The sequence below is a fragment of the Adelges cooleyi genome, unplaced genomic scaffold (genome assembly GCF_023614345.1).
Source record: "Adelges cooleyi isolate 19-005CV unplaced genomic scaffold, UGA_ACOO_1.1 ACOO_flye_CR_arks_rails_tigmint_CR_PRNA_306, whole genome shotgun sequence".
NCBI classification, from domain to species: domain Eukaryota; kingdom Metazoa; phylum Arthropoda; class Insecta; order Hemiptera; family Adelgidae; genus Adelges; species Adelges cooleyi.
In genome coordinates this window covers 457,948-530,036 of record NW_026095977.1, presented here as the reverse complement: position 1 = coordinate 530,036, position 72,089 = coordinate 457,948, and the positions used below count along the sequence as shown (strand labels likewise).

The window sequence follows — 72,089 nt, the reverse complement described above, 5'->3', positions numbered from 1 at the left end:
TAGGTTCTATAAAAAACACAATGTCTGTCAATATTGAATAATAAAACGGTAATTTCGTCAATTAAAACAGAAATAATTCTTAAAATTTCTTCGGTTAGCTTTTTGTCAACAGAATCTCTTTTCATCGAGGTCATAAATTGAGGGTTTGGATATAGCTCAATAAAGGCAAACACTGTTGCGTGAAATTTCATTATAATTTTACGGTTTTTATGACAATAATTTGTTTTGCTTAAATCCGTATTAAGAAAAAGTCTCTCCATGTCATATATACCGTTTATCATGTTGGTCAACATCGGCCTAGAATCTTTGATCACGCAATATAGTTTACTTACGCAAAATGCGAAGTCCACATCATTTTCTGTTTGTTTTTCATCTTGACAGCTTTTCATAAAACCCGACCAAGTACTATTAAGCGCTTTCAATCGTTGAACATACCTGCAACTTAGGTATGTGCTGAAGTATTCAAGGTATTCGATGTAGTTGTCTTCTCGGATCTGATATTTTTTTAGAATTTTAGTATCCATTCTACCATAATTCTGGTGCTTGATCTTTAAGCCTTTTATTTTATGCTAGCCTTGTTGCTCGCGAATTCTATTAAAAATTTCAACATACACCTTTTTTATACTGTCTGGTGTTTTACATGCCATATGAATATGAAAAAATGTGAAAAATTATATTAATAAACTAAATTTAATATACATTTTTACGTTTAAAGGTATAATCAATGTGTTATGATGAGTTTATATTCATCTATTTTGTTGTATTTTGCATTCTAAAATGAACAAAGCAATAGTTTACCAAATTTTTTTTTTACGATCATATGATGTTCAAATGTACAATGCAAATAATTATTTTGTAAAAAAAAATAACTGTCGCCTAAAGAACCGAGGCATGTAAAGCCAAGACGTCCCGGCAAAAATGCATCTGTTTTTTATACGCACTATAAGGTAAACACAGGCCTTTATATAAAAATATATTACTGTTGTATTATAATGAAATACCCACATTTTATCATTAGTATTCGGTTCAATTATTAGCTGCACAAACAATGATATCTCTTGTTTTTCGACTATTTGTTTTTTAATGGGTTTAAATAATTGGGAGAATTAATTATTATTTTTTATTCTCATGTGTAAGATTCACTACCCATCACTAAATATGTTATATTTAATAATTTTGGTTTTACAATATGTTATATTCAACATTATATTTTACAATATATAAGTAATATCCCATTTGACTATCTTGATTTTAAACTTTAGGATGTAAGAGATAAAAAAAAAAAATATGTATTATTTAACTTAAAAATATAAGGGAATAAAACAATTAATTAAAGTTAGCCATAAGCTTATTTTTTTTATAACAATTAATCATAAAAAATCTTGTTTTAATTCCAGATAAGGTAATTTATTTTTTTCAAATATAGAAAATAAAAATATTATATAATAAGCATTCTATGAACTTCTTCTTCTTCTGGGATTTTACAGGCCTTTAAGCCCATCACCGCAACAAAATATTGTCTCCAACCGACTCTATCGTTTGCACATTCTACTGCGTTCCTTACGTTCAGAAGTTTCAAATCTTCTTGTACTCTATCCATCCATCTTTGTCTAGGGCGTCCTCTAGGTATCTTGAACGTTCCATGAACAAAAATATTATTACATATAATATGATAATAAATATTATAATAATAACGTTATCACATATAACTATAAATATTACATAATTATTTAACAAAACTTTATGTAGAAAGTCAAATTATTATTTCATTTATACCGTTTGCTCGTGAAGAATTAACTTATGAACATCTACGACGGTTTTAGTTAATCATAGCTGTTGTTCATGTATTTTTTTAAACCATACAAACATTTTATTTACAACATACAATTTGTCTATTACTATTGAAGAAACAACGGCTAATTGCATGCAATAAAATTCTGAGGAAGTTTTAAGAGTTTTGAAATGATCTGAACTTCCTTATCCCCCTCTAGTTGCAGTATTTTTGGCAATAAGCTAGTGGTTAAAACTTGTAAAATATGTAGTTATAAATAATGTAGTTATTCTACATTGTTAATAGATTATTACGTTTTATTTTAAATTATACGACCATTTCATATACAACACCCAATCATTGGAGCTACTAAAGGGGATCCTGGGGAAGTTCACATCCTTGTTCAGGCTTTAGATTTTGAGGCTTATTTATTGTTTTGAGTGCGTTGTGTAAATAATCCAAACCGAGATTGTGGTACTCACCTTGGATAACAATATCATAAAATTTCTCGAGTCTTTCAATTACGTAAACGTATACACTGTCAAAATAATTTGTCTTAGACTTATTCTATAAGCGTTTGTACATATACAAGTAGAATTTTAAACTCATATAGTGTTTAGGAATACTACAATAATTATCAATATTGGCCACCGTACACTCATTTTACCAATTAAAACGGAAATTATTTTGAAAACACCTTCGGTTAGCTTTTCGTCAACAAGATGTTTTTTCATTAAAATCATAAACTTAGCGTGTGGATATAGATCAATAAAAGCAAACACTGTTGCGTGAAATTTCATTATAATTTTACGGGTTTCTTCACAGTTATTTGTTTGACTTAAATCCTTATCAAGAAAAAGCCTTCCATGTCATACACACCTTGGGTCATTTTGGCCAATATCGGCAGCACGGATAGTAATGGATGGAAGGATGTAGTAGAGGCAGCAAAAGTCTGTCAAGGACCATACAAGCTCAAGAAGATTATTTTTCAAAAATTATCGTTTACATTATTTATCGGCTTAAACTTATCAATCAATTGAGTGTCATAAATCAAAGGCTTAACGTGTCTGAAAAATTGTCATTAAAAATTAACATTATACTCAAAAATTTAAGGAATACAATATCCAGATACGATATTTTATATTTTTTGAAAATAGTAAATAAAAATATATGCATTTCATAAATAATAATTTTACTTTACAAAAATTCACATCCTTGTTCAGGCTTTAGATTTTAAGGCTTATTTATTGTTTCGAGTGTGTTGTGTAAATCATCCAAACCGAGACTGTGGTAATCATCTTCGATAACACGTTCATAAAATGCTTCAAGTCTTTCAAATACGTAAACGTATACACTGTCAAAATAGTTTGTCTTAGTCTTATTCTGTAAGCTTTTGTACACACGCAAGTAATTTTTGAATTGCATATATTGTGTGGGAATAATACAATATTTATTAACATTAGCCGCCGTAAAACTCACTCCATCAATTAAGGAAGAAATTTTTTTAAAAACGTCTTCGGTTAGCTTTTCGTCAACAAGATGTTTTTTCATTAAAATCATAAACTTAGCGTGTGGATATAGATCAATAAAAGCAAACACTGTTGCGTGAAATTTCATTATAATTTTACGGTTTCCTTCACAGTTATTTGTTTGGCTTAAATCCGTATCAAGAAAAAGTCTCCCCATGTCATACACACCTTGGGTCATTTTGGCCAATATCGGCTTAGACGCTTTGATCACATGATAAAGTTTACCCACGCAAAATGCAAAATCCACATTATTTCCTGTTTGCTTTTCTCCTTTACAGCTCTTCATAAAACCCTTCCAAGTCCTACCAATTAATTTCAATCGTTGAACGTACCTGCAACCTAAAAATAAGCTGAAATATTCCAGGTATTCGATGTAGTTGTCTTCGGTGATCTGATTGCTCGTTAGAATAATGGTATTCATTTTGCCATACTTCTGGTGTTTGATCTTCAAGTCTTTTATTTTATGCCAGCCCGGTTGCTCGCGAATTTTATTCAAAATAATTATGTACTTATTTTTTATACTGTCTAATGTATCGCATGCCATATGAATATAAATGATTGTAAAAAATAATATTAATAAACTAAATTTGAAATACATTTTTACGCCTATAGCTGACACTTTACAAAAAAAAAAATTTTTCTGTTTCTTTAACATGTTGTAAAACGAATAAAATATTTTTTTAGTATTTTTTTCACGAACAAGTGAATAATGTGAATTATTTTTCTGTAAATCAGTAACAACTGGCGAAAAATTACCTAAAGAACTACGTCAATTAAACCCAAAAAATACACTAAAAAATGTTGTAGATTTTTCAAACGCACTTTAAGGTCAAAACACATGTTTCTATAAAGTAAATTGAAGTCATATGGTATACAAACAATATTAAATTATAATACAGCTTTGCGTACGAATGGGCTGATATTTTAATTTCAAGTTGATACATTTGCGTTAATATTGGCTGCCATATTTATAGCTGCTTAAACGATTCTTGCTTTTAGAACATTTGATTTTTATTCTAGACCACCAAAGAATCAGTGAGTTTAATGTACTTAAAACGTGAAAACCATATTTTGGCTATAAGCGAGACTGCGCTACCGAAGTTAGATAACATTTCCATCTGTAAATTATCAAGTTAATATTTAATAATATGAATAGTTCGTTGGTTATTTTAGACTCCAGCAGACTGAGGTCGGGTTAATAGCACTAGAGAAATGATCATATAATACCATGATTCTTGCTTCAACCGATTAACAGTTATTAAGAAAATTAATTAGATATATTTTTCTAAACTTGAAAGATATTTTAGTAACCACATTGGTTTTTAAATATAATATTGATCATGATATTGTTTCACAAACAAATTATCATTATATTTATTATAATATATCCATTCTATCGATTATTATGATTATCAGCATTATTTTAACAATCAATAGAGTGTCGTGAATGAATAGCTTAATGTGCCTAATAAATTGTCCGTTATAAGTATACATAATTAAACTAAAAAATATAAGGCATGTAATATAACAACCAATCAATAAAAATTTTGTTTTAATTCCAGATAAGATATTTTATATATTTTAAATATAGAAAATATTATACAATAAGCATTTTTGGACCATAATTAATATTAGTATTACACATGTTATTTTAAATTATATAAATATAACGTTATCACATGTAACTATAAATATTATATAATTATTTAACATAACGTAGAAATCTTTAAATGGCTCGTAACAAATAACTTGTGAACACCTACTACGGTTTAAGTTGTAAATAGTTGTTCATGTACTTTTTTTAAACCGTACTAACATTTTATTTAAAACATACAATTTTACTATGAAAGCTCTAAAAAATTTACATTATACTCAAAAATTTAAGGAATACAATATCCAGATACGATATTTTATATTTTTTGTAAATAGTAAATAAAAATATATGCATTTCATAAACAATAATTTTACTTTACATAAATTCACATCCTTGTTCAGGCTTTAGATTTTAAGGCTTATTTATTGTTTCGAGTGTGTTGTGTAAATCATCCAAACCGAGACTGTGGTAATCATCTTGGATAACACGTTCATAAAATGCTTCAAGTCTTTCAAATACGTAAACGTATACACTGTCGAAATATTTTGTCTTATTCTGTAAGCTTTTGTACACACGCAAGTATTTTTTGAATTGCATATATTGTGTGGGAATAATACAATATTTATTAACATTAGCCGCCGTAAAACTCACTCCATCAATTAAGGTAGACATTTTTGTAAAAACGTCTTCGGTTAGCTTTTCGTCAACAAGATGTTTTTTCATCAAAATCATAAACTTAGCGTGTGGATATAGATCAATAAAAGCAAACACTGTTGCGTGAAATTGCATTATAATTTTACGGGTTTCTTCACAGTAATTTGTTTGACTTAAATCCTTATCAAGAAAAAGTCTCTCCATGTCATACACACCTTGGGTCATTTTGGCCAATATCGGCCTAGACGCTTTGATCACATGATAAAGTTTACCCACGCAAAATGCAAAATCCACATTATTTCCTGTTTGCTTTTCATCTTTACAGCTCTTCATAAAACCCTTCCAAGTCCTACCAATTAATTTCAATCGTTGAACGTACCTGCAACCTAAAAATAAGCTGAAATATTCCAGGTATTCGATGTAGTTGTCTTCGGTGATCTGATTGCTCGTTAGAATAATGGTATTCATTTTGCCATACTTCTGGTGTTTGATCTTCAAGTCTTTTATTTTATGCCAGCCCGGTTGCTCGCGAATTTTATTCAAAATATTAATGTACTTATTTTTTATACTGTCTAATGTATCGCATGCCATATGAATATAAATGATTGTAAAAAATAATATTAATAAACTAAATTTGAAATACATTTTTACGCCTATAGCTGACACTTTACAAAAAAAAAAAAAAATTCTGTTTCTTTAACATGTTGTAAAACAAATAAAATATTTTATTAGTATTTTTTTCACGAACAAGTGAATAATGTGAATTATTTTTCTGTAAATCAGTAACAACTGGCGAAAAATTACCTAAAGAACTACGTCAGTTAAAACCAAAAAATACACTAAAAAATGTTGTAGATTTTTCAAACGCACTTTAAGGTCAAAACACATGTTTCTATAAAGTAAATTGAAGTCATATGGTATACAAACAATAATAAATTATAATACAGCTTTGCATACGAATGGGCTGATATTTTAATTTCAAGTTGATACATTTGCGTTAATATTGGCTGCCATATTTATAGCTGCTTAAACGATTAAATCTCTTGCTTTTAGAACATTTGATTTTTATTCTAGACCACCAAAGAATCAGTGAGTTTAAAGTACTTAAAACGTGAAAACAATATTTTGGCTATAAGCGAGACTGCGCTACCGAAGTTAGATAACATTTCCATCTGTAAATTATCAAGTTAATATTTAATAATATGAATAGTTCGTTGGTTATTTTAGACTCCAGCAGACTGAGGTCGGGTTAATAGCACTAGAGAAATGATCATATAATACCATGATTCTTGCTTCAACCGATTAACAGTTATTAAGAAAATTAATTAGATATATTTTTCTAAACTTGAAAGATATTTTAGTAACCACATTGGTTTTTAAATATAATATTGATCATGATATTGTTTCACAAACAAATTATCATTATATTTATTATAATATATCCATTCTATCGATTATTATGATTATCAGCATTATTTTAACAATCAATGGAGTGTCGTGAATGAATAGCTTAATGTGCCTAATAAATTGTCCGTTATAAATATACATAATTTAACTAAAAAATATAAGGCATGTAATATAACAACCAATCAATAAAAATTTTGTTTTAATTCCAGATAAGATATTTTATATATTTTAAATATAGAAAATATTATACAATATGCATTTTTTGAATATAATTAATATTAGTATTACACATGTTATTTTAAATTATATAAATATAACGTTATCACATGTAACTATAAATATTATATAATTATTTAACATAACATAACGTAGAAATCTTTAAATCGCTCGTAACAAATTAACTTGTGAACACCTACTACGGTTTAAGTTGTAAATAGTTGTTCATGTACTATTTTTAACCCGTACTAACATTTTATTTAAAACATACAATTTTACTATGAAAGCTCTATGGGAAACCTGATTTGAGAAAAATTTTTACAATTACGTTAATCTTCATTGTTACTAGATTATTGCATTTTATTTTAAATCATACGACCATTTCATATACAACACACAATCATTGGCGCAACTAAATTGGGGCCTGGGGAAGTTCACATCCTTGTTCAGGCTCTAGATTTTGAGGCTTATTCAGTGTTTCGAGTGTGTCGTGTAAATCATCCAAACCAAGACTGTGGTATTCATCTTGAATAACACGTTCATAAAATGCTTCAAGTCTTTCAATTACGTAAACGTATATACTGTCAATATAATTTGTTTTTGACTTATTCTTTAAGCGTTTGTACTTATGCATGTATAATGAAAAACTCATAAAGGGTTTAGGAAAACTACAGCTTTTGTTAATATTGGCCGCCGTAAAACTCACTTCATCAATTAAGGTAGACATTTTTGTAAAAACGTCTTCCGTTAGCTTTTCGTCAACAAGATGTTTTTTCATCAAAATCATAAACTTAGCGTGTGGATATAGATCAATAAAAGCAAACACTGTTGCGTGAAATTGCATTATAATCTTACGGGTTTCTTCACAGTAATTTGTTTGACTTAAATCCTTATCAAGAAAAAGTCTCTCCATGTCATACACACCTTGGGTCATTTTGAGCCAATATCGGCCTAGACGCTTTGATCACATGATAAAGTTTACCCACGCAAAATGCAAAATCCACATTATTTCCTGTTTGCTTTTCATCTTCACAGCTATTCATAAAACCCTTCCAAGTCCTACCAATTAATTTCAATCGTTGAACGTACCTGCAACCTAAAAATAAGCTGAAATATTCTAGGTATTCGATGTAGTTGTCTTCGGTGATCTGATTGCTCGTTAGAATAATGGTATTCATTTTGCCATACTTCTGGTGTTTGATCTTTAAATCTTTTATTTTATGCCACCCCGATTGCTCGCGAATTATATTCAAAATATTAATGTACTTCTTTTTTTTACTGTCTGGTGTATCGCATGCCATATGAATATAAAAGATTGTAAAAAATAATATAAATAAACTAAATTTGAAATACATTTTTACGCCTATAGTTGACACTTTAAAAAAAAAAAAAATGTTTCTGTTCCTATAACATGTTGTAAAACGAATAAAATAGTTTTTTAGTATTTTTTTCACGAACAAGTGAATAATGTGAATTATTTTGCTGTAAATCAGTAACAACTGGCGAAAAATTACCTAAAGAACTACGTCAATTAAACCCAAAAAATACACTAAAAAATGTTGTAGATTTTTCAAACGCACTTTAAGGTCAAAACACATGTTTCTATAAAGTAAATTGAAGTCATATGGTATACAAATAATATTAAATTATAAAACAGCTTGGGCTGATATTTTAATTTCAAGTTGATACATTTGCGTTAATATTGGCTGCCATATTTATAGCTGCTTAAACGATTAAATCACTTGCTTTTAGAACATTTGATTTTTATTCTAGACCACCAAAGAATCAGTGAGTTTAATATACTTAAAACGTGAAAACAATATTTTGGCTATAAGCGAGACTGCGCTACCGAAGTTAGATAACATTTCCATCTGTAAATTATCAAGTTTATATTTAATAATATGAATAGTTCGTTGGTTATTTTAGACTCCAGCAGACTGAGGTCGGGTTAATAGCACTAGAGAAATGATCATATAATACCATGATTCTTGCTTCAACTAATTAACAGTTATTAAGAATATTAATTAGATATATTTTTCCAAACTTGAAAAATATTTTAGTAACCACATTGGTTTTTAAATATAATATTGATCATGATATTATTTCACAAACTAATTATCATTATATTTATTATAATATATCCATAACAATCGATTATTATGATTATCAGCATTATTTTAACAATCAATGGAGTCTCGTGAATGAATAGCTTAATGTGCCTAATAAATTGTCCGTTATAAGTATACATAATTTAACTAAAAAATATAAGGCATGTAATATAACAACCAATCAATAAAAATTTTGTTTTAATTCCAGATAAGACATTTTATATTTTTTAAATATAGAAAATATTATACAATATGCATTTTTTGAATATAATTAATATTAGTATTACACATGTTATTTTAAATTATATAAATATAACGTTATCACATGTAACTATAAATATTATATAATTATTTAACATAACGTAGAAATCTTTAAATCGCTCGTAACAAATTAACTTGTGAACACCTACTACGGTTTAAGTTGTAAATAGTTGTTCATGTACTTTTTTTAAACCGTACTAACATTTTATTTAAAACATACAATTTTACTATGAAAGCTCTATGGGAAACCTAATTTGAGAAAAATTTTTACAATTACGTTAATCTTCATTGTTACTAGATTATTGCATTTTATTTTAAATCATACGACCATTTCATATACAACACACAATCATTGGCGCAACTAAATTGGGGCCTGGGGATGTTCACATCCTTGTTCAGGCTCTAGATTTTGAGGCTTATTCAGTGTTTCGAGTGTGTTGTGTAAATCATCCAAACCGAGACTGTGGTATTCATCTTGAATAACACGCTCATAAAATGCTTCAAGTCTTTCAATTACGTAAACGTATATACTGTCAATATAGTTTGTTTTTGACTTATTCTTTAAGCGTTTATACTTATGCATGTATAATGAAAAACTCATAAAGGGTTTAGGAAAACTACAGCTTTTGTTAATATTGGACGCCGTAAAACTCACTTCATCAATTAAAACGGAAATTATTTTGAAAACGTCTTCGGTTAGATTTTCGTCAACAAGATGTTCTTTCATCAAAATCATAAACTTAGCGTGTGGATATAGATCAATAAAAGCAAACACTGTTGCATGAAATTGCATTATAATTTTACGGTTTCTTTCGCAGTAATTTGTTTGACTTAAATCCTTATCAAGAAAAAGTCTTTCCATGTCATACACACCTTGGGTCATTTGAGCCAACATCGGCCTAGACGCTTTGATCACATGATAAAGTTTACCCACGCAAAATGCAAAATCCACATAATTTCCCGTTTTCTTTTCTCCTTTACAGCTATTCATAAAACCATTCCAAGTCTTACTAGTCGATTTCAATCGTTGAACGTACCTGCAACCTAAAAATAAGCTGAAATATTCAAGGTATTCCATGTAGTTGTCTTCGCTGATCTGATTGCTCGTTAGAATAATGGTATTCATTTTGCCATACTTCTGGTGTTTGATCTTTAAGTCTTTTATATCATGCCAGGCCGGTTTCTCGCGAATTTCATTTAAAATATTTATGCACTTTTTTTTTATGCTGTCTGGTGTTTCGCATGCCATATGAATATGAATGATTGTAAAAAATAACGTTAAAAAACTATAATTGCAATACATTTTTACGTTTTCAGCCGACACTTAACAAAAAAAAAAAGTGTTTTATTTCTTTAACATTTTGTAAATAAAATAAATCAGAAACAACTGGCTAAGAATATTACCTATAGAGCTATGTCGTGTATACCCATAACGTACAGGCAAAAAGTTATGGTTTTTTTCAAACACACATTAAGGTAAAAAAACACTTGTTTCTATAAAGTAAGCTGAACTGGTATGAAATACAACAAATAATAATACAGTTTCTACTGTACCAACGATACTTGAGAGTTTTTTTTGAACTTATAATATTTAGTTATTAGTCGTGTATACTAACAAAACCAATTTTTTAATAATTTGTACGCATTTGACTATTTTATACAAAACATATGTATACAAGAATGGAGTGGTGTTTGAATTTCAAGTCGATTTATTTTCGTTAATATTGGCTGCCATAATTATTATTATAGCTGCACAAAAGATCAAATCTCTATTGTATTAGAGTACTTGTTTTTTTATTCTAGACCACGCCGGACTAATGCCGGGTTAAAAATGCCTCGTTCACCCTAATTAAGTACGGGAAATTTGCCCAGATACGTTTACGGTGAAAACGAGACGGGCAATTTATTTTAACAGTATGATAATATTGTTATAGCCATTATCGTAGTCCAAATTTAAGTATACGCTTTAGAAATCATCCGGCCGTCGTTGGATTTCGAGTCACGTTCTTGGCGACGTCCGACCGATTATTGAAACCGCAAAAAATTTTAACCATAGAAAATTTCCAATTGACTACCAAACCATAGCGCCCCAGTTGCTTTCTAAACACGTCTTATCCACCGTCAACTCCAAGGAACGTTTGCCAAAGATTGTTAGCTCCCAAGTAAGTATACACGAGAAGCTATTGTTTGAACAAATTTTTTTTATTTTTGTGTCCATCTCCTAATTTTATTGTTACCGATATTATCTCTTGCTAAACTAAGGCGCAATGTAATTATTTTTTTTAAATAGTCTAGTAAGCTCTAAATGCGTTTGGGATATTCTTAGATGTACATCGAAACACCCAAAAAATATCATACAACCTTTCCTCTGGAAGGGTTGAAAACTTTTTTCCTTTCCACACCCATCCGATTACTATTGTCTCCACTTAGCGCTTGCCTCTACAGATTTGCCTTTTTTTTTTTTTAACTCGAAAAAGGTTATTTTTAGCTTTGGTATAAAGTTGTGAAGGTATTGTACATACAATGATGTGTTTTTCTTTTTTTTATGTCTGGGCACACGATATCTTTTAAACCACTGAACCGATTTCTTTGTGTAGCAACTCTATAGATCACAAATCGTACTTAACTTGGCTGAAAATTAACAAAAATTCATTCCTCGTCATAAAAATCAAAATAAACACCTGAAAAAATATACATATTTTTCCAACTTAATAACTTTATAACGGTGCTCTATAAAAATTGTTTAACAACCAAATTCGAATGGAATAGTTTTTTACCACAGCACTACCGATAAACATTGACAGGCCAAAAAAATATCATAAGCCCTTTCCTCTAGTAGGAAATCACAATTTTTCTATATTTCATTTTTTCAACCAAAGTTTTGGGAATTTAGTTTTGAAAATTAGACCGAAAGTAGACCTATAATGGCACTATAACATCTACAACTTTTTTTTTAAATCTATGATTAATTTTTTTTTTTTTTGTTAGGAAACCTCCACAAAAAATGAGAAAATTTCACTTCGACGGTAGTCAATTTCCAGGTTTCTATGCGTGAGTGTAATAGTAATCACCCTAATACTAAAAATTAAATTTTTAAGCACATAATTGTCATTAAGTACAACGCTTACTTACTCCACTTACTACCGCTACTCGCTGTGTTACTGTGCTTGGTTTGTGGACTGCACTGGTTTGAACTTTTACTATCCACAGATTCGCATCGAAGCGTTTATTTAAAAGGGATTTTATCACTCTGAGTTGTAATAGTTTAATAAATCCATTAAGGTATTTGATTTTGTAAAACGGTGGAATTTAGACTTGCTCTGGAGACCATACGCGGGCCAAGGGTCAACGACACAATGCCATTATCCGGTGTGCACTTTTGGCGAAAGTAGTAGTACATTTTCGGACACCAGTACACCGCAGGATCCGGTCTTGTGATATGCAAATTATACAATACCGAAACACTGGTATAGTAATTATTATGCGCGTTTAAAACCCAACGGGTCAGCCGAAGATTATAATAAAATTCGGCCGGTCCTCTTGGCAATGGGCGTTTTCGATAGCGCGGTATAACGCACCGTTTAACGGCGTTCCGTTTGAATGGCATAACAAAATAACATATATGTATATATTAACCGTTCAAGTGACCACACGGGATGATCCCATTAACGGAAACGCCGTCTCGTGGCGGTTCTTTAATGGACCGACCCAACGCGAGAATAATTAAGTCTTGTATTCCGAATAGTAAAAATCGCCAAAAAAAGAAAAACAGAATAGCTGAGCCGATTCGGGCGAAATCAGGATGTTCGGAATAAATTCAATTGATAGGACAAAATGTTAGGACAAATAAAATAAATTAATTAATAAAAACTTTTTTAAAAACATGCTTTTCTAAAAAAAAAAAATATGTAAAAAGTAAAAAATATTTTTATAACAAGAACAATTTACCGATCAATTGTAGCAGATTTTATTTAAAATGTCAATTACTTTGAAAACAACCGAAGAAAATGAACTACAATTTCAAAATAATGTTAAACATCTTTAATTTTCGACTAAAAACAAAAGCATACCTAACTTAACTCAATGAATTTGGACTTTGTTGAATAGGGCCCACGCTTTTCTTTTTAGTCAAAAATTAAAACATGTAAAAACCGGTTATGATTTTCAGCGTTTTTACGCAGACACGATATTTTGGGATGCGTTCCCCGACCTAAATTATTACTCGACCGAGACCATTCATAAAGTCTAACACTTACACTGCGAAATCGTTTTTGACTTCCTGTGTACCAGCCAAGTACACAGGTACATCCTGTGTACTTTCCATTGAAGGGTACGAGGGGGAAAAAAGGGAAAATCAAATTTCCTGGTTTTTACTCTGTACCCTTTCCTCTGTGTATAGTGTGTGCAAAATGCAAGCCAGTCGAATAAAAAAAATGTGTTTTTGTCAACTCAACCGATCGGTCATGCGACTTATGCGTTTGACTGTTTCAGTTCAATCAAAAGAAGAATTTCAAAAAAAACAAACGGCCGCCTCGTGTGTACATGTGTACAAGTTAAAAGCGAAATCTTCACCGTTCGCACTGGCTCGGGTCAACGTCCTGAATTCCACGGCGGTCGGTCTCGTCGGTCGGTGAAAGTCCCCGGCAAATATTATCTATATTATTACTATTATATAGTCATGTATGTATATTTTTCGTGACGCTATTTTAAGTGTATTTTACACACATGACGTGATGTGACACACTATCCCCACAAACGACCTAACGTGCATAACGTGCTAAACCCGGTGAGTTACAACAACACTTACCTACATATGCCCAACAGAACAGGGTCAGGAACCCGGTAGAGGACTCTTCTACAAGGGCAATCCATAGAAAACACAAAAAGTCTCTAAAGACCATCACGGCGAGCACAACGGTTAGCGGACACTTACCCGTGACTGGGTAACCGTACCGGCTAAGTACAGTACTACTTAACCCGGCGGTATTGCTTGCTCGTGTTATATCGGCCTGGAGAAGCTACCGTATTACATTTTGTAAAATACTATATAACATGATAATACCTGCCGGCAAAGTATGATATTATTATTATGCAAAGTTATTCGCCATAAGCGTTTGCCTCTATAAATCGTCGACACTTCAACCGACATAATATTATTATTATTATAATATAATATTACCTCTGCTATATTATATTATACGGTAACGCACTGGCGCGGTGGCGGTTTGGAAATTTGAATAGGGGAAAAAGTATATTTTCTTGTTTTGGAACAGACCGGAGCCCATTTTCAAGAGAAATGTCAGTTTTTTAAGACTGTGTTGAAAATTGCGTTGAAGATGATAAATGTAGTGTATGGAATTTTCAGACTATTATTTGTTATTCATTTTGGTTTACAATATTTTCATACATTTAAATTTGAAAACCAATTAAAAATCTAAACGCAGACGAAAACAAAAAAAAAAAGATTACAAAAATTAGTTAGTTCGATAAACATTTTAAAAGTTAATATTTAAAGATAATATAAAAATATAAGAGGTTTTGAAGTTTATGATAAAATAAAGCTTATCTTATTATTTCTGGTCCGTTTTGTCTTGAAAAAAGTAAAGAATATATTTTTTTTAAGTAGTAAAAAAACAATGTTTAGTAAAATATTTATCAGGTTTTGTACGTTTTAATGATTAAGTGTTTGTCAAGTAGAATTTTTATTCCATTTACTTTGCTAAATAATTTATAATTGGTCTCAGAATTATTAATGTAGGGTTCAAAGTTTTTATTTGAACACCAAAAAAAAATGTGTTTTTAAAATACTTTATAAGGCAATTTATAAGAAAAACAGACTTGCTAGAAAAAATCTCAGACTCAGATTCGTTGAAACATTGTTTATACATTTTGCTGCAAAGTGATAACTTATTAGCTGAGTTTGAAAATAGAAGTAAAAAATATAAATTTCTTGATGAAAAATTTACATTTTTGTACAAATCAGAAATCAATTAGAGACTAGATCTGAAATACATGAACACGTCAATGCAATACTTGAGTTGTATTCGGATTATGTAAATGAAAATTTAGCAGACAAGTTTCAAGATTTAAAAAAATTCACCAGTCCCGAAACTTACTACAAAGTACTTAGATCCAAATATACATTTAGTAAACCTTTTTAGTTATTTATTGGAGAGAAGGAGGAAGTGATTAATTTTGGTATTATTAAATATTAAACGTTTTACTTTAAAACGTTGCGTGGCATAATAGTACAATTTAAAAGTGACTTTTAAACACTAAAATACTATATATAAAAATAAATACAAACACATTATTTTAACACAATTGATTTACAACAAATACAATTATATCATTACAAATTTAAAGTTAAAAAGAGAGGACAACACAATATTAAAATTTTACAATAAATACAAATACAGGGTGGCCCACAATGATTTGACAAATTAAATTACTTTTGTTCTAGTAAAAATTTAATACTCCATTGAACGGATCTGTTCTGACTTTGCTTAGTCTTTCTGTTAAATTTCATCCATTCAAGTACCAATGGATACCGCAAAAATGAGTTACTGGAGCTGCTGCTGGATTGAACTATGTTAACATTGCAGCCAAAGTTGTAAGGAGGGTACTAAAAAGTGATCAACAAGCAAGTGCGAGTAAGCGAGATGAAATAATTTGCCGAAAATGTTGACTGGTCGATAACCAGATGTGGATAATTTCCTGTAGGTTTACAGGTTATACGGGTTATAATGGTTTACATGATTATAGAAGTTCGTATGGTCACAAAGGTTATACACAAGTATAATAATGTCAACACACACAAAAAAAAAAACAACAATTATTTAAGTACAGGTTACAAGGGGTCATAAGGTTTGCATGGTTATATACAAAGGTCATACGATTGATAGGTACTCCAGGATCAGGCTTTTCATCTGTTTTCATTGAAGACCTCGACCATAACGACGAACTGCCATCTCTCGCCCCCAATGTCTTGTTTGTGTCTGCTTTGTATTGCTCGTTTGAAATAATTTAGGTGCAATTAAAAAGATATACTATAACAACAGTGTTTGATGGAACCTAACCGAAATGGACTAAATAGATATTTACTTTATGATAGATATTAACAAATAGTTCAACACGAAATATGTTTAATGTTTGTTTTGTTTGGCAATTTAACATTTTTTTTTTTTTATAAGGTTGATTAGTTGTACTGAAAAGATAGTGTTTGATGTGTGTTGTACATAATTTAAAAAAAATAGCTTCTTAATAGCTTCTACGTCATGACCTATGTACGAAAATAGTATTTTTAAAAAAGTTTTGGGGCTGAGTTAAATTTAAATCATTGGTGCAACTAGTGGTGGGGGGGGGGAGGGGGAGCTAAGGAAGTTCTGACCCAACGAATCCTGGGTCCAGGTATTATTATGCGATGCGGTTACACGGTGTGCCCGTGTATATTACACACCGGCTTAATGAGTATATATTATTATTATTATTATTATCGCTATAATACCAGAGACTCGGTAACGACCGAGACGTGATACTTGTTCAATAATTGCAACAACAATTATTACAATTATTATTACCTACTCCGAGTGGTCGTTCCGGCGGATTTTGTTCGAATTTCACGCTCATTAGGCCCGCGACCTGCGGTATAGGAGACACACCGTTAACATTTGCGGATGATACCGTGGTAAAAAAAAAAAAAAAAATATTATTAAGTATAATATGTGTGTGTGTGTGTGTGTGTGGCGAGTATTAAATATACAAGTACATTATGAATTGGCGTGTATTTAATGCTTGCACACGGTCTCGCCGGCCGCATGCCATATCGGCCGACGGTTTACTGTTATAATGAACGTCCTGGGTAGGTGAGGCGCATAGGTGGACCAAGAAGACGTGTTCGAGTCGTGTGTTAGAAGAAGAAGAAGTAGAGAAAAAAAATTAAATAAATAACCGCGAAAATTGGCGACCGCTAAAAAAAAAAAAAAAAAAAAAGAGGTGTGCGCGAGTTGAGATCATCTCGACCGGTAATTATATACTATTATATTGTATTGTAGAAGAACCGCGTTGATTGTACTATTATTATTATTATTTTTTTTTTTTTTTGGCAGGTTAAAACGGTAACCGCCACACACACACACACACACTGTTAGACCGAATCGGTTAATGCGAAAAATGGGCGTTAGTCTACGTTTTAGTCTACACTTTAAACTCGAAGCACATAATACACTAATATTAACCCTACAATAACATCACCGGCGATACAACCGAGAAAATTCAAAATAACCGCCGTTTATGTACAACAGATATTTGTTTTTATTTTCCTTTACCTCCGTGGAAATAGCTGTCGGATATTATTATCAAATAATCAGTGATAAGGTGTGATTAAGTGATAACAACATTAGAGTACCTACCGCGGTTTTTATGTGATCCGAAAGTACATAAGTTATGATGTTATTAATTAGAAAAAATATATCTTTTTCAGCAACTGTATTATTCAATTTTCTAATACACGGAACAAAAGGAAGTTTTTTAACAAGTAATGATCATAGTTTTATCAATTTTATTAAGTATCATCTGTGATACAGTATGCAACAAGCGAACACACATATGTGTATCACCTACGATACACTACGCATCAAAGGCATTGTCGAATCTCAAAATAAAAAACTGTTTAACTTATTGTTTAAGTTTTATAAAGTATGGTTACTTGTTATAGATTGGAAGTATAATAGTAAAAAAATTAAATTGGTTTTAACATATTACTAAATATTAGAACTGTAAAGTGGAAGTAAATTATTTTTTGACAACTATTAATGCATTACTTATCACGAGTATCATTTGTTTAAGTCTCACTCAGACTATACATTTTAAATAAAAATGAAAAAAACAATTTATTTAATTTTCATTAACCATTTAAATATTTGAAAAAAATTGTATTCAGCAAATTCATTATGGGGGAAATTAATCCATTCATTGGAGGGTTAAATAAAACCAAATAGTGGTTCCATTCTAACCACTCTAAAACCACTCTAAAAAAAATCGAAAAATGTCAACAAACTTTAATAACTATAGATCAGTGTGGCTAAGAAAAAAAATGAAAAAAACAACCTTCCGTAATACAATGTCGACAAATAAATGTTATCAAACATCTGTAATGTTATCACCATCAACCGTCTTTAACCAACTACTTGTTATCAGTAATATTCTTATCAGTTTACGTTATCATTGTAAATAGTGCGTACGAATTTTTCGGGCACTATAATTTGGCTCTACTGTATTAAGTTTAAATATCAATCCAAAATCGTTGTTTGAAAATTGTTATTTGTTTAACCATGAAGTGCTATAGAATTTTTTGTGGTGGTTTTAAAATTTAGACGTTTCAATTACTCAGGACAATCTATAACACTAGGTAATAATATATTGAAGATTATGAAAAAAAAAATATCTAAAATCCCGTTACTATCCGTTAGGTATTAAATAATAGCAGTACACAGTGCATAATGTATTTCTGTCAAGTCACTGGTAATGTGAAAGATAATAATTGTGTAGGAAATATAATGGAATTTTTTATTTTTGACCACGTCGTTAATTTTATGGGAAAATTCGTCGGACTCCGAATCTTCTAGTTATAAAAGAAATTTAAAAACCTAATATAATATTATTCTTAGCTCTACTTGTGAAGGACGACCTCATAGTTTAAGTGCGACATTGAATACACCACGAACACTTAATATAATATTTTACTAACTCGCTTACATAATATGCAATTACTCATACACTCTCGATATTAAGCGAATTATTACGAATTACCGAGAAATGAGTATTACTTGTCGACAACAGGCCTTGAACCCAGCCAAAAATACAACATAATTTGATACTTTAAAAAAAAAACCGGAATTTTTTATGTAATTCGTTTGGGCCAGTGATCTTTTTTTTTTTTATATATATTTAAAGACTCCTGCGCAGATAAAAAAAAAATAAGTATTAATAATTATAATAATATTATCAACAAAAAAAATGTGAACACCTCCGTGGACAGTATTATAGTGTTGAAATTAGCATAAAGAAATACATTATTATTAATGGCCGTTTTCAAAATCAACGTTGTAGACGTTGGCAAGAATTTCGACATTAATTTTTATGTTCTAAGTAATCTCGGACGGTAACCGTGAGTGATAATAATTATACACCTTAAGTTGGTTATAAACGATACTTTTAGGCACCCAAGCAGAGCGGTCTCGGGTTTATTATCGTATCTCTTGTTATGATAATTATTTCCAATAGTAGATAGATAGATAGATTTGTGCCACGCTGGTTTGAACGGTTTTTTTTTGTTGTCTGCCATTTATTTGTGACCAAACAAAACCGGACCAATTTTGTATTGTGTTCATGCCGGACAGCCGGCTACACGGTATTTATTAATTAATACCTTCGATACCCTGTCAGGGCACGTCGAAGGGGTTGAACATGAATCAACAACGATAATATATAATATTGTGTGTCTAGATTAATCGTGCCATTGTGTTTGCCCGAAGCATTAGGCTCGATCACCGGAAACGGGGTTCAGGGTGGATATATATATATATATATATATATATGTCGAACACAACAGCATAACATATTATAGGGTTATATGTGGAATATTTTTTCACCATACACTTGTGGGTTTTGATTTCCCGCCGGGGATCACACGTGTGTGGACGTGACAAATCCAATATTATGAGCAAAAGTATTTTTTTTTTTTTGTTTGCTTATAAATAATTGTATTTTTCATTTTTTTTTTGTTTTATTAGTATCCAGCCGAACAAATCCAGAGGGTGGCTATGTGTCAACGTTGTCATCATATATTAAAGGGATTGCCTATAGTCGGCCGCTTATGAAAATCATGTCGGACATCTTGAGAAATGGACAGTGCTGGTAGGTGTAGGGACATTTAATAAATTAACAGTGTAGCCACGAACCGCAGAAAAATAAAAACGGAATACCTGCGTTCTGACATCACTGCGGCTATGGTTAACCCTAAGTTATTCCCTTCTGGTTATTCTCTATGGAAAAAAACGTATCTTATCGTGTAGTAGAGTGCCAACCGGTCAACAATAAAGACTTTTTTTTTTCCTTTCGTGTGGTCACACTGGCTTTAGTCCTTCTGCTTACTTCATTACCGCAAACAAGCTAGTGTACGTTAGTAGTTTTTATCTTTATGTTATTATCACTTATTACTGTATTGTGTATTGTATTGTCGAGCCGGGCAAAATTTTACAAATACGTATTTTTGACACGATATATATTTTTTTTGTGAAAACATGGGTAGGTATCCCTTTTTTGGGGATTTTCCAAACGGTTAGAGAATAATTGTACATACATGTAAATAACACTTGACGGCAAGTTGAGGAGATTAAACCTTTTGCTACCTATCTTTCCGGAACGATATCGGTATTCGGACATACTGTTTTCCTGTATCGCATCTGTCAACCGGCACGAGGGTCTCTTTTGAAAATCCAAAAGGCCCCCCCCTCCCCCCGGTGTCGGGATGCCGTCGAGGATTCCTCCGGGATAAACGGGATGGAATTTCGTATAACCGTTGTAGCTGTTGTGATCCGATTAAAACCTGTCGCCAACGACTTAAGCCGCCGTCTGATGGTTTGGCAATTTGACTAACGCAATACAAACACAAAGCTGTGACACATCACTGTCAGCGCCAAAGTAATAGTTTTTAACCTAACAAATCCGTTTTTAACAATACGAATATTTTGTGATCCTTTTGAACGGCAGTTATCCAAACACAGAATAATAGTTAAATAAAACAATTAAGACTATTTGTCTCTATTATGATTCACTCTTGGTGAAAAATTGCCACAACTCAAAAAACATAGTTTTGAGAAAATTCAATTTTAAGAATGAAACAGCTTAAATGATAACTTTTAAGATCTTTATCGCTAATACTATGCAATAATAATTTATGTTACCCGTTGCTTGTTGTTTTAATTTTAACTAGCTTCTCAGTTGAATCTCATCCAGACACTAGAAATTGAGGTTAAGGTGGTAATCTACACCACCACATTTGGGTTTTGTGTCAGTTTCACCATTTCAAACCAAATATTTAATACGCCATAATGAGAAATGTGGCAGTTTTGTTTTTCTCGTTAAATTAATTTAATGTTACAACAAAAAACGTGACAGTTTAATATTTTTTCCACGTGTGTCATCCGGTTAAGAAATTTTATGTTAAAACGCCTTTAAATAAAGCACTAAAGCCGTCTTGATATTAACTATGAGAAAAAACTAAAATTCTACTACGCAGTATCTAAAAATGTGGCAGTATTATTTTTTTTTTCAACTTTAACTGAAAAAAAAACCCAAATTTTGAATTGTGACAGTCTTGCACCAAGTGTGCCATATGTAATAATTGACTTAATTGAAAAGATGAAAAAAAAATCGAGATAGGAATTATTAAGAGGGATAATTTAGACTTGTTTAGTATACAGTTGGAGTTGTCAACGTTTAATAATAATATGTAGGTGGTCACACCTAATAAAAATAACATTACACATCACTATTTACTCAGCCTACGCTTTTCAGTAGTAACTCCAAAAGTATTTATACAAAACTTATTATAGCGACCAGTCAGAAAACCAACTAAAACGTGATAAAATCGCTTCAATTGACTAAACAATTTCGAGGTGGCCATTTTACCTGAAGAATTTGTGTATAAACATTTCAGAGTGTTTAACGACTTGTGACACATTATGTTATGAGTAATTTTTTTTTTTTTTTAATCGTTAAATTTCACACGGCTGCAATTACCTAAAACTAGAAATTCAACTCGACGGCCATTTTGTAATAAGCCAAATAAAATTGTAATAAAATTTCGTAACAAACTATCATAGCCAGCTGTGGTTGAAAACGTTCCATTAAATAAGTACAATCATTACTACTTTACAATACATTTGTTCGGCAACTCGAACCTGTTAGTCACAATATCCGTTTTATGATTCGTCACCGTCGTTTGTCATCAGCCATCTTCAAGAATCTGACGCTTCCGGGCCAACTGGTGTACCTGTGAGTATAATCTGTGAGCAAATGTATTATGTCCAAACAAGCAACGGTGGGAAATAATAATATGTGAGTCACCAACGCGTTTCTCAGTTTTATTAAAATGTTTACAATCACTCTGCCATTCTGAACGTTATGTCGTCCTGGACCTGAATAATAATTATAGCACACCTCAATATTATGATCCACAGTTTTTACTCATTTATATGTTTTATCGTTATTGCATAGGTTGGCACTAATAGCGTATCATAAAAAATAAAATAGCTATTTCAAATTCATCCATTAAGAATACCCGTAACAAACCGATGTTATCTACTAGACAGTTGTTGTCCACGTGCATTCGTCTAGATGAGATAAAAACGTTGAAATCGTTCTAAACTATCCAGACTATAGTTTGTGCTACTAGACTATAGTGTTGTGCTACTAGGAATATTCCCCAAGGAATGGGAACAGGGAATATTTAGGAAATATTCTTCTACCTATATTCCTTAAAAAAAAAAAAAAAAATTTATATAAGTAATGTTTATTTTATTTTGGATTAGGTTCATTTTATATTTTATACTTATAAAGATATAATTTTGTACATATTATTATTTTTAAACTGCTAACTTTAAAGACTAACGTCAAGTTGTAACTTGTTTTTATTTTTGGCAATTTTTTTTAGAAGTATTTATCGTAGAATGTATTTTTATTGTTCAAATTATATATATATATATATTTGTTAATCAGTAATTAGTTCATTCAAGTGCAAAAATGAAATATTACCTAAATTTTATCCTAATGTGTTTTTTTTTTAATTTGAAATTTAATGTAATTTTAACAGATAGACAAGTATTAGTATCACACAAAGTCTCATCATGTGGGGTTTAATAAGCCCCAACACACTAACGAAGGGTTGAACAATTATAAAAATAAAAAGCTACTATTTAAAATCCAATTTTTACACCGAAGACCGATATTAAATGTATAAAACTTGAATTAGGTTTATATCTAATATAATATATTTTTGGAATCACAAAAAAGTCTTCCTTTTATTCTGTAATATGTGTACTCGACTCATATAAACAATTATTTATACAAATTATATTATTGTTCCCAATCAATTCCCGGTGTTGGGAATAATTCGGAAAAATTCCTGTGGGAATTTCTACGAAATTTCATTCTCTTCCCTGAAATTTGCACATTACCAATCCAGACAATGTACCGGTTTAAGAACCACACGTGCAGTCCATACCTGCAGTCTTTTGTCTTCCGACAGTTCTTATCACTAAAATTCGAGCACACGTGTCCCGGAATCCTTAGGGATATCACTGGAATTGAGATGGGAACAGATGCATCTCACGGTTGCAGCGTTGGCACTTTAAGCTACACGATGATCATTAGGATTGGGACTTTCTTGGTTTGTTTGAGACGGTCAGGTTGAGTGCATAATATTACCTATATTATATTCGATTTAGACATGCAGTTAGGTGGCATAGCGCAGTGCACATGTATTTTTTCCCCTCTTTGCCGGGGTTGTCTTTGGTGCATCACTCCCTCTCTCCAACTCTGAGGTGATCAGAAAATAAAATATAATCTGTTATTTTCCGTTGCCGCGCGTGTCGTTTGCACCGTTGTCCGCATATATAATAATTAAATCGCCTTCAGGTAATGAGTTCAAAAATAAAGCGATTATTTTTAACCGGCCAAAACGGTCGTGTCTCGGTTGATGTTGCAGAATATTGCGCGTTATCCCAAGACGTAGCTAGCACACCTATGACTCGTGTCTAGGATTTATTTTTTTAACTATTTCCCAGAAAAAATGCGTAGCAAAGTCGGTTCGAGAAATCTCCAAACGTCTAGTCGAGGACAAAGCAAACAAAGCACTCAAAATTGTTGTATCATAAAATTTATAAATTAGCATAATTGTTATAGCCAATTTAATATAATATGTTGCCATTAAAACGACGCCGAAAAATAAAGGCCTCTTTAATGTGTCCAATTGAAAAAAAAAAAAAATTGTAATAAGTTTAAACCAGGTTCATGACGGTGCTTTGTCTTCTTTTTTCAAATGGCCAGGCAACAATTTATGTTAATATATATTTATGTGTTAACATATCAATATATATTAAGCACTTTTTTTTAAATAATATTTTCTGTCAGAAATAAATTACAAACTATTTAATGAATTTAATTTCACTGGAAAATCGCACACGTGCGGTGGTTCGTTGTATTATTTGGAATTTTACTTGTTTGCACAAGACGTAGAAAAAAACTCACACACATTTTATATTAATATTATTATTGGATACCCATACAATGTCAATTTCCACTCATAATTATCAAATAAATGTACTTTATCATAAAACACTGTTTATTGTTTTGCAAAAAATTCAATTTTGACTATTATCATTATGAACTGCCATTATTTACATTGTGTCAAGTTTAAAATAATATTTAGCCACACAGCAGTGTGTTCTGATTGTATGTATACAATTTAATTCGAAAAAAAAATGATTTTTCCCATTTTGTAGTTTATAGAAAACAAACTAGTAAAAACTAATGAGCTATTCGTTAAATAACAACCAATCATAATTTATTTAATCACCTAAAAAACTTAGTAAAAAGCGCCCACGCAGATTTTCAATAATTTAGCAAAAATCGAGTCTTAAAAAAAAATATATGATTCTATAGTACTAATCTGGTAGTGTTGGAGCACATTATTATGTGTAAATAATTACAAATAACTTACAAACAGCGTGACGAATCAGTTAAACAATCAGTTATAATAAGAAGTTCAATTTGTATACTGTCAAAGTAACTTATAAGACTTCAGATAATATAACTTGGTTTCAAACAATTTTAAAACAAAAGTTGTATGTTTAAGTTAAACAATGACTTATGTTTTGGTTAGGTGTCGTGGCTATTTTATTTTATACTTTATATAATGCAAAAAGTCAATTCCTTTTTTTTATGTTAAACACAAATCATTGTTAATTATCCTTTTTAGGGAAATATATTATTATTTTTTTTATACACAAATGTTTGTAAATAAAATAAAATATTCTCTATTCTCGGTACCTACTCATCAATCACACTGTTGCTTGACATGTTTTTGAGAAAAATGATTTAACCAAGAAGGTCAAGTGCGCCCTGGCACTCGATGTAAGTGAAGTGGTTGTCGAAACGTGGTCATGGAACAATTAGTATTATTATTATGGTAAAATATGCCACGGTTTAAAAAAACTGCTTTACTTAAAAAAATATATAAGTTTTCCCCTCCAAACTCGAGTTGATTTGAAACGATTCGGTTAATTTATGTCAATTTGCTGCAAACCCGTCTAAAGTTTATGACATTATTTTTAACAGAAATATAATATATATATATATACAAATTATTTATATTTTAATTGGCTTAACAGCTGTCCGTTTAAAGTATCATTAATTTGCGGATCTGACATAATTAACGTGGGGCGGACTTCTTCAAGCTTGTTAAAAAGTAATCGAATTACTTCCAAATTTGTATAGCCTTCATTATCACCCTTTCCCTCAGGATTGGTGGACAATTTTTCTTTATTTCACTATTTCAGGTGAAGTTGTAAGGCTTTAGGTCTGACAACTAAACCGGAGGAAGATCTAGAATGGGAAGAGGGGTGATTTTCTTAAAAACCTGTAATCAAACGGTTTTTTTATTAAAGAAAACCCCCCAAAAAGAGCATTGCTGAGATGGAATTAGCAATCAACAGGTCTAAATCTAAGATGATTTCTTCGAATAAAAATACTATTTAAACAAAAAGTTGTCTAAATATTGCCCAACCCTGCCTGCAGACCTGTGACCCTCCCCGAACCCATTGTGGCCCACTGTTGGGGGTTTTATTTTTGTTTTTCATATCACCGTAAGCGTGTAAGCCGAAACAAAGGCATTTTTTGACCTAACCGTCTCCTCACTTTGGTCCGACCCCAACGGACTGGTTTATTTTTTATAAAGATAAAATAAATTACAATTGGTTGCTCGGTTCCTTTTTTCGTGGTATCTCCAAAAGCAGTAAACACAATATTATACGTTTTTCGCGCCCTACAGCGTGTAGGCGTCATCGCTTCTTTTGTGCTCGACTAATATTATTATTATTATTATTATGTCTTATGTGGGTCAAAGCCGCGTTTGTTCAGCTCGTTAATATCTATACATATATATACACATATAATATCGTACTATTGTTATTGATACCGTCTGCTGTTACTTATATTGTTGTGTACACGGATACAGCACTGCATACAGCCCAGTAGTATAACATGACTTATATATCTATTATAGCAAGAATAATAATTTCTTTGTACAGGGACAGGTGGACGGTAGTTCAAGGTCGATGGAAATTTCCTACATGTGTCAGTTTGATAGTAATTTTTTAGGGGGAAAAAATCATCACTATAACAGTACGTGTATAGAGTTAATAATTGGTTTGGACATACAAAATATATACACTCAATACGCACCTCCATTTGGCTTAAAGTTTATAATACAACTGTTTGTTCACACAGTCTATTCATACTTAAAATGTATAGATTTTTCTATTTTTAAATTGTTAAAAAAAACTCAGCCCTCAAAGGAATCAAAAGGGGGGCTCCCCACTTTTTGACCCCCCTTCTTTCATATCATCAAGTAAAATATAGAATATGCATTGTGCTTACATCTTATTCGAATTCAACCTAAATCTAACACAATCTAACCGAACCTTACCTGTCTAACCCAAATCTTACCCATTTAATTCAAACCTATCCTGAATCTAACCTAAAACAAACCTATCACTAATTTATGGAAAACATATTCTACGCTAAAACTGTATTTAGGAAAATGTATGCGGTTTTTTTTATTAAAACGTACAGTTTTAATTTATCGATAACAGTTTTATTGTAAAAAGTAACATTTATTTACACCGTGCTCGTCGTTTGCTTTGAACTGCGGTTGTAAGAACACAACATTTTAAGTTTTTTTTATTAAAATAACTCCGTTTTTTTTGTTGCATTCAATGTGGAATGTGTAGGTGAAGGTAAGTACTAATAAAACGAATGAGACCTTGGACTCGGCCCAAAATATCAATATATTCGTAAATAGTTCAAAATAGTTTATATTTTATACTCACATTAATAGTCGGTATTGATAATAAAACAATTATTAGTATTAATATTTGTGGCAGCACAGGAGGGCTTAATAGATAACACATAGGTAGGAGGTTAGCAACATTTAGGAGTTTTTCAATTTAAATAATATATATATATATATGGATTTAATAGCCTTATTAAACAAAAAAATCCCTCCTATGCAATATTATTTGTTATCGAACATAGGTACACACCCCTTAACCTTTTTTTATTAACCTTTCTTATGGGCCAAAGTTACGGATACGGATCCTCCCCGTGCAAACGAACGAGGGGTTAAATGTGGCATAAACCGTCTGGGAAATTTAAAAAAGGTGTCGACGACTTTATGTAAGCTAAATTTCAGCCTAATCAGACCGCCGCCGTGACGTCGTCGCTCCGGTCTGTTGCGGGGAATGAGATAACCTAACCGTCCGGCGTGTAATACATATTATATATTATAATAATATAATAACTGCAGTGGGCAGCCGGCAGGTAAGTATAGAGTAATACGCTTAAAGAGAGTCTCGGGTGTACCTAATGCGTCATTAGCGAGCGAGCGAGCGGGTAATGGAAAGAAAAAAAAACATTTTTTTTTTTTTACTTCTCAACACACACTATCTGTGCCAGCGGCAACACGGTAGATACACGATATAGTATAATAAGTATTATACACACTACGGTTGACCGTGTCTTGGCGGCCAAGTGCAATGCCCTCAGCAGCCTACTTTCTTCTCCCGTCCCCCTCGGGCCGACCATCCGAAACTGTGTCAACGGCCAAGAACAACACGATCGCCATTGTAAAAGGCAGTGGCTCACGCGAGTCACTTCTCTTCTCTCCTCTGCACCTGTCTTGCCTGTGTCTATTTCTTTCTCTCGCACGGTGGCCACATAATAATATTATAGAAAAAATAGTATAATTGTATATTGGAGGGAGAGAGAGAGAGAGAGAGAGAGAGAGGAGGCAAACGCACACAGATTGGGCCCAGAGAGAGAGGAGAGAGAGAGAGACGGAGATGTATATTATAATATTATTATTGTTGTATAATATACGGATGTATAAAATAATAATATTGTTTCTTATTCCTGCAAATAAGATATTGTACTTACACACACACACACACACACACACGTGGAACGTTTCCAAAACGGGGACGTCACGTTCGAATCCCACATCAACCCGTGTGTAATCGTCGCCGTGACCTTCTTCTTCTTCTTCTTATCCTCGACTGTTTTCAGATTTGTACATAAGATATAATTGGAATTTTTTCACGCGATACACATCACAGTTGACGGATGATTTACTTGGTTGTTATGCAATGTTATATTATGGTCCTCGAATACAAACAAACAAACTGCCCAAACAAAGCTCTGGAATCAGGAGATCTGGTGTAGGTCTAGGGATACTAAAAACCTTAAACCTTGAAATTAGTGCTTTTCAAAGTACCTATATTTATTTATTTTTATCGAGTGATTTGTTGAAATACAAATAAATGGGTTTTACAATCATCCCAAGCGTGCCCAAGCAATTAAATACTATACAGTTAACAAATAGCTAATTTAAATTTAAAAAAAAAAATATTGTATTAAACGTTTTCGAGTTTATACAGTTAATGTATTACTATTCGGCGGTTTTGTGGTGTATTACAATATATTATATTATGTATAACTGCGATTTTGTATACATTTCAAGCAACACAAGACGTGTCACATCTGATATTTAGTCTGTTCTGTGGTTATTGTTTTAAATAATCGTACTACCGCAAGGTCATAAAAGCGATCAGTATTTTCTCTCTGACGTTATATTCATTTACAACAGCATAGGGACAAATTCGAATGCACATAGTAGCTATCGACAAAGGCCAGCCATAGGCATTGTTGTTTTACTTCACAAGATCTTACTATGACATCGCCATAATCGAAATTTAGATTTTCCAAGCAACCGTAGCTTTCTGTTCGGGGAAGCAAAAATAAATAAATAAAATCACACGGTTGTACAAAACAATATTGGCTGAACTCGGAGACTGTACTGTGAGCTTATATTGAAATAAAAACGAGACGAGACTGAATTGACGCTTGGATGCCGAACAAGATGGAAAGCTATCTCGTCAAGATTACTCTATTCCTTATTGGATTTGATCGTCACGATTTTTATTGGAGTCTCTGTCGCCTGTCGTTTTCCCGAAAACCGTTTTTCTTGCATTGCCCTAAGTAAGTGAACCATCACTGTGTACACAGTGGCTCGAGACACAGTAATAATAACATTGTAGGATAACACAACTCTGTCAATAACGCTGTTGCGCCGTCTTGTGTGTTAGCTCCTTGGGCTATTTGTGTACGTGCAGCAACCCAACGGTATCGCACTGCGCAGTTGGCGACGATCGCAAGATAAACATGATATCTTTCGAACACCTGCAGGCAATACTAAACGCGTCCCGTGTATTTCAATTTAATTTTATAGCTTATTCGCCGCTCCGAAACGCCAATGCTCGAACTCCATCAACAGAGGTGATCACAACGAGAAGTGTGATTTTCATAATATCTTGTCTGATCGAAACGTCTCGAGAAAAACTTCAATTTTCTCGACAACGCGTTCGGCATATGTAGCAGTTCATTGAACGTCAGTTCGTGTAAAACATTTAAAGCGAGTGCTATCACCTGAGGTACTTCAATAACTGTTGTCGCTTTTCTACTGTATAAGCCATTTATTGTTACTGAAAACGAACGTCTTACCTTGAAATGATCGCCATGTGTAATATTATTGTTTTCTGTATGTTCGCAAAATTTGAAAGCTGAACTACAAACCATCTAAAACAGCCCTCGTCTTAAAACAACTGCGATCCGCCCAACACAGAAACATATAAAGCTGTAACATAGTAATCAAGTAGGTGAGGAACAGTGTGTATAATCCTTATCACTGCACCGTGTGTGATAATCCTTATCAACTATTCAGACCAATAGATAAATTCGAATTTCAAATGATAATGTGATAATATCATAATAGATAAATTATATTATGTTTTTTATCACACGATTGATGTTGAAGAAACGAATTAAAAAGCATTTTTCAGGCGAGTCTGCGACCACGAAAGAGCATTTTCGTGTCTCGTTGAAGTGCCGAATAATTTTTTTAAAAAACTTAACATCTTATCTCTTATCTCTTATCAGATAACAGCGTGACGGTTTTTGTAACAGTTATCTTGTGACACTTTTTTCGGTTATTTGCCAGTGCAGAGACACGAAAATGTCAAAATAATGTAATTTTGTCATTGTGGTCACACTGCAGCTCGCCTGGCCCGAATACACTGCGCTTTTTTTTATTGTTTTGTTTTCTGGTCAAATAAAATGGTTATAAAAAAATCGAAAACTATTATTTAAATGATACACGGGGGCCATCAAATCTGGCAAAGTCAGACTCCGGGAAACCGTGTTTCGCCAAATTTCCTGTACATCAATCATCCATTGTTATGAGTTCAGTAGGAAGCCGGTTTGCCGAGCTTTTCGCCTATATACATTAAATTTTATACCGGCAAAGCACATACCAGAACGACGGCGCCTGGGACGTGGACCGAAATAATAGTAATAGTAATTATTATTATTATTATAAATTATCATTATTATGCGAACCATTAATCATGGCGTTCTCGTCTGAAATGGACACATCTCGCAGACTTATAGTGCTGCTGATGATAATGGATCGACACGACTGATTTTGGAATGATGTATAAACTTTTTTTCTCTGATATTTTATTTTGTCGGTTTGTATAAGTAATAACGAGGGACCATAATGCAAAAAAATGTTCTTTTATCGCTCACAGTCGTTATAAAAATAATATTATGTAGACCGTACTGATTTTCTTTACAAAACGTTGTTACATTGTTTGAGTGTTGCCGAAAAAAAAGAAATTAGTTTAAAATATATTGTTACACTGTATTTGGCTCGTGGCTTTTGTTTTTCTATCAATTCTACATGGTATCATTATTTTAAGTGTTATGATAAGATCACAGACTATTTTGTGATAAGACGTTATCATAGTCCATTAGTGATAAGAATTTCCCTACAATATCGTATGAAAGTCGTTTAAGAATAATTAATTAACGTCTTTCGTGTATACCTATGTGTAACAAAATCGTTCTACATTTTTTTTAAACATAATAATAATTAATGTGGAGTACAAGAACACCTGTAATACCTGTACATAAAATGACTGCCAGTGTGGAAAATGTAGGATTAGTTTCAAACCTACCCAAAAAAAAAAAAACTCATAAAACAGCCCAAAAACAGGATGGAAAAAGATTGTTGAAGTAATGTAATATTCCATCTGAAGTTTAAGCAGATTTTAACAATGATAACATTAGTTGAACCAGCTTGTCAGCAATATGATGAACATACATTATGTCCTATGATAAAAGTAGTATACCTCAAATAATTGTGTTATTTTATATAAATTAAACTTATATATATATATTATTTTACATACATTATTTTTTGTAATATTTTTATACATTATTTGTATTATAGATATTTATCATTTTACTTTGTATTTAAAAAATTTACTAGAACTTACACAGCATAATATTATTATACTGTTTTAACAGCTATTATCGTTATTATTATTATTTTATTTTTACCTAAGCAAGTGCTACTATTGAAATTAATTAAAAAGTGTAAGTACTTTTTCCGGGAAAAAACAATTTATTAAAAAAAGTGAACAAATTCGGTTTTTTTTTTTTTTAGATATTATACTTAACATCAAAATATAGGTAGAAACGAACAAAGAAATGTGTCCGGTGAAAAGTCTACTAAATTGGAAATAGTGCTGTTTTATGGCTCCTCGATATTATATATATATATATATATAAATGGTTTTTTCCCCACCTAATGCGAAGGACCGGCCAGGTCAAAGCTCCAGGACCATATTGGCTGGGGGTGAAGGGGGTTGGGGATGGAAGGGAGGAGAGGGCAAAACAATTTTTCTGATTTATCCCGGTTACACTACCCAATAGAGAGCGATCACCTCAAGCTGGCCGGTCGTTAAAACAACAATATAAAACGGATAACGGTCTAACATGGCCACATGGACTTTTATGATTTACACACCGCACACAGACCGTGTATTGCCGTCTGGAGGAGGATAGGTCGCGGTGCTCAACCCCACCGGGTTGGGTAATTGTGTTGTGTTTGACAAAAAATAAATAATAATATTACACACCTACTACTATATATGTGTGCACCACGGTTATGCGCGTTATGGTAACAGCTTTGTCAGTGTAATATCCCGGTTCTTTGACCGTTCTCACGGACGTTCGTTCACTGTTGTAGTCGAGACGTTCAAGACGTTTGTATTTATTTTTTTTTTTTTTGGGTAGGTACAGCAACACAGCATCTCGACCGACGGTAAATAATAATAATAATAATGCAATGAATCACATACCCGAAAATAGTTACCGAAACAATTGGCCGAAACTTACCACGCGGAAGGTTACCGAAGACTACGATTTTTTCAAACGGCTTCGGAATTAGCCATTTATTATTAAATTGGACAATTTGAATAATAACACTGACACTGACCTCAGTCGGCCCCGCCGGCGGGATGTAGTTTGAGCGGTGAAAAAAATTGTATCCTTGACCCACCTGACGTGTAATATGCATATTGTAGTTAGTTAGGAACATTATTGGAATATCTCTACGCACCGGTACACATGTCTTGTTAACTGTTTGCTCGTTTTGAGATGATCGATAATTTATTTTAAAAGTCGTGTTAGCTTTAAACGTTTAATTACCTGTTCGATTTTGATAACATTGTCTAAAATTAGTGTGCTGTTATCAATGATAACAATCGCAACTGTTATCACTGATAACAATCGCAACTGTTAACACTGATAACAATCGTAACTGTTATCAATATATTTTTGCCAATTAACTGATGATTTATCGTGTTAAACAATTAACACTGCGAAGAATAAAAAAATACATCAATCTGATTTTGATGTTTCGTCGAGGAAACGAATATTTTATAATTTAATACGATTAGTAAAATTGTATCAAACATAAAATTTTGAAATATTTAAATTTTTATCATTATTCTTGTTTTTTGGTCTTGTGAAATAATTAAATATTTCACTGCCACATATTTTATTTCTCATTTTAAATTTATAAAATATTTTTATATAAAACTTTTATTTAGCAATGTTGAAAATACTTCTTTTGCTATAATATTTTTTATCGGTCAACGTTTTTTGACGAGTGGCAGTTTTTTCAGTTGCAATTATTGCACACTATCTTTAAAACACAGCCTTACTATTTTTTGTCTCTGTGTTTACCCATTATAAATTTTAATATCGTGAAAATAAAACACAGTGCACTTACATTACACTTAAATGAACGTAAGCCGGTAGGGCCAAATGGTGAAATACATAATTAATAAAAATCCAATATTTCACAAAACGGTGAAATATTTTCAGACTTTACTAAATACGATTAAAGGCAATTCGCGACTAGCTGAAATGTAAATAGGTATTTAAACATCATAATTATATTACATTTTCCCATAACCGGCTACAGTGAGACATCCGTTCAAGGAGTTCTGTCTGAATCCCCCTGCAAGGTGTTTTTGTGGAATGTGTTATTCCTGTACAGCTCTCTTGGTTCTGTTTTGAGTAGCTTTGGGGTACTTAATTTTTTTTTTTTTTCATTTTCAGTCAATCCAAGAAGAAGATGAACCGTGCTCCAAGCACACGCGGTAGGCCATTTGTTACAGCGTTATACGCAGTCGCCTGGTTGACACAACAAGTAGGAATATTACTGCTATTATATTATTGTTATTGTTACTATTATTGCGGTTGTATGAGTAATAACCATAAATAAACACATCCTACGTACACCTGAAATAGCCGTTTAACCTTGGCGCGAACAATAGGTGTGTGGACAACTTGCACCACGATGGGTTTCGGCGCATTTTCGCCTGTGTTGTGCCATTACACACAACAATAGAAAACGCAATATTATTTTCTATTGTAATATTAAACGATGACCAGTTCTGAATAATTAGCGTATCGGTTAAACGCATTTTGAATAAAAGGTAGAAGACTTAGCGTTCAATACGATATTGTTGAAAACCAGTTATGGTATAAGATAAGATCTGGCTGGATCTTAACGCGGTAATCGCCCTGTAAAATTATAATAATCCAAGTGTATGGAATGTGGCAGATATCAGTTAATACTTGACTAGTTTTTGACTATGACCGGAATGGTGTATCCGAGAATTTATGAGAACTTATGTAATAAGTGCATCAATCACTTATTGTTTAACAATTGAACGGCTCTGTGCAGGTCGACCAACAGAATAGTACAATTATTGGATCATTTCCCCGTGTAGACTTTTCTCATAATAAACAAAGCAGACCCGTCTGATTAGATTGAGACCTTTCGGTATGTATGTGTGCACATACTCTGAGCGGCTATAAATCGAAAGATGCTAAAAGCTTTTCGGAATAAAACCGACAACACAACCCGGCGAGTTGACTCGTCGAGAAATTGCCATTGCCAAAAGCAGATTTGAGCGTTTTCCAAAATCGTTTCCCCAGCATTTCCCAAAGTGTAAGTGCACTCGACAAAGTCTGTCCGGCTGTGTACAATTATTATATATTTTGGTCGTTTTCGTTATATCACCTTCGGTAACAGTGTTTTTTTAACTTGACCCCGTTAAGAGAGTGCGCTAACCCAGTGACAATGCGATTGGCCTTGGAAACGCGACTTGTGCCCGATGACCGTTCATGCGTTACACGTGTCTGCCCGTGTAATGTAATATTATTTGACAATGTTGATCTTATTATTTTTTTTTTTTTACTTCTACCCAGCTGAGATGCATCCGTTTTCCCTTGCGCAATGATTTTTGTCTCGTTTTTATGAAAACGCGGGCCGTGCAAATCTCTCATCGCTGCCAGTGCGGTTCAAGGCGTTGGAAACTACACCGGCGTTAAATCTTAATTTATCCGCGAGTCGATACAAGTGGCTTTCAAGTCCAAAGTTCCGGAATGCCGAAACGAAAATAATTAATCCGCAAGTCGGTTCGATGCGGGTAATTCGATTTCGCCAAAAAGTTTTCATCAAAAACCCAAATCGATTCCGCCCGTTGAACGCACGATAACGGCGGTGTACCGTCGTCTTGTCACCGTCTCTCTCTCTCTCTCTCTCTCTCTCTCACACACACACTCTCTTTGTACTTATCCGATGAACTTTTCCACTTACGGCGTTGATGAACTTAAGTTTGGAGTGTGCCGCGGTAAAATAATCAAAGGCAAGAATATTATCAAACAAACCCCATTTTAAGTACAACACCGACGATGTGGGCACACACGCGCTTTGAACAATGTGTAATGTGCTCGTGCGAAAAGTTTCCGTCGCTGAAATCACTTAAATTACATCCGAGACTTACCTAGACTTGGGGTGTATTGGTTTTGACTCTACACACACACACACACAGCGAGGAGGGTGCGCTTTTGCCCGAATTCACCCGTTAACGCCAGGTGTTGTTACAAAGCTTTTCACAGCGTCGCAACGTAACAACAATATGATATTATTCTAATCTAAAACCCTAAATGAATAAACACTGAATAACACCACCAACGGGAAGCGATATTGTTGTACAGCTTGCAGGGATTCACAAACCGAAAGGGTTTGTGTGACGGTGCACTGCCCCGAAACCCTCCTCAGGCCAGAGCAACCACTGGTAGAGAAAAAAATTCCCTACGAGATATTATTGTTTCAGAAACGAGCATCACTGAATTCGTTGATCGTTAACACCGATAAATTATAAAAAAAAGTATTTAATACAAGGTAGCCAGACATATTTTTTTAAAATGAAATGACTTCAATTGTTCTAGATTTATTTTTTAAATTAATTTATTGTTCGTATTACTCCAAACTGTTTTACTTTTTTAAGGAATTTGTTTGGGTTACTTAAATTTTAATCCCTAATAACTAAGTAAATATCCAAAACCGGTTATCGACCAGTGAAAATTCTCAGAAAATTATTTGTCTACGAAACTGTTACTTTTTTTCAGGCCAAACCGAAACCGATAAATTACGGACGAATTTATTAGAGCGCAGACGACCGATTCAAAGGTTAAGGACGACTAAAACCCGTATAAATATGTATGCCATCAAACAAGACATCATCGTCGAAATGTCGTGTAGGTACACTTGAATACTTACCTGAAAAACATTCACTTTGTACAAATAGTTGAATATAAAATAATGAAATGCCATCGATTGGGTAAAAGATTGACCCGGTGTAATTTTTTCTTATTAAAATTATGCGTACAACATGGTCGTTGGATGGAAAACCAGAAATAAATGTGCGTCGCATCTTAAATATTTTCTATTCCAGTTTCCAATGACGCGAGCACGTGCGACCTTATTGATGGTTTTTTTTTTTTAAAGGTTTTTGTTTTTTATATATATATATATGTATTTTTTTTTTTTATAAGCCACTAATGTTCTTCTGCGTGCCGTGCGGGCTTGACATTACAATTAATTATTAATGTCAATCCGCGGAGAGGACTCGCGTCCGATTTCCGGTTATCTCAAGACGAATTCCGACGACCAGCAGAAGAAAAAAAAACAACCACTTAATAAAATTACCAACAAGTCAAGTACGACACTGGATCGCCTCGTTAATTATTTTATAATCATATCGACTAGCTGATGATGTAATAGCTTTGGGGCGGTAAAAAAAAAGTGATAGAAAAAAAAAACAACAAAAAATAGAGTAAGAAAAACTAGAAGTAGGAAATCTTGTAAACACATATTTTTAAAACAAAATCCGAGTTCTTGATGATAAAATATGCACTAAAAAAACAACGTGTAGCGCGTTAACCCTTCAAATGGAAAGGGTAGTTATAATATATATAATGTAAGTACTACTGAAGATACAATGCCAAGTTAAAGGTTCAACAAATGTCATGATTTCCTTTTTTTGTTCGATTGAAAACAAAATAAAAAATATCATAGCCAACAATTTTTTTTAGAAATATTGCTACTCGTTTTGAAAATGATATGCCTTTGTTTTTGTGCTGAAACATTTATTGATAGTTAACCATTCGTGTTTTAACAAAAAAAAATATCTTTAACAATAAACTAAAAATTCAAGAAAACATTTAAGAATATGTGAACTTTTTTTGGCGATATTTCTTTAAGAGATACTTATTTTTTACAAGGTCAATTCTGGAAATATTTTGTTTGGATGTTTGTTATTTCAGTTATTAAATTTTGATAGAAAAAATCAGTAGGATGACATTAATTATTTTTACCAGAAGAGGGAGTTACTTTTTCTACCTATTTTGGACTTGAAGACTCTTAAACCAGACTAAAGGTAAATCCAGCGTGTATTCAGCTGTGCTTGTTTGATATATTTTGTTGGAAAAATTATTTAAACGGTTTTATCCATATTTTAATCATTTTCCAGTCAGGTTATGAAAAAATCTTAGCTATGCACGAAAATTACTTGGCATTATTATTATTTAATCGGTTTTTATGGGTTTTCTTCGGATTCAAAAGAAGTTTAATCAGGTAAAAACATGTACCAACCGAATTGCATAATATATTAAACACAATACTCGAGCATTACCAATTTTTTTTTTTTTAAAAACCTGTAAGTGGAATGATTGTCCCTCGGTTGACATAATAATAATTTATTCCTAAATATTATATTATATTTCATGTCATGAAAAATGATTTCCTCGAGTCATAAATCGCACAAAAGAAGTAATAAACACATATTTAAAAACTTGCCAAACGAAAATACTTTGAACACATGAAATATAATCATTATTATGATTTTTTTATAAAAATAATTTTTAAACCGTTCTTAATTTATGCATGTCTATTTATGCACAATATATAGGATATTATATTTTACTATGCCAACGGGTTACAGCAAACCGTAACGAGTATTTTATATATTATATTTGTTTAAATTAACTATTTAATAAACTCACATTGTATAATATTGCAATTAATAGTATATAATTTCACACTATATTATCAGCTTCCTATATTATTATGCCGGTTAATTGTATAGGAAATAAAAACATCATATTTTTAACATTTCATAATGTTTGTAAAGTTAATTTTTTTTTTTAGTCTATACTCTTTGCGGACGACAACAAAGTATATTGTGTATTTATGTTTTAATGTACCCGTACAAGGTCGGTTTAATTAGAGAATAAAAAACAAATTAAGCTAAAAATATCTACTCCACTTGGTTTTATGACGTTATAGAAAAATTAATAATAATTTTTTAATGAGCAGTTTTACCGATTAAATTTGATAATAATTTATTTAAATCGTCGACAGTTTTATTTACAACCGTTTGAAAAGGTGTAAAAAAAAACGTAATTATACATATATACATGTAGCTCTGAACAGAAGTATTTAAAAAAAAAATGTAATTAAATTTAATTAAATTTAGAATATTTTGCATAATAATCGAATTTCAAGTAAACTATTAACGTTTGATCAATATTTTAGAGAACAGTTTGGCTCTTCGATATTAAGATTGTCTCAAAGAACTTTACTCGATAGCTACCCAATTTGAATTAAATAATTTTTTATTTAGAAAATAAAAAAAGAAAGATTACAAACTGTTATAAATGGTGATGTGATTTTTGTTTTTGCAAAACACACTTTACTTTTCAAAAACAATATTTTGTTTTCGAATATTTAGATTATCTCAAAGAACTTTACACACCGACTATCTAATTCAAAAACATTAACAAAATTGATTACATGACTTTTCTGTTTAACCCTTCCAGTCACCTAGCTGAACGATTGCAATGTGCACAATTTTTTTTTTTTTATATTATTATTATAATAACGATTTAACATGATATAGATAAACATGTGTATTTTATAAAATGCAAATATCAAAGAAATGTTGTATTGCATAATGTTGTACATGGCAAGTATTAGGAACAAAAATATATTATCTACATTTGATTTATACCTAACCTAACCAAAAGGGTAAAATAAATGTTGGTTTTCTACATCTTGGTAGTCGTACAATGTAGTTATCAAGTATTAAAACAATTTTTCTAATTTTTAAAAAAAAAAAAACAGTAAAGTGACTTGTTACTTGTTAGGATGTTATGGAAATTATATTTTGTGCAACTTTATTGTTTCTAATAAAAGTTGACATCTCTAGAAAAATGAATTTTTAAGTTGTCAGCGAGTCAACATAGTACACTTTAATATTTTATGGTTATTTCATTAGTCTTATTTCATCTTTACCACTTATTTTACTATTCTCGTGGCGATAATTTATGACTTATAATATTGTCTTTTTGTTCTTTTAATTGCGTCACCGCAACTTTAAAATATTAATATAATCCATCAAATAAAAAAACCGGCTAGTGTCGTCAACGATTTTAAACAAATTATACAGTAATTATTATTCCATAATAATAATAAGTTTTGGATAAGTAATTTTTATTTTTGTTCAACAGGAATTTAAAATGTTTTATACTTTTTTTTTATTTATGGCGCAAATTGATACGTGTTTAATTAATACCTAATAATTAAAAAACCGGATCGCGGTTAAGTACTTCTTTTAGCAAATCAGAATAGTATAATAACCATTAACCATTATGCATTGGCCAACGAGATTTACAAACCGCCTTCCACGCGACTCAATTTAAAGTAAGAGTTAAAAACTTATTAAAAAAAATATGAGCTAAATTATATTTTTGCTAAATGTATTGGAATGGTTTCAAAAAAAAAATACACATTTATAAACAAGTTTTCTATTTTAGTCCGCGAAATCCGAACCTAAGTAGAACCAGTTGAGATTATTGTTCAAGTGCAATTCAACATATTATTATTATTATTTTTAATAATATATTTCTACACTGACGTAATCGGATCGGTCGAACAGATAAACGCATCCAATTAAAGATTTCAAACCGAACTGGTTGGTGAGCGAACCCTAATTTTCAGAATTATATACATTTTTAGATAAACAGTTTTTGTTTTAGACATTTTAATGACCCGACTGATTTCTTTGTGCAACCAGCCTGTAGGTCTTAAAATGAAGAAAAAAAAAGTTTAACTGTGCAATTTTATGAAAATTAAACTCTTTACTTTTAAACTTGTAGAAAACATTTTTTTTAGCCACCTATAAAATAGTAAAATGTCATTAACCCTTTTTGCCAGAACGGGACGGAAACTTTTCATTATTTAACGTGTTATGTAAATTTATGATTTAATGTCTAAGAGTTATACTTGAGGTAGGCCACAAATAAACACTCAAGCCCTGTGACCTTGGCGAACCCAGTATGTTAGCTAAAGACCTGTGACCATGAGGTATTCCCTCTAATAGGACTATGCTCCAGCCATTTTTAAAGAGTAAGACAATGGCAATTTTTTACTGAATCTTAACTTTAAGCTTTAACTGTGACGTGTAATTAGGACAGGGATTTTGACAAATGACTGGCTTTCTTGATCAAGAACTTTATCTGTGTCGACTCGACAGGAATTTTTATAGTAAAATCAAAACGAGTGCTTAAAAAAATATTTATTTTCTGAAATTAAGAAATGGTCCAGCTGGATGCTGGGAGGTGAGGTTCAAAGAGACCAGTTCAATGCGTGGATAATATTATACTGTTTGGGCAAACCAATGCTAGTGTAGTGCATCGATGATAGGATGTAGGTTGAAGTGTGTGGTTTTTCTTTCTTATACTTTTTGGCTTTGTGCGCACAACACTGCACGTTGATTTATTGCTCCTCCGAGCGAATGCGAGAGATTGTTTTGGAAATATATACATATACATATATATTCACATATTAACCGTTATTATAAATTTTGCAAACGGTTTCGGTGTCGCGACGGGGAGCCCGTCCGAAGATTTTTGCATTTTAGATCCACCCACGACCGGATCAGAGGTTAGAATTCATAGGCGTAGAGCTAAGTGTCTCGACCGAGGGGGAAGGGCCAGTCCAAATTGTTTTTTTTTTTTATGCAAATTTTTGCCAAGGAGGTCTTTGACCCGGGGGGGGGAGGGGCTCCGGCCTATAACCATTTTAAATAAGATGAATTGGTTTTGGACAAAACGAGAAAAATTCATTGACCCCGGGATGGCGGAGAACCCGTTTTACTCTATCCCTTCTTTTTACTGGGCTTAGTGTTGCGAATTAAAACCAGAAAATTATATTATCTACATGTAGTTCTAGAGTAGGCCCGTAGAACGTTATGGAATATTCTCAAAAATTGGCCTATAATTACCAAGGGTGGATACAACGGAGGAGAGCCATATGGGGAGCTGAAACCTCTCCCCGATGTACTTAATGTAATTGTTTTATAATAAAAAATATTCTTCTTGTTTTCCGTTCCCAGCTCTTACAGCCCTTATTGCTGCCTGAACCACTGCTGATTTCAGCGAGATCCGTCTCCACCCTTTCTGCCCGCATCTTTTCTCCCTTCATCTCCCTGTCCTATCAGTGTCTCCTCCTCGTTCAGCCTACCGGTTTGAGATCGTTCCACCGCCTCGACACCGTAGTATATCGTTATCATTATCATATTATGTGCACTTAGAGAGGCCTTGACATTGCCCAGTGGCTCGGTCAAGTTCTGGGCTAGCACGCGCGCACCAAGGTCCGGTGATGTAAACTTAAACGTCTAGAGTTTCTCTTCTGACAAGACAATAATATCACAAAGTACATGACGCGATCTTACCAGTTTATTTATTTTTTATTTTTTTAATCGTCGATAAACGTCGAGAAATCGGTCGACACTCGAACGGTGGCTTTTACATAAATATATATTTATGTATGTATATATATATTTTTTTTTTATTAAAGACTAGTTTGTCGTCGAATTACACACACACACACACACACACACAAACGAATTTCGAATTTATAACCATGTGACACAATTATTATTCGGTTACAAGTGTTAATGTGTTTTTTTTTCTCCATACGACCGGTCTTGTAGCAACGAGAAAACCTAACCGATATTATGAAAATGTCAACAGTGTAATAGTTATTACCAATAATAATAATTATGTTACACCGGTAGGCAGGCAAACGACTAATTAAATCAATTTTAATTGAGTTAATTGGGTCATAAAGATAGTGATAATTAACACTAATACTTACCTACTGAGAGTCGACTTAAATTACATAATGACTTAGAACGCACGGGCGCAAATCAAAAAGACAAGTCGCACGAGGAGATGTCACTGATTAGACACTTTACTTTTCAAAAACAGTATTTTTTTTTGTTTTGGTTTAGCATATACAACGTTAAATAATTCCCAAATCCGTACGTTCAGTCAGTAGATTATTTTGGATTTAAGAGAAAAACTCAAAAAAAAAAAAACAAAAAAGAGTCATATAACACGGCTATAAAAATACTTATTGTAATTAAAACTATTTACACTTGTGTATTTAATTGTTCTTTATATTTTTACATCAGAGCGTTTCGCTGCGAGAAAGTACTGTTTTTGCAATAATGTGTTTTTATTTATTCATTTTGTGTCTTGATCGGTGATAACTCATAAAAGCTCAACTAATTTATTCATATAGGAAGTCTATAGTTAAGGAATCTTATCTAAAGTGTACTTTAATGGGTCAACCTTAATTTAATGGGTCTATTTTAGATATTCACCACTTCTCCTTCAAAATTGAGAAAAGCGCACTAAAAACATATTTTATATGAACATATTTTTTTTAACATTTTTAAAAATAGTTGAATACTACTTCTAGACTTCTATGAGTATTTTCTTAAATGTAGTACTAATAAGAATAAAAATAATATTATGAAAAACCTCCAAAAAAATGGGCGATTTACACAATTTCCACATTGTCAGAATAGTTATCAGAAAACTATTAAGCACATTAATGCTTTTATCACACGGCTTATATTTTTTAGTATTAGCCAATTAACCAAGAAACTTTGATCTAAATACCCTAAGGAAATCTACAGCCTATAGGAGGAGAAGACCTCAATATATATATATATATAAATAATAAAAAACCAATAATAATAATATGGCTAGACAGTATTTATAGTACGCTTGTATAATACAAATTGTATTATTATTATTAATATAATGAGCTTTCGGTGTATTATGTTTTTTCGAACAATAGAGACAATTGAACAATAGTCGATAAAGAATCCATCTGTAAATCTATTGCCATTTAATTTGCCAGATAATAATATGTAACGAGGAAAACCATTATGAACTACTTAGTTTTACTATTGTACTTGTCCACCAATTTGATAATGTTATTTATTCGTACACCGGACTAGTAGTCCAACAAGTAACAACGATTTACTTTAAAAAAATGTCGAATTGCCCAATTAGTGTCCAGTGTGTTATTTAATTCGGGCTTAGTCTTATCATCAAAAAAAAAAAAAAACTAGATTCCAGTAGAATTTCAATCAAGCAATAAAACATGTAAAACTGGTTATCTGTCAGTCGTCATTTTTACATTATTCTACATTTAATAAGTCAATCAATTATGTACGTTGCTACTTTATGAAGTTAGAAAAAAAAAATAATTGTAATTTCTAGTACTGGTAAAATAAAAATCGTTGAATAACTTATTGGACAGACCGCAAGACCTACCCTAACCTAGCTGACTAGCCTAATGTGACTTTGTAAGTGACCTGAGCAATGATGAGTAGAGACGACCTTTCTAAATTTACTAATTCCGTTTGAGTTGTTTCTGAGCTGTTTTTTAGGGGTGTGTCGTTCTCTGGATTGGATACCTGATTTTGTATTGCCTTTAGTTCAAATGTAGACTAATGTAGAACAGATGGAACAGAACTAGTAACGGATCAGTTTGTGATTAAAGCAATCGAGACGCTTATTATTATAGAACAAGGGCCCGATTTCAAATTTTGGTTTTTTCAGGAGACTTCTAAAAGATTCCTTAGGCTAAATTATTATTTCATAAATCAAATCAATCCATTATAATATGGTAATAGATTAGGAAAATATGTAACACCTGTAAAAACGATTGAATCGGTAAATGTTAGTACAACCCAAACGCGTTGCTTGTATTATCATAAGAAATTATGAAATATTACCAAATTTGCTTAGTTAATTTATTTTAATCTAGATAACACAAGACCAGTGGTGAATGTAGGAATAAAAAAAATACACTTGAAATACATGTGAGCAACAGCCATAGAGTTAAAGCTTACAAAGTAAAACAAATCGACATAAAAATACCCTTTTAATGTACGCAAGAGAGTGGCTTCAGCCCCCCTCCCTTGTATCCACCCCCTGTACAAGACATAATTAAAAATATATATATATTTTTTTTTTCCATCCCATAACCGAAGAGATCCGGCCGTGACCTAATTGAAAGAAACGAGATGACTTAAAATACAACAATAACATATTCATTATTATCGTTATAAATATTAATATATAAAAAATAACGTTGTACATGAAAAGAACTTGGACCGTTTCGGCGAAGAAGCGCACGCGTGTCGGTTATTAAAAAAATATATTACACACAACAACAACAACAATGATGAAAAATATTATAAATTATGTGTCGTTTATGTGGAGCACCTAAATAGCTTGTTAATGGTCTTAAATATTCCATTCGGCGGAAATTGGCTTGTTTGCTTTTTGTTCGTTCTGCGCACAATGGAACGAGAGCAAACTAATTTTCATAAGGAGCCAATTAAATATGGAAACCGGGTTGGCCTCAAATGGATTGTTTGATATTTTTTGTGTTCTTTATTCAATAAAAATGTCAAACGCGCTGAATATTCATTAGTCATTGCCGACTGACTTAATCCGACTTGAACTTGCGGCGAACAATGCCCACTGGAACTATACTTCCGTCTGAGTAAAGAAAATGAAAGCCCGAAATTGTGTTGAAACATCTTTTCAAAGAACCATCGACGAAAACAAACTGAAATATATAAAATATAATTCCTATTAAAATTAATAATTCCCATTAAAAATCATTACAACAATAATTATTCACTTCGTTAAAACTAGTTTATGTCAAATCATTTAAAGCATCTCGGCAAAGTTAAGAGCTATTTAAAACAAGATAGATGTACTATTTGAATAAAAAAAATACAACCAATCATTATTTTTAAATATTGCAGTATTAGCTACTAATATTAACTGATTGCAAAAATGATGTACAAATCATTTAACCGAGAATTAATATTTTATCAGTCTTCATTGTTGTGCGAAATAACAGCTGTTCTGTGCTGAAATGTTTAAAATTAGTTTTAAAAATCACTAAAAAAAGTAACCGTTAACTTTTTAACTTGTTAATGCTCAGATTAAAATACACGATAAATCAAATAAATATAAAACATATGTATATTTTAAACAATTTTAAGTTCATTTGTTTGAAATTTTTTTTTTATATATATTAACAAATATAATATTTAAAATCAATAATTTACTATCGAGTATGTTTGAAACATTTTATTTTTATTCTCTAAACTGTATTATAAAGATTGAAAAAAACGTTCCATAGAGCATAACAAGTAAATTTCCCATTGCGGAATCAGATAATTGTTTTAAAAACTTTTGATCGGTATCGGGGCATGTTATTTTCCTAAACCTAACATACATTTCTTGCTAACCAGTAAAAAATGGTTGATTGTGTATTGTTGTCCGAAACGGTTATTATACATTTTTCTGCAGAAAAAATGTTATGGTATTGCAATAATTATTACACTATTATTGTATCGTTAGCTGTTTATACTTGTGTTACTGATTTAAACGTTTTTTTTTTTTTTTGGTCAATGTCATAACTACCATCGGTGTGTTCACATTTTGAATCGGTTGTGTTTAAATGATTTTTATAATATGCGCTTGTATGCGCTCACATAAAGCACTATCAGATTTAAACGCAGGTTGTTTAATGGAGGGTATCCTCAGTTATGATATGGCCATTTGATTATTATCGAAAACACTGAACAGACTATATAAAAGCATGTAATTTTCGGGCAAACATTTGCGGGTTAGTCTAACAGAATTTAAATTATTTTCTTTATTTTTTTTTTTTTTACGTTTTCCAAGTGCTACTGCGGCGATCAAGATGCTCACACGGTGTGTCGTTGTCTTTCTATTTGTCTGTGTGGAAATAGCAACAGGAACGCCGCCTCCTAATCCGCCGACGTTCTATCCGAACTTGCCGATGGTAATGTATTGTATATTTCCATTTGTGTCTCGAATCAATGGCAAAACCAAAGCGTATTATGTACCCGAACCGATTGTTTTGTAGGGAAACTACAAATACAAAATTAAGGCTGTGCAACACTGCGACAACCCTGAAAAATACAAAATACAGTTCAACCTATACATCAGCAAGAAAAGTCCCACCGAAAGTTATCTCATGGGTAATCTGACGTTTTTGATTCCACTCGACGATACGCTTTCGGTGAGTATAGCATTAGCAGCATTATTATTGTTATTTTTTAATAGCCTTTATTAAAAAAGAATAAAAGGCTCTACAACTATTGCATAAAACAAGAGTGAACACAACTAAAATTCATTGTTTGCACGTTGTTAATTGATAGAATTCTCAATTAGATAACAAAGCCAGCGTCTAGGATAAATCTAACGACGAGAAGGGATGGGAAGTTATTGGAAGGGTTTGAGTCGTTTGGGTGATGGCGAGGAAGTTAAAAGGAAGCAACGAAATAGTAAATGGAAAAAATCACATACAGAAGGTGCAGTGTGGAAAAGAGTTGAGAGAGATGAGATTAGAGAAGGTTTTTTTCTATAAAAAAAAATGTTTTCTTATAATATGTTAACGGGCGAGTTTAAAAAGATTAATTTAAGAGAGTCACAAAAGTCAATTTGCAACCGTTAGGTTTTTTCTATTAAAAATGGAACAGCCGAGTCAAGTCAGCATCATTCGAACGGAACGTTATCTAAATAATCGTCTAGATGACATCATTCAAGTTAAAGTTATTGGAATAATTTTATTATTGTTTTTTTGTTGGCAATGAAATGGCTGAAACTTTAGCCAAAGATATCTTATCTGTTTACTCGTTCATTTCATCTGATAAATTCAGACGGTTTTAATTTCTTTAAATCCAATGCTTGGCTCAACGAGCGTTCTTCTCTTCCTCTTAATTTTGTCCAATGGCATCGGCTTGTCCCCTTAGTTACCTATGGTAACCCTTCAAAGATACACTACCTCAAAGACCTATTAGGATAAAAAATAATAAAACAATTTTATCATTTACATGTAGAATAGGTAACATTTTTTATACTTATTTCAATTTAGTGTATCTTTAAAGGTACATCGCCAAGTTAAAGTAAATCAATTGTCTCTCAAGTCCATTCCATTGTGTCACTCGATTGTCATTCCCTTGTGCCAATCTAACAGGATCCTTTTTTTTTCAATTTCCTAGCAGCCAGTGCTGCTTTGATGTGTTTCAAAGTACAACTTGTACCTGACTCGAGAGTGGTTTATGCTTTATAGCTTTTCGTTAATATGGCTGTAAAAGGATCGATTGGAGGCTGGAAAGAAAATGCTCACGTTTACCAATCGCCCGCGGCCTGTTCAAAAGTCAGGTGGTTGATTGGAAATATATTCGACACATTAACCAAAGAGTTCCACGTTCCGGAAAAAGGGTGTCCAGCTAAGGCGGTAACGTTTGAACAAAAAATATAATCGTTTAAAATAGTAGAATTTTCGACGATGATAATAATGCATTTTAATGATGTTGAATTGCAATAAGATATATTTTATATTGTATACTGATTTACCGTCGCAGGGCGTATTCGTGACACCGGGCTTTGACTTGGACAAGTTTAAAGACAATAACTTTCCAAAGACATTTTTCTACGGCGAGTATAAAATGAAGTTTAGTTTCAAAAACAAGGCTGGCGAAATTGTCGGGTGTACCAGCTTTCAAGTAGATGTCATTCGTCCGTGGGAAGATTAGCTGTTCAACTATTAGCAAATTTTATAAAGTTGAAAACAAAATTGTTGTTCGTCACGTTTTGCACATGTTTTTTTTTTTTTTTTTAATACAATAATCGATGAATAAAAAAAACTGAAAAGATTTTGTAATATATTTGGCTGTAATCTTGCATTGACACTAACGACTTGTTAAATTTGTATTTTGTACAACCATATTGTGTGTAAGCTGACTAACAAATCCCACCTGTAACTACAAATCCGAAATGAAGTCTGCAAATTTCAAATTAAAACTGAACCTCAATATTTGTAAAAGTACAACTGAGTTTTTTGGACGAAACGCCTATTGTGAGACAGTAGACAACAATAATGCGTTCAGAGCGGGTTTGTTTTTAATTAAAGAAATGTTTCTGATTCAGAAACGTTCCCTATATACAAATATAATAATCAACACAAACGGTATATAATAATATGTTAATATGTACCCCGTTTTTTATGTGGAAATTTGAAATGTGAGTGTAATAAAATTATTTTAAGAGGGTCGCGATAAAATGCAATTAGCGACCGTTAGGATTTATCTGTCAAAAGTAGGACAAGAGCTGTTAATAATAATGATTATAATCGCGGTTTAACAAAATCATTTCTTATAACTTGTTTCGAATCAAATATGTAATAACAATCGAGTGAAAAAATAATTATCGATACAACTTCCAATACGGTTGACGATACAAAAATCAAGTTTGAACAAATGAAATGAACTGCAACGATATTTTTAATTCCAATTTATTATTTTTTTTTTATTACTACTGGTCACGCCAATGTATTTTTCATTTGCATTTATGTGCTTCCGAAATCCTTGAATTTATGACTATATATATATATATATATATAGGATCTTGCTATGACCACATTCGCGCACAAATTGATACCTGTGATTTTGACTGTAGATTTCATATTATACAAACTGCCATTTTACTATGTAACACAACACCGGCGTTTGAATGATGTCTCGAATATTGTTTTATTCATAACAGAGTTCAAATAAACTGTTGATTTTTTTTTGCCCCCCTATAAAAAAAAATTATTATGTTTTGCTGGTTTCATTTGGTTTCAACAATTGTATATAATCCGGAAAATTGCATCCTCCAATGCATTGGCTTTTGCAGCCTTTCGCACAGTGATATTAACAGCAAAGCCTATAAAATACAAGCAACAATAGGCGTTTAATGGTTTCACCTTACTCGGCACGGTCGTGTATTCGACTATTCAATTCAATAATAGAACATGTATAAACGTACGAGGTCGTTAAACATAACACTTTTCCATTGTACTTTTTTATGTACACTGTGATAATATGCATTGATATTGTAATACCACTTTAATATAGTTGTCTAATACGTTTCGTAGATTTTACAGTATGTTATTTTCTTTTGGATGTCTCATTTCTAAGACTGCATAATATATCTTATTGGAGGTTGCTTTTTTTTAACACAGCCGAAAGTGCAGTGTTATTTAATTATTTTTATGTTCCTATGATGTTTACTTTTAAGTCAATGAAATACTCAAAAAAACTTTAATACATTTTAATAGTTTTTACCACCGTGGATTTATTTTGTCACTCAACTCATTTCAGTTAGGGGTTTCTTACAACTTATGCTGTCGTTTATAAGTATAATATTTATTATTAATTTTGGAATTTCAAAGTCGATTTTGGCCAACAATAAAACGACAAGCCAATGTAGTTCAAACGTTAGGTATTTGTTACCTGCTCGTTTCCACACACACACACTCGTTCATAATATAATCTATTGCCAAGTGTCTGTTAAATTAATTATAACTACAATTATTAGGTCTCGTCGGTTTAGGAACAGCTAACGAGTTTTTTTTTTTTTTTTATCTTTTTGTGCACGAATTTCGGTTTTTTAGGTCAACCACTTCCGGACTCCTCGAACAATGCAAAAACCGACGGCCAACAAACTTATATTGTATGCGTTATTGTGCTATAACGTATGACTTGGACTGTTAATATTAAAAGATATTATCAATGTGTGTGTATACAATGATGGCGGTTTTTCTGGCGGTCCACGCGGTCGGATTAAGTCTATTTTTACCACTCAAAATTATTGGTTTCCAATATTTTCGGAAAGTCCTGTGTTCAAAGTTATTTATAAAAGTCAAAAAGTTATAAGCCAAACGAAAAGGTTCACAATGTTTACAATTGGGTCGTTCATTGTAAGAATGGTGTAACTCCGAAATTTTTAAAATATACATATTTTTGCTTAACAGAGTAGGATTTAGTCGTATCATTCATTATAAAAGAGAAGCAACTGCAATAAATGAAAAAATAAATCAGAAATAGATGATACAGAATGAATTTACAAAAAGCTGGTAATTTTAAAATTTAATTATTACAAAGAGATAATTCACTTTTACAATGAACGACACAATAGTGAGTTAGTTGTACATTAAGCATTTTTCCACAGTATTTTAAATTAAATTATCTTAATTTTAACGTTTCGATAATGTAATTTGCAATCGTTATCTAAAAAAAATATGTTTTAACAATTTTATAGGAATTTAAGATAAGAAAACCCTAAGAATTACACCTTTTTTATTGAAATCGTTATACTATTATTTACAGCTGTATTTTTTTTTGCAAATAAATATTATAATATAACAAAATATATTTTGTATCAAGAGAAATAAAAGTTGACGGTTTTTTTTTAAACGTTTTACACCAACAAGTCTGTCAAAACGTCGACTACTTGGGATGGTCAATCTCTGGTCAGTGTGTCTAAAAAAATGAAAAATAAATAATACTTATGTAATACAGCGCGAAAGAAGACGTAACACAGTAAAGAAAGTGTTATGATTATGTTATCAAACATCTATAGTGTTGTTATCAGTGATAACAACTTATCACATCGACTGTCGTCGATCAACTACATGTTATCAGTGTTTCTTATCAGTTTTTGTGTAAACAGTTAGTACGATATTTTCGACACGATTCATTAATAATTATTGACTATTATTATTTTACTGCTTTGAGATCGATCCGATAAAAAATCGTTATTTAAAAATCTATCTTTTTTCCATCAGAATGCACACACATCTGTGATACGGTCTTGAACCGCGATGGCGGGGAAACGATTGAAACATCATACACAGGCGGACAACGTTATAATATAAGTACGTATTTTTATAGTCGTGAAATAAATAATATTATAACGAATTAACGAAATAATAATTACCATACCACGTTTGTCCCATAAACGATAACCGGTAGCAGAGTCGTGATGGCTGCGCCATTAAGTCTGACGGTTTAGAGGCCCCTGAGCCCCCGAGAAAAGGACCATCGTCGGTTATTTGCGGTAGCAAATAATAATAATATTACATATTTACTTACTATAACAATATATATTTTACGATGTAGGTCAATTGAATGATAAACACAAACATAATATTTTAATAACTTGTTTATTTTCCCCTTCGCCGCGCCCAGCACGACCGCGGTAAAAAAACAGTAATAATAATAATTGTCACGCACGTACGCCGTCTCTGGATTGCGTTTGATTAGGAAAAACATAATATTATATTATGTGTTCGAATCGGACGTACTATCGTTGAATACACAAACAGTGCTGTTGCTTTTGAGATTTTTCAAGTCCATAAAAAAAACAAATAATAACAATAAATATCCACCTTATCCCTAATGGAAAACCATCCCGCAAGCACACCGTTGCACGTACCATGAGGGTAATAATAATATATTTTACAGTTTAATACACAATAATTAATTAATTGGACACAATAAGCACTAGTTCTGTTAAAAACAATCAGAGAGGTGATAAAATCGCTTCGGTGCCAATCTGTGGATAGGAAAAATGAGTGTTTACATTTTCTGGCATCAAACAGTGAAATTACACATAAAGAAATTACAAAACGCATTTGGTGGTTTTCTATTTTGCTAACTATTTCAAAGTATGGATAGATAACCGGTTCTTGCACCGCACTTATATATTTAAAAAAAAAAAATATATATATATATATATATTAGTCCTAATTCAATGTGTAAAGACAAATGGAAGGGTATGTAGATAAACTGCGGTGTTAACTGACAATAATTCTAAACTGTTCAGAATGCAACGTGTCTTAGTCAATATAATATATTATTCAAATGTTTGGAATTTTTTTTTAATTTTTAAGCTCAAGCTCAACTGTTGTAATAATATATTGCTGAATTGTGTACAATAAAACTGAAAACTGTTTTACAAAAAATATCACTGAACGCCCCTTCAAATATGAGACCTACCTACTGACCTGGAAGGAGGAGGGGTTAGGAATTCCGAAAACCTTAAAACTTAAAATTAACGTATGGAGTACAAATAAAAAAGGTTTGCTTGCAACAGAAAAAGTTCTCTCAAATAACAAATTTATAACAATATAGGACCGTTCAAAAATCACAATAATAATTCTAAAAAATCGATTCTCGTTTAGCAGTAAAATGACAAAAAAATCAAGGTTATGTTGTTAAGGGTAAGGTTATGTAGGCTTTGTATACCAAGAAGCAAATTTTCATAAATAATTATCAAAGACCAGATTAAATCAAGACCAGATTTAAAATTTGTAATTTTTCCAAACAAGAATTTCAAAAATAGCATACACAAGTGTCGACGAATTCAACTAATAACTGCATTAACTGTTGACATAATAATGTGTCTTCAATAATTTATTCAATTAGGCTAACTAAAAGTCGTATAACTTGATGGAAAAAAAAATGTAAATTCTAATCTCCGCGTTTAAGAACGTTAATAATGTCATCAATTAACTTATGTAGGTGTTGACACGGCGTTTAAATGATAAGTTAAAAAACCTGAACAAAATGCAATTTATTTAAGCGCGTTTTTCTAGTTTTCGGACACAACACGTTGGAATTTTAGCGGTTAAACGAGTGGTGAGAAAACAATTTTATACCTATTTGGACTTGGGTGGACAGCGTTAATTTGCTTGGAGCTACTTTGGCCTTTTACATACTGGTCTCCTCACTGGAACACCCCGTTTATTCTGCATTATTGAAACCAGCATTTTCTCATCGAGGTGATAATACCGTAGCAAATGTCCAATTAACACGCCAATTCAGCGGTGGGTCTATTAAACGGTTCATGGTAATAAAACTTGTCTATTTTTCATCTTGGCGCTGAAAAGGTATTGTTTTTACAGTTATGTGTTTTTATTTTTCAAATTTTTTTTTTACTGATATCTCCTAAACCACATTTTACAGTGAAAACACAATAATTTATCAAATTTCATGTTTAGTTTTAAGACTGAGCTCTGAGAAGAAGATACATCATACAATTTTAGAGGGGTCAAACTACCGAGATAGGCAGACGATCAATCGTATAGAGCATATATTACTCTACTGACAAGCACTTGCGAAGATGGCCGCTTCGTTTTTGTGTGACAAGTTCTCCATGTTAGTTTTTATCAGTGCCCGGGGCCTGGTAATACTATAAAGGTATAACAACTGACTTATACTAGCTTGTAGGCGAACAGAAAAAAAAAAGTCTTCATAATAGAGCTGTTGGCGGTACTCTATACAGAGATGGGTAATTAATGTTGCCATTTTCCGCCATATTTGTAGGAACCTTATCACGTGAAAATTGCGGACGTAGACTTCTATCGTTATCACTAGTTTTAGCAATTTAGTTTATTATATTTATCTATGGCATCACGTTTAAACTACTTTTGCCAACACCCCTGATCGACCCTATACAATACTGAAAATACAATTTCAAGCACGTTTCGCTTCGAACACCGTTTTTGTCTGTAACCGCGATTGCCTTGAGCGGTTACCGCGGTAGGTACCGCATTGGTATGCAAATTCGGCGCTCTACGTTGTTCCCCGATCATTCGCGGTTGGATCATTGGCCGATTTTCAACAGGTTCGTCGCCGTACGCCCATCCATTAGTGTGTAGGCAAATATAATAGTAATGATAATGGTAATGGTAATGACATTATTGTAACGCGGGGGCTTTCGCGTACACGTTCCGTTCGGGGACGTACGGACTTGGGACCAGAATAATGATAACTATACAAATCAACCGAAACGGCGTGCATAAAGCACACTTGACCGTGAAACGCGTATATGGTAGCTCTTTGTTTTCAAATATACATATATATATATATATATATAATTTGCCAAAGACTTGGCCGAAAAATCATCTCGTGTAGAAGCTCTCGCACAATAGGCGGACCGGCCGACGTGGGACGGTACAAATTAGCAGCACCGACTTCAGGCCGCACGGTTTATATTATCGCTATTATGTTGTGTGTGTGTGTTTTTTATGTAACTTAAATTTGCATTTGTTTTGTACCGAAAAAAAAAAAAAAAACAACAACACTAGGCGTGATTTTTGTTATTTTTTGTAATGCGTGAGACGACACAGCTTCGGAGTCAATCACCTCTGGCCCACGACAAGCCGGTACCGTACGGCAAACGGTTAATGGCAGCTTGCTAAATATTTGTTGAGACACAAGAGGAGCTGTTCCTACCACCGGGTTTCGGCAAAGTCTTATAACGGAGATATAAGAGCACCTGTGTATGTATGTGCCTCCGGCCAGTGTAGAGGCCACGGTTTGTTTAATAGCTGATGTTAATCGGTTCTCGATCGCTTATCGGACACTTGAAACGTGTTTACCGTTTGGTCTTGGCAAATCAAAAAAAAAAAAAAATACACATACTATATAAACGATTGTCAATCGAGCCTACTTGTTTCATCAAAACCCATGCACAGCTTCGATGTGTACCCATCTGTGTTGTAGCTGTCATATCTGACGAATGGAAACAATTTGTTTTTTGACGGGTCACAAAAGACATATTAAGCTCGAGTATGATCCACGTGAAACTCACAGAGGGTCTGCAAAAAGGAGGGTAGGCTTATTAAAAAAGACAGGACGACCCTTTTCGTAAACTCCCTACCGACGGCTTAGGATTGACAGCTTTCTCGGACAATGTTGGACGAGGTTAACGTGAGTATGTGTTGTTCAAAGTATCAATCGGCAAAAAAGTTACAGTAAAAAGTTTTAAAAAAAATATCAAAGACGCTGTGGTGGTCTAAAAAATAAAATCAACTACCAAAGAATAGTCCTTTATTACTGAACTAATCACACTTGTGCACATCATGCAATTTAACCTTTAAATTAAGGTTTTGCAAACAAATTCCTACATCCAACTCCTTAATAAATAGAGGGTATAGGACGTCCTCTCGAAGAAATTGGATAAGACTAATTGCAAAGAGATAAATGGTTATTTATAAAAAAAAAGGAACTTAAATAATTGGATTGGAATAACATAGAAGTGAGGGTTAAGAGAGAGGAAATGATACATTTGATAGTTGCTTCAAAACCGTTAATAGATAGCCATTAAAATTTCTAATATATGCCCACTTGTGAAGAATACATTGCAAAAGTAATTAAGTACTTTTGGCAATAAAAAATGATTTGAAAACAAATCATTTGAAACTGTTAAGGCGGTGTTCTGTACAAACTGCAAGGATAGGTATACATTTGTTTCTTTTAACCACTATTATTATACATAAATAAATATACACTATAGATACTTGAATTTGAGTAATAATTATAATATGCATATTTCAAAACTTACCTTCGTTGTATGCATCTATGATTATTTTTAAAAATAACATTAATTGTGTATAAGTATTAATTCTGCTGCGTCTTGTTGCACCAATTGTGTTTATATTAAAATGTGTGCAAAAATCAACAGAATCTAATACATTTGTTTTGTACTTTGTTTTTTTCTTCTATTACCTTGTAGTTCATGCAAATATTGAAGAAAACAGTTTTTTTTTATTTGTATGAATGTAAAATAAATCTCATACTACATTATAGTGCCCAGGTGTGAGATTTATCTGGGATTTTTAAAAATATAGTTAAAAAATTTTTAATTTCGTCCAGCTAAAACTAGATTTAGAAACAACGTGTACTTAATTTGTTTCTCGATCAACGGCTCTGTTTTTTGGATAACAGTTTTTTAACGCCGTTCCGAGATGGCTTTGACAAAATTGAATTCATCCGAGTGGGAGGCGAAAAAAACAAACCAAATTACAAATAACAAACGGTGTAATGACCTGCGCCCGCGTACTTATGCTAACACACGCATACACACATAATAGTAAGTAAAATCGTGCTACGCTCTTTCGGTGAGTCATATATATATATATATATATATATTATATTATTATTATATATTATTACAAATGCGTGGCCTCCTCAGTGCTTTATGAGCACCGGAGCACTCCCACGAGTCGACCGTTCAAGGGTAAAGGCTACGGACACTGTGGCTGTGGATATTGCGTCCTTGACGTGTCAGGACCGCAAGCAAGTAAAATAATAAAAAATAGGCAGGAAACACTAGTCAAAAAGAGTGAATTTCGGTTGGGTTTGCAGTTTCTGTGCATGAGCGTCAACAGCAATCGAGCAAAACATTTGGTCCAGACTTCATAATAATATGAGTATTGTACAATTTTTCTTGATATATAATGTAGTGTAAGAACTTGGTATTATAGTCGACATAGTAAAAACGGATATTGTTTCCCAACTATGTACTGGACGATGAGATAAACCCGTTTTAATAATAAACTTTAGTAATATTTTGCAGACATGGTATAATGACATTGCAATCGCAAGACCAAAACGCAATGCCTTTGGATTACTATTTCGACGGCTTGAAAAATCACCGTAGCCCTAATGAGGTATATTAGTGTACACTATGATCTTAATCTGCAACTAGATACTTCTTAAAATGCCGGAAAAACATTTTTTTTTACCCAAGGATACCTCAAAAGATATACAGAGGTATCTTCAAAGGTTTATCTGAATAAAATGTTTGATTTTTTTAGCAATTTATTTGCATAATCATACTATTCTAGCATAAATTATTAGTTATAAAATATAAAGTAGATGAGTGTAGATATACATAATATTTGTATTTATATTTTATAATGTTAATATGTATTATTTTTTTATTCGAAATTGTGTTTTAGACAAAAATGACTTGTCAACTGCACTTTTGCCAATTGTTTGAATAGTTGTGTTAAAAAATAATTCGAATACAGATTTATCCGAATAAAATCACGTTTGAAGTTATTCGAATCATTTTCACTTGATATTATAATGTGATATCTAGATGATTATGTAGACACGTTCGAAGTTATCCGAATGATACTGTTTGCAAATTATTCGAATAATGTTGTTTGATGGTATTCGAAGAACTGAGTTGAAAATTCTACGAATAACATCCAACAAAATTAACAGAATAATAAAATGTATTCGAATAATAATCTCAAACTCAACTATTCGAATTAACTTCAAACTCATTCATTCGAATCGATTTAATTGTTTTGTTAATTTTGTTTGATGTTATTCGAAGAATTTCCACTTGAACAATGTGTTAACTATATTGTGATTATTATTTCGATACCGTTTTATTCTCGAATAGTGCACACAATTCTTCCAGTTCTGGCACACCACATTGGTAAGGTATTTTTGGAGAAAAAAAAACAATTTTTTTAAAATTTATTGTTTTTGCCTTCGCCGCTACGACCACGACCGTTCTCAACCATTTCGGATATAAGATATATGGTTGTCGGCCTCACACGTTTCATCACAGCGTCGCTTTTTCTATTAATGTTTTTTTTTTTTTCGTTAATCGTTACACCATAAACGATAACACTGTATTATTATTATATGCTACGTTCAAGGTCTTTGCCGGACTGAATAGCAATATCTCCAGAAGTTGACCCGTAGCCCGGGCCAACGGTAAAAAGAAATAAAAAAAATATGTTACCATCCGCGTTGGAATTATTGTATAATTATCGAACACGCCTTAGACTCGCCAAAAACTGCAAATCTTTATCGCATTAGCCGTTTAAACATCTAACAGAAAATCGAACGATCGGAATAAATATTATTGTGTACCGTTATAACGCTCTATATGTTAATCTGCAGCTAACGTTTTGACCGTGCCTATCCGTCTAGAAATACACACTTAAACTTGTCGAGTAAGTATTTGAATGTATTAGACACAAACTCTGGCAATACACTGCTCGCCCACTACTATGATATTATTATGTTGTAAGATAATTTAACTCTCGACTTGGCATTGTATGTTTAAAGATGTGTACGTACATTTTGTTTATACCAACCTAAAAAGTACTATTTGTTTGTATTTTATATTAGATGTATTATTAATCTAAAAGTAAAGAATTGTAGTTAAATGTACAATAAGTTTGAGGAACGCGATTGAGAACGAAACAAAATCCATACACTTCTTTTTTTCATATTATTAACCGTTATAAATTTCTTGAACGCATTTCGTTGTGGTATTATTTTTAATTATTTAGTTAAACCAGGCTTCTACGGTAAATAGAACTGTTTTGTTTTATTGTTATACAAATTCAGAACAGCAAAAGTCGCAAGATTTTCTAGCGACAAATTCCGTAGCTGGCTTTAAATTTATACATATAATATACATATATATATATATATATATGTTTTTGACGATTCTGTTGAAAAGATGCACTATGTATAGATCACTGTGTAGAGCTCTTTTGTTCTGAGCTAGGACTTGGAAGTTGGAGTAAAAACAATTACAGGGACCATTTAAGAAAATCGTTACTGATCAAGAATAATAATAATTAACGGCACACACACACACACACCTAAAGTGGCCCCATCGGCAACACGTATTGCATCACCGGACAGCGGCAACTACACGGCGGTGCAGCGCTGTTAAACGAACCTAAATTGATTTAAACCTCGACTACTTGGTGATAGTAATGTTTTTTTATTTAATAATAATCTGACGCAAACTCGAACTCGACAACGCGTCACACACACACACACACAATGCCAGTTCTGTCCGTAACACATATACATATGTATATTATATCATCATCATTCGGCACGACCGAGTTAAGCCCATTAACATTGCAGATTCGCCTCACGGACAAGGACAATGGATGATGGTTCGGAATACACAACATCGGCTGCTACGACGTGCGGTCATAAATCGGCAAATGTGTTTGCCCTGACACGGCATCTTCTTTGAAACCTAAGAAGAAGTAGAAAAAAAAAATTCTTTAAAATGGAGCAAAAAAACACGTTAGCCCGCGACGTTTGGATTGTTAATAGAATATACAGAGTGATCGTTTTTCAAAAATATAACCATTGTGCGTTAAGACCTTACGAACTCGAGCTCTTCAAAGCACGGTTCGCTGAAATTCAGTTATTGAAGTTGAACAATTAGCACACCAAAACTAAAATTTAAACTTCAAAATTAGTTATTTATTAATCTGGTTATCGACCAGTCAACATTTTTGGTACTTTTTTCTTAATTTAAAATGTATATGTGACCATTTAAGTTTGAAAATTCGACGGAGTTCTGGAATTTATCCAAAAAATATTAAAACATTTTTATATGTCAATTAACATAATATAAGTAAAATATCACTAAAATGAAAAACCTAAAAATCGTATTTATTTTTCCAAAGAAGTGTGTTAAAATGATCACAATGTAGGTACGATATGAGAATGTGACAATAATAAAAAAAAAAACCTATTTCATTGTTAACTTTATACTTACATTTTAATATCAACGAAATCAATAGTTGAGATAAAATTTTAACATGCTCACAAGGAACATAACACACTTATTATTGCAATATTTTAATACAATAATGGTATTGTTCTACCATTGGCAAGCGTTTGCAATGTTCTTTGGTATGTCTCTCTCAATATGAATAATGGATAAATTTGATAAACTTGTATCCATTTGCATAAGTATTCTCGTTGATGGTACTTGCAATTTGCTTTGGACCCGGTCGACGGCGAATATATTTTTCGGTTGGGACCAAAATATTTTAATCAGAGGGTCCTAAGCCCAACCTTGGAGTCCCCCCCCCCCACCGATTGCATCACTGACTGTAGGATTTATTGCGACATCATAATATTATGTTTTATAACGGTAGAGTAACGGTCGGCGGAACTTCTGCAAGAGGACATGGTAAGAAAAAAGCGGTTTTTCCAAGAAATCGGATCGGATATGAAGAAGAAGAAGAAACGGCGAAACACTATGCGCGGTCGTTATTTATGTCAAACAGTATGCGCTCTACAGTTAAGTCATCCCAGAGTGTAATGCTATTATTTTTCTGGATTACCGCAGGCCGGTACAGGTCGACGGTGCGGCGTGTAATGGACTTGGCTGGTACGGTTCTTGGTTTTTATTTTCCTCCTTGTCACACAATCATAATGGTTGACGCTTACGGTCATGACGTGACCCATTTCTTCGGTGCGACATCAGCCATAATATCCTAAAATGATATATTTGATTGAAAACAAAGCCAGTGCAACGGGGATTGCTCTGGGAACAGTCATAAGATCACAAAGCTCCTGTGTGGGCGGTGAGAATCCAGCAAAGTTCAAACCAAGTACCGAGCACAGAGTAAATACCAGCACAGCGAGACGAGATCAGAGTTGTGTGTCGTTTGAATAAAACTTCATCTAAAATATTATACATTTTATTCGAAACGGAATTTGCACAATCCTAGTTAAAGCCCGGTATTCGGGTTTTCCAGATTTTTCGCCCCTTCAATACAAACAAAACCTAACTTGTTAGGTTCCCAAGAAGGTTGAAGGTCTTCAGCAGAGCCGGATTGATTACCATTTCAATATAACACCAATTTAACGTATTATGAGTCTTGTGTGGAACACTTATTCCATGTAGACTGCGATGTGAACTAGAAATTACTATACAAGTTAAAAATATCATGTTGCATAATTTTATTTATGAATAATGTTAAATAAAAAACATTTACTCTCTCTAAGAAATTATTTAATTTTAGGTAAATATAATGTTTATTTATATTTATTATAAAATCAATCAAAATTATATATTTTTTTGTTTGTTGATGCCAAAACGGTGTTCTAGCGTGACAATAATAGCGAAACGTAAACAGAAACACTAGAAGTACTTAAATAGTTAATAACTGAAATTCTATGGCACAGTTTCAAAAAAAAAAAATAATAATAATATTAATTTTTACTTAAAAAATTCAAAATAGTTTTTGTAGCAAACAGCAAAAAATGTTATTCATTTTTCGGCATTATTTAAATGATTTATTACTTTTATAAAATGTTATTGAATACTGTTAAACTATGTCCAAAACATAAGTTTTAATAGTAAAAAAACCGTTTTTGACATTGTCATTTTAACTGCTGATGTTTTTTTCTAAATCATTTTCAAAAAAATCCAAATTAAAATCAACTATAGGCGGGAAAACGGTTCACTCGGAAACACCAACAAACTTGTAAGATTATTAATTTCACTTGCCATTTTTTGATTTTCATCAGCTTATACAACAAAATTGATTTTCAAACAAACCAAACCTTTATAATTTACCGGTTGACCAATTTAACCAGTTTGAATAGCTACTTTTAAATTTATTAGCATTTTTTAACTACACTTCACTCCACCCTTTCTCCAACGTTGATTACTTAAAAGATATTCATTCAAAACTGGTTATCGACCAAAATTCAAAATTGCACTCTTCGGTTTCAAAAATGAATAAGCTCTCTGAACGAATTTATCTAATAAGACATTGTGGATCATGAACTTGAATTTTGGATAGACCCCTAGCTGAAAGATACACTTATCCGCTTAAACAGATCACATCTAGACTGTATAAGATTTCCAGCCAAAATATCCGGCCAAGCGTGTTTTCCAAAAGTGTAGGACTGCGAGCCCGTCAACAAATTTGGTTTTTTTTCTTATGACACAATATTTATACTTGGTAATAATGTATATTATATGTTAAACGTGTGCACGTTCAATGCTGATTTGATTTGTTCCGGTTGTGATCGGCCGGCACAAGTCGGGCGCCAAGGCGCTTGTGCCACCGTCCGGTCTTATTACAATATCATTATTATTATTTCAAACAATATTATTATTACCGGTAGACCTCGGCCGTTTGATAGTAAAAAAAAAAAAAAAAAACTCTACCATTGTTGCGGTAAACGATGATTTTTTTATTTTTTATTAATGTTTCGTTTCAAAACGTTTTCGGCCGCATGACAAATCCGGTTACATAATTATTATTATACACTGTTACTATTACTATTATTACTGTTATTACTTATTACCTACCTGTGTTATATGTTGTTATTTGCCCGGTTTAACAATTTAACGGTTACGACCACGTGTTGCGTTACACACGCCCAAGTCCACGTGGAAAAAAAATCCATACATACATCATATCTAAGGAGATACAGCAACAACAGTAATATTGTGACACTGTCGGTCAACCTATGCACCTATTACGTTATAATACACATAATATTGTCGGTTTTATGCAATAATATATTATTGTATTTTACATCAGATCGAACCGTCGGCCTCGCAAACGGATAAGCTACACGCGTGCACCGTTTTCCAACACATTCAACTAATAGTGTTGCCAGTGGAAAAAGCTTAAGTTTTGTTGTTCTTCTTTCTCCAAAAGCTATGCCTTGCTATTGTCGTTGAAGACAATCTTTTGCTGCAGTTTCTTTTGGTGTCTACTGTAATTCATACGAGTATTGTGTGACATGATGCTCTTGAGAATAGCTGATGCTTTAGGTATTCCTCTAGTTCTTTTTTATCTTCGCCTTACACTCCCAACTACATATTATAAAGTTCTTTTCTTGCTCTCCACATTCATCACGATAACAACTCTCACTGCCTCTGCCTTAACTGTCCCCACAATTGATGCAACTCCTAGACTCCCCCTTATGTATTCATTTCTTATTGTCACTCCATTCATCTTAGTTAGTCAATACCGATACAAATATGTATTGCGGATGCGTTGGTCGGGCTACGCCTCTTAACCTGTAGCCTTGACTCGATAAACCCAAATTTTGAAATGTAGCAAAGGGGCGAATTGGTGGCCAAGTGTCGTTGCTCTTCTGTATGCCCCTTAATTTTAAAATTAAATATTATTAATGGAATTTATAATAATATTAAACAAAGATCAATCAGTTGATTTCAGACATGGATTCATATATGATTCCTGGGTTTATTCATAAAAAGTGATAAGACAAGTCAAATTTTAGAAAAACGTGCTATCTGCTTAATGCCTTTCGTAAACTATTGTCAGTAAACATTTTGGAGTAAAAACATTGAAAGGAATATTTTTGGCTGGCCCCAAATAGTCGGAATGAAGGCGGAGAAGAGGAAGAAGATTGAAACGGAAGCTCCAAGCTTGTACGTTTTTACGCTATTCGAATGCTAAGTGGTTCAAAACCGACGACTCGCTTTGTACTGCATAATTAATTAGTAATACTGTTAGCCTTTAAGCGTTGGACGTTTCAGAGTAACGCCAATGCCAGTGTTGTGCTTATTATTATTCTTATTCTTATAATTATTACAACAGCTACTCTTTATAGTCCGTCTTATTTTTACTCGTCGCAATTGTGCAATAATATAAATGCAAAAATAAAAACACAACACTAACTTCTGACAAAGCCTTGACCGTCCGTTATGTAGATGAGCCTTATCGGAATGACTGGGTATCTTTTTTTTTTTTTTTATTATTATTATAATGGTTTATTTTTTATCCGCCATTAAAAAAACGACGTTTCCCGCGTATAGCATAAAAATTTGATGTTTACAATATTATTACTTAACAATTTCAACGTTCAGCAATAAATAAAAAAAATTGTAAAAATGTTAAACGGTTTGGCCTTAGAGGAAGAATAGAAAATTTATTTTATCATCCGAGCAAATCCAATGGCATTATAAAATATGTTTTAACACAGTTATTCGAGCTTCCGTTTAATGTAAACCAAGCTTAGGAGGTCATGGCGTTATCATGAGTACAACACAGTAATTGCAAGTACATAATACTGAATTATTACTATAATTGATTTTCCATAGTACGCTTTGGCCTTTTTTCCTCCTGTTATCATTCCTGCTTCTCTTATCACTGAAAAGAGAGGCCAGTTCGTTATCACAACTCCTTATCACTAAAATGACTTCTTATCACTGATAATACACTCTCATCTCACTTATTGTCACCTCCGCCCGTATCGGAACCTCCACATTATCAGTAACTCCTCCTCCAATATCACTACCCCCCATGTATCAGTGATAACAGAAGCTTATCAGTGTAGATATGGCGTTATCTTAGTGGTTAGAAGTCATTGGAGTGATAAGGAGTTGTGATGAAGAACTGGCCTCTCTTATCAGTGATAAGAGGAGGCTTAAGGACAACAGGAGGACATAAGGTCTGTGTAATAAGAAAATATAGCTTTGTCATCTACACACTCTGCTGCAGCTGATGTATTCAGAGAAATAGCATTCTGGTCGGCAGAAAATATACTAAAAAGAGTATGAGAAAGTGTTGATCATGGTGGGAACCGCAGCTTAAATTGGGGATAGAAAAGACATTTCCGTACTCACCCTGCGAAGTAATGGTCGATTGTTTAAGTACGATTTAAAATAAATAAATAGAGGTGTGCATCAAGACTACTTATGAATTTGAAGAATGGACCCGTGTGTCACAATGCATCAAGGAAAATTGCAGGACAATAATGTAATTGATTTTCTTGTGAGTATATAATTGAAATAGTCGAGCGAAATTAATGAATTTATTCGACACACTCAACGCTGTTGTGGGATTTAATTAGGAATAATTATACAAAAACAACATGATTTATGCGTGTATTTAGATTTTAATCTACTTTTTAGTTAATTAGTTACTCCACTAGGTTAACTGAAATTACAAAAATAAAAAAAATTGTTAAATAACTTCGGAAGGACCTTAACATTAACGAATGTGCTAATTTCGGCATTGACAGTGTAACCAATTTTTTGTTTTTATTTAGAACATTATTTATTAGATGTAAACTAGTGTTGTGAATTGGTGTGATTTTATTATGTTGAACGGCTGTATTTTTTTTTTTTTAGATAAATTTATCATTATGGTAATTATTATTTATTTTTTTTTATTTACCATGACATATTATATGCCTTATAGTAATATCAATATGTGGTACAAGTGTTATTTCAAGTCAGCCGAGGTCCTCTTGCTCGCATAGGTGTCCAATGCCGGATATTGTATTCTATTTTCGTTAACTATTACTTAGTGGAAGTTTGATTATGTTTTTTATTATTATTATTGCATAATAAAGTTGTAAATCGTTTCAACGCGACATTTCCGTCGATGGTTCGACAAGGTTGGACGAGTTTATGTTTATAATATTAGATTTTATTAACTTGGCCGAGTTGAGTTATACAAAAAAACACTATCCATTTGGTAATAGGTACAACAAGTTAACACGTTAATTATATTATTTCCTATTGAATGCGTTCGGTTTGAAGCTTAGCACTTTAAGAGCGAATCAATAATTTAAAAAAAAAACCCCTACTTATGACACTTTTTGAAATCTTTTACAAATGTGATTACAATACAAAGCTGTGTACCTAAGTAAAATTTTGTATAAACTACCAAGTGTAATTTTTCAGTGGAAATGTTGTCTTTAGCAGTGTTGGATGCCACGTTTCATACACTAAATAATAAAGATTAAAGTGAATTAGTGATATAAAACTCGGATTAAACACTATCTTAAAATATGCAGGTTTTGAATATTATTAGTTATTGCATAATAACATACACATACACAACATTGTAACGTTCGGTTTTTGTAAAGCTCTTTACCATTAGAAAAATGCAAACTATATTAATTATGTGTTTGTATATTTTGTTGTCGAGAAGGTGAAAACGATAAACCGCCGTTGGAGTGGCCGTTATCTGCCAGATAAACCAGAGAACGCACTACAAAGGTACTAAAATAGTATTTCGACACTTGGAGTGTTTAAAAAAAATATGATTTTTAATTAAATTTCTTATTTTCGAGTGGCAGATTAATAGAAAATATATATACATATATCAAATTGTTCGAGCGCCGCTCTCGAGCAATACATATGTAACGGTTATGTAACAATCAAGAGTGAATTTTTATCGTTTAGATAATATTTTATTTGTCAAACCGATTTCTTCACATTATAGCAACTCTGTCAAGACAAGAAATAGCTTTTTAAATGTAGGTTCTCTATTGGGTTGAAAATGTCAAAAAGTCCACTCCTTCGCCTTCGAAACCGAGAAAAACGCCAAAAATCGTACATAACAATATGTATGTACTTTCAATTCACAAATTAAATAATATGATTCCATTCACAAAATATATTAATTTTCAAAAAATAACCTAATTAGTTCAAAATGTGTAGGGAATATTTTTTATGAATAGTACTATCAGTAAACATTGACAAACCATACAAATATGTATCATAAACCCTTTTCCCCAGATTGGATAGACAACATTTCTTTATTGCACTTTTTCAAACAAAGATTTAAGTGTGAACATTTTACCAAAGGTAGATCTAAAAATGGAAATACATATAACGTATTATTATCAACAATTTTCTATAGAAAATCTGTAGTCAGACAGATTATTTCATTTTATTATTTTTATTAAAGAAATCCCACCCTTTCCCACCAAAAAAAAAAAAAAGGGGGAAATTACACTTTGACCGTTTGGATGTACATATACTTTTTTTTTTTATATAAAAAACCTATACTTATAACAGTGCAGCGATGACATAAGAATATTATTATTATCAAGAAAACGGACATGTGAAGTAATTCGCCGGCGTAACGGTTAATTTAATTAACCCATCTGAAACGTGACGGTTGAATTTTCGGTTTCGACGATGACAATATTGTTTCTTATACTATCGGGTTTTTCTAGTAAAAACATTTGGCACGCTATTCAAGTCCGAGACCGTCCAACACGTGTGATCTTGATCGATAAGAGTATCGCCACACTTAACGGACAGAATGATCATTATCTAATTGTTCATACTTGAGTGAAGTAGCAACGATTTTTGCTGGAGGGCCTATCTAAAGAGATATTTTATTAACAAAGTTAACCAAACAAGTGCATCTTAACAATTGGCCGGAAAGAGGAAGCTGTTAAAACGGTTTTTTGTAAGTAGGTACAATTTGAAGTTCTATGAATTTGGCCTGTACAATGTCGGTTAGGTTAGATTCAAAAAATCAGTAGTACCAGTTTGCTATAATTGACATTCATCTAGTCGTTGAATTGATACTTTAGTGAGAACTGTGACTTTTATTAGGAAGAACACCTAATGCAATTATTCTGGAAACCATTAAAATTAAATTTAAAAAAAATCAATTGAGCGTTTGCTACTTAAATTTAGAATTTAATTCAATTTTAAATTATTGTAACTGAGAAATTCCTATTTTTTTAAATTCATTTCTTGCGGAAATAGTGGATTTTTAATAAAATTTAGTTAGAATCAACTATTATAATAGTTGATAGTAACTGAGCTGATCATTTTCATAATTACTCAAATTGAAATGTATTTTTAAATAAAATAATATGTTAATAACCGACAAGTTGTGAAACGGTTTAGACAATCAAATATTTACCATCCAAACGACGTTTGCTATAATATTATAACTTATAAGTAAACGATTGTCAAACGGATCAAAGGTCGACATCATCACGTGCGGTTGTTTCATAACTATAATAATAATAATGACTAAACGCTTATGTGTGTGTGTGTGTGTGTGTTTGTTTATTAGCAAAAAAAAAAAAAACAGACAGACACTGCAACGGTCGTGTGTGTTGTAATCTCTATTGGATTTGATGATTTTGTTTGTCGTTCCATCAATGATGAACGCAAGTAGAAAATCGTTATGTAACAGCTATTGAGTGTTGTGTGATACGGTCATGATGTGTGTTTACTCTTACAACGAGCAAGCGGAATGACGTGGGAAAATATGATATATATAAAATATTATTGCTCAAGTCCTATTTTTAAAAACCCTTTTTTTCGTTAAAGGACAACACTGAACCGATACCGTTTTGGACTGAAGGCGCCCGTCAGGTTGGTAACGCGACAACAGTACCAACCCTTCCGTTCTGTAATTATCCAAAATGGCGTGCTCCGGCGGGTAAAACCCGTTAGGTTGTCTGGGAAATTTCAATATAGTTCCGTTTGTTGTCTTGTGTTTAATTATTGTCAAACGGGAAGAGGCAAAGCTTAGCGCTAGCCGTTTGAATGTTAAATTAGGCCGGTGCCGTTTAAAAGGCGGGCAACCGGTGCATGTGAATTACAACGTACAATTCCCAAACAAAACAAAAGGGTTTTACGTTGTTCATTTACATTCGCAAAGTTTTCCCCGGGGTCTGCGAGCCAACCCTCGAATACTGATTACCCCCAAAGGGCCGGCGGTCGTTTAGAATAAGAAAATAATTTTACATATTATAATTTTCACTCGCCCACGACTTGTCCGGGGAATAAAAGAAAAATGGGGCGTTAGAAATGCAAAAAGAAGTAACATTCAAGCACACGGGCGGCCGCTTGATTGTGGCGTTCAGTGTGAGAAAATAAAATGTAATATCAATTTATTACCAAAACCAGACTTCACAAACACTGTCAAAACCACGAACCCATTCCAATCGATCACAACTCTCTACGGCTATAGTACAGTAAAGCTTTCCACTTAACACCCGACAAATGTATGACAAGTAAAGTGCAATAATTGAAAAAGCAAATGGCTTGAGTTCTACACAATAGTAGTCTCGGAATCGAATGGAAACCATTTTGTATTTTCTCGACGAGCGAAAACGTCTTACAAATAAATCTTGACTTTTCCAAGAACGGTTTTTGCCTAATTTCCAATTTTGAGCTCCGGTTAAAGCATGACCAATTATTTGAATAAAATACATGACATAAATTCAGTGTTGTAAAAGTTCCTCGTTTAATTTGTAGTTCATCAAGGTGAAACAAAGTTGTTTTACCTGTAGAATAATTTCCTAGTCCTAGTTCGTCTCGACTCATTCCTCGTTGTTCCATTAAAATCAATTCAGGAATTTCAGTTTAATATAATTATTACCAATCTACCTACTCTTACTGATTTACTTCAGCTGTAGATAATTAATCCACTTTGGTCCGAATCAACACAGTATGGTCTGTTGCCTACTTTTTAAATCAGTCCAGTGTTGGAATAGTTCTATTTTGTTCAGATATCTAAGTAAACCCTATGAAAATAAAAACGTAAGAGTACTTTTGTGTTAGGATAAGGAAATCAATTTAATTTCTAAGAGAACTTTTAAAACAAAAGAGATTCAGCAGACAAATGCAGATGATTGATAAGAGACAGAAAATTGTAGTTCATTAAGGTACAAACAAATGTTGTTCTTTTGAGATAAATTAGAAAATGTCAGTTTTTTATAACCAACTAACCCATTAACTTCAGTTGCAGTAAATTACTTTTGTGTAAATCGTCAATCGGTTGGCTATTATACTTTTCAAAAGTCAGTTCAATAACGGGGAAGTTGTATTTTAAAAAAAAAACTCGTTCTGATCTCCTAAATAAACCCTATAACTATAAGAACGTAAGTACTGAAAATGTTTTTGAAAAAGGAATTGTGTTTTTTTCAAATTCTTTGAAAAAGACAATTCTTGGGAGCGGATGGGACAGTGACAAGTGTGGATGGGATGGTGATAAGGGGAAATCCACAATATTCCTGGTTACCTGATAAGAGAAGGTCGAGAAGAGACTCGGCTGATAAATGCAGATGATTGATAAAAGACAGAAAATCAACTGACATATCGTTGTGATCACGATCCAATGCATTTGAAACTCAATCGAGAATTTAGCAGTGGCGGCGGTTGTGTGTTTTACTATAGGAATAATATAATTAATTTTAAAGATTAAAACGCTGTTTACATATTATTATTATTATGAAAATCGGACGGCGATTGCCATTACCTTCGACGGGTCATTGATCAGATTAGAGGACCTTGTGCGTTTCGTAACACACACATAGCAATACGAGATTAATGTGTATTAATAATAGTAGTAATAAATAATATCGTTTTTAATTTTAACATAACAGCTATATTATAGTGTATGGCGTTCTGAGAGCCCGTTGCCACCATCTCGGCGAGAGGTTAACGTTGATAATATTATTATTATAAACACTCCACTATGGTATTCTGTAATTCGATTATGGAAACTAGTCCGTTATCAGCACCGTCATAGTCGTCGTCGTTGGGTTATTAAAAAATAATAATATGCTCTTTTTTTTTTTTTTTGCGTTCTACAGCCGCTGTTTGATAATCGTATAATATAATAATTATTTTCTCACACCGACCATTGCCGCCGCCGGCGCCTAAACGCATTATCTTCGGCTTTTACACAATAACAACAATAGCGTTAATTAGGTACACATTACACTCGAACACATTTTTTACAATACCTAGTACCTACTCAAAAAGTTTACAAAGTACAAGTATTAATTTTGGAGGAAACACACTGGATCGCCAACGAGTCTCGTTATCAGCTGATTCTCTTATCAGCTATCCCGTCCTTATCTCATCATCGCTTATCACCTTGCCTAGAACAGTTTAGTAGTGAACACACAACGGTCACTGCTTTGTTCTTGATTGAGTTTTAAATGGAAATAAACAATATATGCTTTCTTTTCCTTGCCTCGAACCAAAGACATTCGATCATGATTATACTAATATGTCAGCTGATGTTCTGTCTCCTATCAATCGTCTGCATATGTCAACCGAGTCTCTTCTCGGCCATCTCTTATCAGGTAACCAGGAATATTGTGGATTTTCCCTCATCGCCATCCCGTCCACACTCCCAAGAATTGTCTTTTTCAGAGAATTTGAATAAAACCCAATTCCTTTTTCAAAACATTTTCAGTACTTATTTAAGTTCTTATTTTTATAGGATTTATTTAGAAGATCAGAACGGGTTTCTTTTTAAAATAGAACTTTCCCAACTATTGACTTAATTTTGAAAAGTAGAATAGCCATCCGATTGTCGATTTAGACAGAAGTTAATTACTGCAACTGAAGTTAATTAGTTAGAATGTTTGCTGATAAAAATACTGTAATTTTTTAAGAAAGGAGAATAAACCAATTTTAGACGAACTACGATCTGGAACTAGTAAATTTTAATTTATTTTTAAACAATCTTTTTCGTACCTTAATGCTACAAATTAACCGATAAAACAGGAACATATCCAACACTGAATTTAAAATCGTGTATTTTTTCCTATTTGGTTTAAAATGGTCTGAACAAATGGTTTCCTATGAAAATGACTAAAACTATATTTTGAGAAAGTTAATATTTATTTTTATTTTTTTAACCACCAATCGAGCCCACAATAGTTTTATTTATATACCTTTCCATAACCGATCATAATTTAAAAATAAAAACAACAGCAGGGAGAGAGTTAAAAAGAGTAAAACATGTATATTTTGTTTATCAAGTTGATATTTTAAGGTTT

The 72,089-nt window shown here is 32.4% G+C and overlaps 1 protein-coding gene across 2 annotated transcripts; it reads left to right on the top strand.

Annotated features, from left to right (window-relative positions):
• The first annotated feature begins 11,648 nt into the window (after window positions 1–11,648).
• LOC126839486 (uncharacterized) lies at window positions 11,649–48,697 on the top strand. Of its 2 annotated transcripts, XM_050574805.1 has the most exons (7): window positions 11,649–11,702; window positions 12,529–12,591; window positions 20,334–20,457; window positions 46,780–46,900; window positions 46,985–47,140; window positions 48,194–48,361; window positions 48,489–48,697. In XM_050574805.1, exons 2-7 carry the CDS (start codon window positions 12,588–12,590, stop codon window positions 48,657–48,659), a joined length of 744 nt encoding a protein of 247 aa, XP_050430762.1. In that variant the 5' UTR covers window positions 11,649–11,702; window positions 12,529–12,587; the 3' UTR covers window positions 48,660–48,697. The 2 variants fall into 2 exon arrangements, with proteins under 2 accessions (XP_050430762.1, XP_050430763.1); XM_050574806.1 differs by lacking the exons at window positions 11,649–11,702; window positions 12,529–12,591; window positions 20,334–20,457 and adding an exon at window positions 22,492–22,599.
• The last annotated feature ends 23,392 nt before the right edge of the window (window positions 48,698–72,089 follow it).

Coding starts and splice junctions, on each gene's coding strand:
- LOC126839486 (XM_050574805.1), top strand. Junction 20,458..46,779: donor TTGAGAAATGGACAGTGCTG/GTAGGTGTAGGG, acceptor ACGTTTTCCAAG/TGCTACTGCGGCGATCAAGA. Junction 46,901..46,984: donor TCTATCCGAACTTGCCGATG/GTAATGTATTGT, acceptor ATTGTTTTGTAG/GGAAACTACAAATACAAAAT.